The sequence below is a fragment of the Drosophila hydei genome, unplaced genomic scaffold (genome assembly GCF_003285905.1).
Source record: "Drosophila hydei strain 15085-1641.00,03,60 unplaced genomic scaffold, DhydRS2 tig00000237-arrow-arrow-pilon, whole genome shotgun sequence".
NCBI lineage: Eukaryota > Metazoa > Arthropoda > Insecta > Diptera > Drosophilidae > Drosophila > Drosophila hydei.
In genome coordinates this window covers 648,110-718,662 of record NW_022045691.1, presented here as the reverse complement: position 1 = coordinate 718,662, position 70,553 = coordinate 648,110, and the positions used below count along the sequence as shown (strand labels likewise).

The window sequence follows — 70,553 nt, the reverse complement described above, 5'->3', positions numbered from 1 at the left end:
ATGCCTGCAGAGATAGTGCTGCTAGCTTAGTCGCTTAGCAGTGGCAACGCGTTAACAGCGTCACTCTAACAGCTTGAGCGCTGTAAACGTATAGCAGACGCCTAACATTGTTCGCTACACCTGACTTAACAGTTGCTCATTAACATGGCTCTAAAAGGTGACTTAGCTCAGTCTGTTAATTGTCAACTTAACAGCATTTCTTTAACATTTTTCTGACACTGCTGCATATGAAACTGTTGTCTGTAAATAACATTTACTTAATATTTATTATAGCTGAAATTGAAGAATATTTTAAGCTGTTAGCAGTAAACAACAGTTGTTCGTTAAGAGTAATTAAAACAGTACTGAAAATAGTTCTTCCCGTTTAATATGCATCTTACAGTGTCTACATTAAGCTGTTATCTAACAGCTTGAATTTAACAGCGTTGCAATAACATTTTTCTATTAGTGCCTCGACTTGGCTTCGTGCGTTGGGTTATATATTGATGGGGAAAGGTCTTGAGACTCTAGATAAAGCTTCAATTAGTTAGCTCAAGAGGCAGAGAGAGAGAGAGAGAGAGAGGAGAGAGAGCTGAAATAAGGAAACTAACAATAGAGTTGCCTCAGCTGAGTTTCTATATAGCATATGTGTGTGCGTCGGTGTGCGTGTGTGTTTGTATGGTCAAAAAGGTTGTTATTGTTGTACAGCTTCACCTGGGCCATGGCCAATTGCTACACTTTCGTTTTTTTTTTTTTTGCTTCAGTATTGTGAATTAGGTTTTAAAGCGTAATTGAGCGAACATTTTCATTGAGGCATAAGCGAGAAACAGGTTGGGTATATATACATGTGTGTGTGTGAGTGAGTGTGCATTTGGCCATGCTGATTGTAACGGTGGTTGAAGCCAGCGTAAATCAACTTTGGCTACAGCCAAGCGACAATAAAAAACGGAAACTACGCCATGAGCCGGAAATGTGACAGGCATTGATCACGCTGTATGTGTGTGTGTGGGTGTGTGTGTGTGGGTGTACATTGTGCATGTTGTTAGTTGGACGTGTGTGTGCTTCGAAAATATTCAAATAATTTTGGGAAAATGCAGCCAAAAGAAAATGTTGTTGCAGCTAATGCAAGATTAAACAGTTGGTTGAAACTGGATTTTCCGTTTGCCGTTAGGCAGTTGAGCTTTTCACAGTTTTCCACGAAATATTCGTCGAAATTCCGCCGAAAATGTCAAAGAAATTCTTCAGAAATTTCCCCCGAAATTAAGGGGGAAATTTGTCGAAAAATTCAATTTTAATTTTGTCTTTTGATTCAGTATCAGAGCTGAGCATAAGTTTTTGGCACTTGGCTTTCGGCCATGAACTATACGAAAAAGATGCCTGATGCCCCCAAGACTTGACTGCTTCGATTTGGGTTACAAAAGCAATTCAAATTCAACTTCATGAATCAAATGCAAATGCGAGTGGCGAAGGCAGGGGGCAGGGGAGCGGCGGGCGGCACGCCTCAGGCTGGCAGGCAAGTGGGCAAGGCTCATAATTCCCAAATGAATCGCTTACACACACACACACACACGCACAGATTTGAAGTTCAGTTAGAAGCAACAGTTCGACTCAAGTCATACCCTGAACCCGACTTTGTGATTGTGCCTTGAGCAGGCACAAGGTAAGGACCTATTGATATCTTTCTGCTAAACACTTCAAGTTGAGTCGATATGTCTTAATGTCTTAAGTTGTGCATATGCCTTTCGATAACTCAAGCCTTACTAACGATTAGTATTGATCTAACCTGAAGCACCACAGAAGCTGAAGATGTTACTAAATATCTGGAGTTTTGTATAGCTCATCTTCTTCTCAAATACTAGATAAATTGATCAAGCTATGCAGGAATTATGTTGCCCGCCTATGCATGCTATAAGAGAGGTGCAGATTGATTGTTCCGGGTATCTGCTAGTCGGGCACTGCCGCCTCGAGCAGTCTGACGTGTTTTACTGTGCCGCACTCAATTGTAACTGAGCATAGCTGTGTGTGTGTGTGTGTGTGTGTCTGTGTACATTTGCAGCTAAATCACGTACTGAGCAAATGTGCTACTAATGAGCAGCTCTGCTTGCTTTAGTACGAAACGTTGCTGACTAATCTCACTGATTTTACAAATGATTGTCAAGCCTGTCCGTCCCGCTGTCTGTCTGTCTGTACAAGTGTAGTACAATCTGTACTACACACACAGAGATAGAGAGAGAGACAGACTCAGGTATACAATGAACGCACACTGGACAATGGTTGGCATTTAATCATTTGATTCAGTCGTGCGTTTTGTGTGCCCTTCTCACTCACTCACTAACTCTGTCACTCGCTCTGTGTGTACTTCTGTCAACAGTTACTAAAAGTAATCGAAGCACACTTAATTGAGCTCAAATTCACACAGCTAACTGCATAAATAAACAATGCGCCCGTTGCAGAGTTCAAGCAAATTTTGAGCTTTGCGATTTGCAAATTCAATTTTTTTGCCAAGGAAAATGTTGGAAAATTTAAAAATATATTTTTTTCTTGATATACATACATTAAGGCAGTACTTACCTGTGCGTTTACCTGTGCTAAATTGATTCAACAAAATAATAAAATAACCTAAGCTCATGTAAACTATCATTATTCTCTGGCTATATTGGCTATGGCTAACAAACAGAAAGTAAACGGCTTAAGCTTGCTTGTGGAAAGCTCGACTAGAATCTACCCGACGCAAAAGTTTATCGATAGTTTCGACTTGTATTGCAAAAGGTTTCCAAGAAGTGAAGTGATCGATGTAATTCTATACTAGAGCTGAATCTATGAGCAGATCTACCTAGTGTTAAGCTCAAATAGCTAAAACTTGTTATCGGTTTTTTGAAAATTTATCGATAACCTGCAGGAAACTTGCAACTTATTGTGAAGTCCAGCTATACAGTTAGTCCGTTAGACATACAGTAATACGGAGAGACAGGTAGAGCGACAGTTGAATTGGCTCGATAGTTATCGATAGATATCGATCATCGCTCACGGCATCAACCGCTAACAAAACTGCTATGCCCGCTTAACGCATTTGCAGAGGGCATACAAAAGCCTGTATGCACTCGTATAGAAGTTTGAGAGCTAATTAATCTCCGTTAAGTATTTCCAGTTAACTCCCTTTCCGTGGAATGCCAAATCAAACGGAACCAATGTGAAACAAGTTTCTGTTTTGATTCATGAATTTCAAGGCTGCGGTCCTTAGTGCGTCAATGGTGGGAGGAATCTCAATTTCATTTACCTGAAATTCATTTCCATGAATTATAATTGGCATCGTTGAATGCCTCATTAATTAAGCGAGCGAGCGAGCGAGCGAACGAGCGAACGTTGGAGCGAGCGAACGAATTAATTTAATCAAATTCTCAGCCCACAAAATTAACTCTCGCTCATCATTTATCATATTTTTATATAATGTATATACATATACTCTGCCTGTTTATATTGATAAATATCTGAAGCAAACAATTTGAAACCTAGCTATTTTGATAAAGGCTCTCGAGGTGAGCTTGAAACTGTTTCGAGTTCTTTGCGTTTGATATGAAGCATACTATCTCTTTCTTGCTCTCACTTTCTATCTCTTGCTCTCTCTATCTTTCTCTTTCTCTCGCTCAATTCGCCTCTATATATCTTCCCTTTCTCTCTGTCTCCTACGCTTTCTCTATCTCCATTCCCCATTCCTTCTCCCTTTCTCTCTCTTACTCTCTCTCTTACTCGCTCTCCATGGAAAATTTTACTAATAAATATTCAAATACATTTGATAAGATATAAAATTCAATCTAAGAAAATTAATAATATTTAAATAATATAAATCTAAATGATTGCTAATAACTGATGCTATTATGTGGTTCTTCACTATTTTTTATTTAATAAAATATAAATGTTAAAAATATATATAAATATAATAATATATATATTCAATAGTTATATAGATATAGATATATATGTTGAGATTTATATAAGAAATATATATGTGCTTATATATAAACTAATATATTTTGTTAGCAACTGTACCAAATGCAGTTGACATAAGTTCCATATTTAAATTAATCTAACTTAGTTTTTTTATTATTTTATAAATATAAAAAATTTATAAATGTAATTTAACAAAAATAAATATTTCAATTTTATCAATTATAAATATAAAAATTTTGTTTTTATATAAATGTTATCATGCTTTGCTCAATATAATTTTTAATTTAAAAATGTTTAAAACGAAAATTAATTTTAAAAGAATATATTTTAAAATCAACAATATTTTATTTGTATATTTAAAATATTCAAGCTAATATACTCACATTTTTGAGCTGTGTTTTGTCCTTTGTTTTTGGATTTACCTGGATTGATTTATTTTTAACTTTTTAGTTTTATGCGCGACGCGTTTTTTTTTTGTTATTTTTTTTTTTTATTTAAGTTTTTGGTTTTCTGCTGTTATTTTGTGGTTGTCTTGAGCCTAAGTTCTGTTTAATATTTTCAAAACTATTTTTTTTGTGATATTTTATGTTTTTTTTAACTTTAGTTTTAAGGAGAATACAACAATGTTGAACACGAACAACAAATGCAACAACAATAATTTATCAACTTTATCTATGTATATATATATATCTGTCATAAAATTTGATGTCTATAGTTTAAATATATTTTCTCTTAATCTCTCTTTCTCTCCCGTTCTGTCTCTCTCTCTCTATCTCTCCCTGTCTCTGTTGTACTCTCGGTTTGGCTTTCAGGTAACTTTCGTTGGGTTTACTGATCGACTGAGTGTTCTATATAGGTAATATATCTAGTTTGTACCTTGGGATTACTGTCTGTGTAGGTACTACTGTAGCACTGTGGGCACTCGCTAAGTGACTCCATCAAAAATAACAACAACAAAAACCAATTAATTATGCTTGTTTTTTTACACTTTTTGCGAAACACCACGAAAAAAAAAATGTTGAAGAAAAAAAATTTTGAATTTCGGTTTTTTTTTGCGATTTTTCGATTTTTGATTTGAAATTTTTTGGAATTTTTTTTGATTACTTTAGTTCAGCACAAGAAAAAAAAGGACTTGAAGTTGGCCACAAACTTGTTGCACATTCAACATGTGTGGGGCAGGCTGTGTGTGTGCGTGTGCGGGTGTGTGTGTGTGTGTGGGCGACTGGCGGTGGGGCAGGGCGTTTGTTAGTTGTTCATTTGGCTGCCTCGTCGTGTGCTGTTGCTGCTGTTGTCTGCTTCTTCTTCTTCTTCAGAGTCGCCGTCGTTGTCGTTGTCGCTGCTGCTGCTGTGGCGTGTGGCACACAACCTTTTGGCTTGAATGTTGCACAGCATCTGTTGCGCGGCACGCTGCCCGACTAACGAGCCAGCCTCGTCTGCCTTGGCATCGAGCGTCCACGTCAACGTCGGCGCCAGCGTCAGCATCAGCGTCGCCCTCTCTCTGTCTCTATCGCTCTGGCTCTGGCTCTCTCTTTCCCTCTCGCACACACAGCTCTGATGTTCGTCCTTGCTTCGTTGGGAGCGCCTTCGTCAACAAGTGGCAACTGTAAAAATATATATAACACAAGCCCCACGTTGCACAGTTGACTAATCGCTGCCGTTTGTCTGCGCCGCCTTTTATAGCAGTTCCCAGCTGAAGGACAGCAGCCACGACGCCGACGTCAACAGCGGCAGCGGCAGCGGTAGCGACGTTTCAGCAACAGGCAACCAGGTGATTCGAAGCTCTTGGGATTTGGCTTTGCTCACTCTGTATGTGTGTGCGTGTGCGTGTGTGTGGCATTGGCAATGGCTGCTGACGATGCTGCGTCGCCTTGCAAGGGGCAAGCATCGTGCTGAATTGTCTGCAGCTGGGGAAGTGCTGACAAAGCGTGGGCGGCTTTTAGTCACAGCCTTGTGCCTGACACACACACACCCCCACACACACACACACACACACTCACTATATATGCCTTAATGTGCCACAATTTAGCCAACAGCTAGGAGCAGCTTCTATAGGTTTAGGGACTAAAGTATTATGTTCGATTAGCTTCGACTCATTCATGATAAGGACAACAAATTGAAAATTTATTTTATTTGCGTTTTTAATTTATATTTCAATTATGATTTATGAAATGTCTTGAGATTATTTGAGTTTGAGTTAGATCATTAAATTTGATAGGCTCAACTCTATTAGCTACAGAAATGTGGAGAGAGAGAGAGATAGAAATATAAATGAATTGGAAGATGTGAAAAGTGATGTGAAGAGAGGAGAGTTGGGGAAGGTGAGAGAGAGAGACATAGAGAGTGGAAAAGAGAGAGATAGAGAAAGAGGTAGACATGGAAAGAGAAATAGAGTGAGGAACAGAAAGAGAGAGAGAGAGAGAGAGAGAGAGAGAGAGAGAGAGATTTATATATAGAGAGTTGGAGAGAGAGCTACAGAGAGAGGGGAAATAGAGAAATAGAGAGAAAGCAGGCGAGTGAGAGGGAGATACACTGATAGATCAAAAAGTAAATAGCATGAGATGGATAATATAATATAGATGTATATCGAAAATAGAGATCTGGATATTTATAGCAAATTGATAACTAGCAAAAGACATTAACTAAGAGTTAAAAAATTATAAATTTATATAGAAAGATAAAAATATATATAGATACAGATGATATATATATAGATGCATGACGGATTTCTATAAAGAGATAGATAAAAGAGTGGACTGACAGATAGTTAGATGAAGAGATAAAGAGATAAAGAGAGATGGAGTAGACTTGAATAACAGACAGATAACAGTTTGACGAATGATAGAGTAAGAGATAGATAAGATATAGTTAAAAATATATCTTTATAGATCTTGCTATATTTATAAACCAAGTTTATCCAGCTTATGAAAACATGTTTAGCAATATTTAAGGGACAAACTTTATTTAATCCCAAATTTAGTTTAGTAATTGCTTCAGCTCTTCGTTACATCAGGTAGGCGCAGTTGCATTTCGTTCCCCTGAAGCTATTAATTGCCTGAAATTTGTAGTTTGAGCTATTTGTTATCTCTCGCCCACTCGGTGTCTCCCGCCCTCTTTGCATGTATATAGAGATATATGTAATTACTCCCAATTATAAAGGCTTAACAGAGATGTTGGAATTTGATATTTGCATTGCTTTAGCCTTGCATTATTTATGCATATGCAGTGTTGTGGGCGGTGGGTGGTTGGGGCGGAGTTATAATGGGTGTAGGTGGGGAAGGGGGCTGTGGTTGTTGTTGCCACTGAGTGGCGTTAAGGTGGCTAACTAACATACCAGCATCGAAATGCGAACGGACTTAAATACATCTAGCACATTGGACGGCAATTGTTGGCCGATGCATCCAATCAGCGCAGAGCAATTCGAAGGTCGCCAGCAGCAGCAGCGCTGCTCCTGCGTAAACGCAGTTTCGACGGAAGCCAGTGACAACAACAAAGTCTTATAGCCGACTGGCAGATGCCCTATACGAAATACAGATTCCCATACACTTGAATGATATTCGATATTTATCGATTATGTCTGTTTTTGATAATCAATGTTTTGTCGATAGTGAATCATCTAAGATCAATTTAAGATCAATATATATCGATCGTGGGCTGAATTCAAAATCAACTTTAATCGATTATGATATAATGCCTAGTTTAGTATTTATCGATTTTCTAAAAATGCGAAAATTCAATCATTTTCGATTATAACCCAGTGTTGAGAACTAATACAAATTGATATATGATGATTGATCACTATTTATCGATAATCGATTATCGGATTGATATCAAAATGTATGTATTATGCCCTATTATGTATTGACTTTGACAAAAAATGCAAGCCAATATTTATCGATTTGGCTACACTTTTAGTTTCGATAGTTATCGATAATCGATTTTTGTAGAAAATGAACATCTTTTGAGTCAAGTTTTAAACATCTTAAAGTTATAAAATCATATGCATGACTTATAGAAAAATACTGCAGTTCGATATTTATCGATTTCTGCTAAATATAAGAAATTAATGGGTTTATTTTCGAAAATATATTACAAGATCGGAATATTTATCGATAATCGTAAGTAATCGATAATGGTAATCGATATATTTGTTGCTGTTCTGTTACACACAGACACCTTGCCCCAATATAATTTGAATGATGCATTTTTGATGGGTATTGGCAGCAAAAATCCCTTTTTGACTTGACCGCCAAACGCAATTGTGGATCGCTCATTAGATAAGGCCAGTGGGCGGGTGAGATTGAGCTGGATTGGATGCAATGCCCACACAGTTGGCTTACCTGTTGGACATGTGAACGAGGCGTATGCGCAATATGCACTTTCAACAGGTTAACCTTGGGCAAGGGGCACACGCACAGAGCCGCCAAGGCCAGCAACAGTTGAGCAGCCCTCTCGCTCGCACAGCTGGCCAAAGGCCCCCGTCCTGCTGCTCGCACTCCCATTCAGCGCATGCTCCAGACAGCGAGGCGACAAAAAAAGCGGAGCGTTCGCAGCTCAACGCCCATTGGCTGCTGACAGTCAGCAATGGCTGCTGTCGCTACGGCGGCGGTTGCTGCTGCTGCTACTGCTACTGCTGATGGTTCTGGTGCTGGTGCTGGTGCTCGGCTATGCCTACGCCACCGCCACCGCCGCTGCCCGCCCGCCCGCTCGCTCGCCCTCGCCTTCGCCTTCGCCTGCCACTGCTCAGCCTCGTGAAGGGGCAACATTTCGTATAGCTTTACTAATTAATTAGATATGTTTGTTGTTATTTTTGTTTTTTGTTTATTTGTTTTTCTATTTTTTTTGTCTGTTTGTTTGTTGTTTCTGGTTTTTGTTTTTGGTTTTAGCGACACCTTAAGCGAGTTGCGCATTAAACGCTCAGCGCGCAATCCGTGCTTGATGCAACACACCGGGGATTTCCACCTGCCTTAGAGCTAGATATTTAAATTGGCATTAGCATTGATCGGGTCGAGTTATCTATAAATATCTGCAAATATATATCAAGGTATGTGCTTCCTCTTCAATTTCAAATTGCTTGCCTCGTCCTGTCGCCTAAGCTTCAGCGCCATTCATTGCTTAAGTCAATTGGATTAGTTCTGAAAATAAGCGGAAAATGTCTTCAACAGTTCCGGGAAAGCAGCTTTGCAGAAAATCATGCAAATGCTTTCCAATAAAATATATAGTTAAGTAATTTGTTAACAGCTCAAAACTGTTATGCCCTGTGAGCAGGTAAGAGTGATACTACGTTCGATAACTATTTCGCAGCAGCATCGATAACAAGATAACATTTCACAGAGGAAATATTATTTATTTTTATTATTATTATTATTATTATAAAACTTCGTCTGCTAAATGTGGGAAAGTAATTTGAAAAATATTAAATACAATTACGTTGAAAGTTGTGCCGAGTTCATTCCACACTCAGCTTTACATCTAGTTTCGAAAGCTCCGCTCTGGCTGGATTTAGCTTCTGAATGAAACTAAAAGCAAATTAATATTTGAAATGTTTTTTCTGCTGGGGCCATTTCCGTTTCTATGGCTGCTATTATTTGGTCAGCCTCTGCGACCTGAGCTTATCATATCTATTCAGTATCAGCTCTCGTGTGACATCATACACAATGAAGAGCTCTGTAGCATTCTGTCTGACAATTGAATTCTTTGGAAATGCGTTTCATAAGGTCAATTTGCATACTACCTGTGCATGTTACCTGCGATGGCCTAACAATCAGTTCAAGGTGCTGTTTTTGCGTAAGTTCATCATTTGCAGCGATGCCAATTAGCACGTCAGGTGGACGTGGAGCATCAGCACCATGGCGACACGGTCACGGACACAAATTCGATTCCATTCAATCTGAATGCCCCGTGGAGTTCAGGTGTTGCTCTGTCTGTCTGTTTGCCTGCGTGTGTGTATGTGGTTCACATATGGCATCTGCTTGAGAGAGAGAGAGAGAGCTTACCAGACGCCCAGATACCGCGCATACACGTAAAGAAACAAAAATGAATAGATCTATATTCCAGTTTCATGTTTCACTTAGGAATTTCAACAAATTTGATTCCTAGTTTCATACGCAGCTTAAATAAAAATTGGTCTGGTCGAGTGTATCCGACTAGGCGATACCCGGAACGTTAGGCGGAGCAGTTTTTGCAGTCTTTCAATTCATCTGACATATATATATTTTTATTTATATTTTTTTTATATATATTCAAGCATAAATAGTTTTAATTTGAAGCGTCTAAGACGTGTCTATGGTGCAGTCAAAGATGATTGCAACGACTCAGCTCATTTTCCATGTGAAGCTGAGGCTTTCTTCAGACTTCTCTTGTTAAAATATCGTGCTGGCTTAGAGGGTATACGCACTTGAAATAAGTCAAAGAAAGCTCAAGGCTAGAATTTACACTCAGCTGATGTTTCCTTTAACATATGCTTAAGCTAGAGCACTGATCAGCCTTTGATTGTATTTGGGAATAGTGCTTAAAGTGTGAATTGGGAGTATCTGAATTGAGTCTATAAAAGAATAGATCAGGTATGAAAATGTGCCAGGAATCGGATGTGCTGAGTTTACAGGGTATACGTTTGGCTGCTTTCATCATATTGGCGACATTTAAGTGCGGTCGTGCGATGCTGCGAGATGAGCCAAAACTGCGACCCGGAACCCAGCAGCGCAGCGGCAGCACAAGCAGCACAAGCAGCTGAAGCAGCAGAAGTCCAAGAGCTCGTAGCTCGAGGCCGTGGCTCGATTGGGAATGCGCGGCGCTGTTTGACCTGTTGCCACGGTTGAAACACATAAAATTTAACATAATGCCCGTTCAAGCCACTGCCAAGGGGCAGGTGGGAGCAGTGCCAAAAGTCATAAATTACGTTAAGTCGCTGGGGCGGGTCGATGGGCGTGCAGGAGTCGAGCGTGAGGCTGGCTGGGGTGGCTCATGTGTGCACCATTATCGCGTGTCGCGTTGCCAACTTGAAACTTTAAATGGGCGACTGACACACAATGAGCGAGGCAGCGGGGGAGCGAGAGAGGTGCGTGAGGAGGGTTAAGGAGCCAGGCCGGCAGACACTGCATAAATGTGGCACCTGCTGCGGCCATTTAAGCCAATTTTCAGCTTGTTGCTCACTCAATTTGCGACTGGTCCAGGTACCGCCCGCCACGCCCACAGCCCCTCTGTCTAATTGGAACAACTGTTGCAGGCTTTTAGGCGCTTTCGAAGCAGCAAATGCAGCTACAAGAAAACTTAAGAGAAGCGAAAGATGTTATCCAAATAAAACAGGATGTAACAAATGATATAAATTGTCCATAAATAACATACGAATTGTATATTTTAATCTAAATGAAGCGAACTTTCCACATTTATCAATTATTTCTCAATTGTATATGCCAAATTGATCGATTATAGATAACAAAATACATCGATAATGCATCAAGATTGGTGATTCCATATGCTTCGACTATGAAAAGTCCAAAAATAATGTAAATCGATTTCAGGATATATAAAAATAAATTTCCCGATACTTATCGATTTAAAATAAAAACACAATATTGATAATTTTCATTATCGAATATCAAGCCAATGTACGTTATTGGAATAGATTGATGTATTAACCTACCCAGTTGATAGACTTGCACTAAGTTTCGATAATTATCGACAGTTGATTTTTTTACTCGAAATTTGCTAAAATAATATTAAAATCTTTTGTTTTTATGTGTTCACTTTAACAATTTTGATCAAATTTATCGTTGACTATAAGTCTTCGTTCATTTTGATTTGTCCGACTAAAACTGCATATTTCACTGTGAAATTTCGATGAAGTTGTTTGTGTGTGTTGATTTAGAGTAATCACAAGTTGCTTTTAGTCCTTCCAATGAGTGGGCGTGGCATTGATGGCAGCACGTAGAGCGCCACGATAATCGGTGCCCTGGTAACGCACATGCTCCAGCACCCGCCCCTGCCTATCGATAACGTAGAGAGAATGTCCGCTGCCCTCGATGCCGACAGCGTCCTCCATGGCACTGGCAGCCGTTACCGCGGCCAGAGCCGTTGGCGCCGACTTCTCACTGGGCACAGCTGGCAAGCGCGGCAGCATCAACTGAACCGGATCCCTACAGCCACCGATTACAGTTAGCTCTGGAAAACGGCAAATGGTCGGTACGTATATATTGATTTGAGCCCGAGATCCGGCCATCATTGTTCTATATATATCGTTCTGTATCGATATCGTTTTGCCAGAGAGTCCTTTTTGGCTGTAGCTACGGCTACTTTCGATTTTCTCAATTATTGTATTTGGATAAAAACTGAAATTTGAAACAGGCGACAGCAATTAATCAAAACTATATCATCTTCTTGAGAGTCAAAACAGTGTTTACTTTGTTCCGAAATCAGATTCATACGCAGACTACAAATTTATAACTTGCTGTTTGTGCTCTGAAAATACGATTGAACAGTGTTGGAAATCCCCAAAAATAAATTCGGGCAAAGCCTGCGACAAAATTTGATAACAAAAGACTGGATTACTTGATGAAAGCCTCAAATACACTTTATGAGACTTTAAGCATTCATAACGGGTTTAGACTTTTGTTGAAGCTGAAGCCGGCAATGACCGACTAGCAGATACCCTGTGTTTTATATATTTAGCAGCATATTTTTAATTTAAAAAATAAAAGAAATAAGTTTTGTTCTTAAAAAAATATATGTTGCCCCTTCAAGCAGGACTCGAATTCGGGTTTGTTAAATAGAAATGGTTTTTGCTGGTTTCGAGCCGGGGTCTGCGAGCATTAGGAGGAGCATTAGACACTAAGAAATTGGTGATAATAGAATTCGAATATGTATTTGAAAGTGCAATTCAATTATTTTTGAAAATAAATTAATTTCCCCTGATTGTACACGTATATACCGCGCCACCCCGGCGGCTTCGAGCCAAGTCATCCAACACAAATGCCAATGTAATTCTTCCAACGCAACTCTTAGACTTTGATTTATGCAAAGGCATTAACAATTACATACCTACACAAATATATTTAGATATAAATAAAAAAATAAATTTTTTACTTTTCAAAAAAGTAAAAAAATAAATTTTTTACTTTTCAAAAACGTAAAAAAATAAATTTTCTACGAAAACTAAAATTTTCTAAAAATAAGTTTTCTACTCTTCAAAAAAGTGAAAAAATAAATTTTTTACTTTTCAAAAAGGTAAAAAAAATTAATTTTCTACTAAAACTAAAATTTTCTAAAAATAAATTTTCTACTCTTCAAAAAAGTGAAAAAATAAATTTTTTACTTTTCAAAAAAGTAAAAAAAATTAATTTTCTACTAAAACTAAAATTTTCTAAAAATAAATTTTTTACTTTTCAAAAAAGTAAAAAAATAAATTTTTTACTTTTCAAAAAAGTAAAAAAAATTAATTTTCTACTAAAACTAAAATTTTCTATTTTTCAAAAAAGTAAAAAAATTTTCTACTTTTCAAAAAAGTAAAAAAAATTTTCTACTTTTCAAAAAAGTAAAAAAAATTTTCTACTTTTCAAAAAAGTAAAAAAATAAATTTTCTACTTCACAAAAATGTATACACACATACATATACTTAAAATATATTCAAGACCTTTCGCTGCCTGCCCGTCGGCTTTCAACCCACGTCTCTGAGCATTAAAGCCAACATCTCGCCTACCACGCTGCTATTTCAAAAGTAAAAAGGCACACAAAATGCCATACGTCCATATTTAACCTTGATAAAGTTAAAAAAAATACAGTTTTCTGTCTGAAAAATGTAAAAACATTTAAAAATTTTATATTTAAAAAATACTCTAATTCCCACGTCAGCAATTTAGAGCCAACACATCTCCTCTACATCTCCTCTCGTCAGAGTGAGACAGAAAGCTGAGGAAGAAGCAGCTGTCAGCAATACTCACTCATACTCACTCACTCATACAGCACTCTTTAAATGCTATTTATAGAACACCATTAAGAAATACAGCAATTTGCATGTGTGTGCATGCATGTGTGTGCACATGCACAGAGCCAATGGCTTTTGCTTGGCGCCGAAAAGGCCAAATGTTGTCTTTAATAACTGCAGTCGTACTTAACGGATTTCGATTAAATTTTCAATTATAAGTTTTAATATTCCATTGAATATGTGATAAGCAACCACAACAGGCAATCGCCTTAAAGGATTACACTTCACTAAGCTGCTATCTGAGAGAAAATAAACAAACTAAATGTGTATTTGCCAGACGAGGATATTAATGAAACTATGGTAACTGCAGCTGCTCCTAAATGCAAGCTGAATATTGATTTTATAAAAGCTGAAAATGGTTTCGATGATTTGATAATTTGAAAAAGTAACGAGTAGAAACTAGTGCTTTCAGTCTCTAGCCAACATTAATTCCTGCATAACTTTGTCAAGAATTACGAATTGCGCAGGAAGAAACTGATTTGCAACGGAAACGGAAAAATAAATCCACTTTGATTCGAAATCATATTCATAATTAGATATTAACAGCAGCTTAATGAGCATGAACCTAACAGAGCAGCATATGAAAACGGCTGTCTATTAATAACAGAGTCAATCTTATTTCATGTGATCATAACTTTTTTACTGTTGATAACAGACTCGCTTTAAGAGGTGCTCATTAACATGGAGTCTAACATTTTTCTGTTAATAGCAGACTCATTTTCAGAGCTGCTCATTAACATTGTCTCTAACATTTAGCTGTTAATAACAGATTTACTCAAACAGCTGCTGTTAATAACTCTAAGACTAACAATAACACTTTAACAGCTCTATGAGAGATCTGCATTTCACACTTAGCGCTTTAATACTCAACGTTTAACAGCGCCTCCTTAACATATCACTTATTCATAGCACTTGTCAAAGCCTTCGCAAACATGAAGAAAAAAACGCGAAATAGAAAATGGCATTAAGCTGGGGAAATTGATTCATGTGAATCGGGAAATTGCAAAAAGATTTAATTTCATTGATATTCTGGCGAAAATGGAAACACCCACTGAATGCAGCTGAGATATCCTTGAGCAGATTTGCAACTAAAATTAATTGAGACTTATATAATATTGCAGAAATCTTGCTTTTTTTTATCGAATTCAATTCAATTTCAATTTCAATCGCATTCACACAGAGAGAGTTTGCGGCTCTGCTTGGCATTTCATTAGGCATTTCATATTATTATTGCACGCAATCAAACAAACAAATACAGACACACAGCCACACGCACACACACACACACACACAGACACACACGCACACAGCTAGCTTAAGCTCTCCAAACATTTAGTTTTGCGCATTTAGCATTTCAAGGTCTCCTCAACTCTTAAGAACGTTGATACGACGCCATCACTGACGAAGGCCACATGACGCCTTCAGAACGAGGGTCACAACGTAAATAACTTTGAAAATATCTTTAAAAATGCCAATTGCAGTAGTTGCGCATAGATTGCTCTACTGCAAGATACCCGGCACATGACACATTGAGCTATTTCCAATAAACTACCTGATTCTGGGAGGAAGCTACTCGATTAGAGTGGCATATCGAGTGCTTCACTTTTAAAAACTGGCGAGCTCTAGCTCTGAAGGTGTTCAGCTTATAATTTTTGTTATCGATTTTAAGTGATTTCAACATTGAACTTGATCATTGAACAAATGTGCAATGAAACTTCAATTTTTAACTTGATATTTAAAAGATATTAAAAGAAAAGAAGGCCAAATTTGACAGGCAGATTGATGAATACATCAGGCATATATATGGATAAATCAGGCATATAGTTACATATGCCTGCTTATGGTACTCTTTGACCAGAGCCACATAGCTGTGGGCCTAGATTTATACAGTTGATGCCAAGAACTTCTGGAACTTGAACAGTCATATTATTATTTTTTACATATCTGTGAAGACAGCCAGTTGTTATCGCCTATCGATTGCTTAGTTATCGGCATTTACCCGCACTGCTGCTATTATTATTTGGAAGCAAACGCAATGGAACAGCCCTGGCAGCTGCACTTGTCAAATATGAGAAAAGTCTTGAGGATATTTCTCTCTCTTTTTTTTGTGGTTGGCAAATTGAAAATGTTTCATGCTTCATTTGGCACTGCAACAGGATGTGGCAGTGGCAGTAGCAGTGGCAGTGGCTGTGACAGAGGCAGAAGCAGCAGCACAGGTAGAGTCAGAGAGAGGGCGAGAGCGAGGGTTAGGATCAGCAAATGACGCTGGAGCGGGTGCATTTGCAGGCGTTGAGGCATCTGATGAGAGTAGGGGCACTCACTGCCTGTGGTAAACGTTTCAAAATTATTGATTCAGTGCGCTTTGTCAGCTCAGCGCCAAAAAAATATGTCCACTGCCCACGGCGCTAATATGACGTCTGCCGTATGCGAACAGAAAATTTCCATAATTCGAACTTTATTTATTTAAATTTTTGTTGTTCCCGTTGTTTGTTTCAGTTATTTGATTTCATTATTTGCTTGCGCGGGCTTTATTAAAATTCATTCAGTTGGATTTGCCAGCGAATTTGTTGCCAATTTATGCATTGCAATGTTTGGACATGTGTCGGCGACATTATTAACTTTATTCACATTAATTAAAAGCTTCATATATCCAATAATAATTCACAGTTTACAAATATTACAAGCGACAGCAGCGTGGACACGTGTACTGCCCGCTCACGACATGCTGAAGCGAGTCTATTGGCTTTTGGCTCATGGCCAAGTGAGCCTCAGCTAGCTGCAGCTGGAGAATCTAGTCTCGTCTCAGGAAGTATTCCGATTTATTGCACAGCTTTTGAGCTGCAACCAATCACAGTAGGGTTTCTCTATAGCTAGACCTGGAGGCGTGGCAAGTGCATAAAGCTTTGCTATGAACAAGTATTCTGCAGTCGGATACGCTCGACCTCTGCGCTATTATTTGGTTTTCTTTTTGGCGCACTGTTTGCGTGGCTCGGTCAAACGTCAATATCAATATTCAATTGTAATCAGATCTGATGTTTGCATATCCCTTCTCTTATACCCTGTAAATGTGTGTGCCCTCAGGGTCATTAAAATTCATTTAGATATAAGTATTGTTTGTCTACGGGAATGAGCGAGGGAGACTGCTCATATAATAGGGTATATAGGCAGAGCATGTACAGGGTATGCTTATCTTTAGATAGTTTAGTGTTCTTTGGCATATTCCTGATCTGCCTTTGTGTTCACAGCTCAGTATAAAATATTTCCTGGAGCTTTCTCAATATGTCGAGCTGCATTCACATATGCCAGTTGCCCTTCTTGCTGGGCTTTTTTAACTTTTACAGGGTATCTAGGCCGCTGTGCGTGCTTTACTTATTGTTGTTTTGGTTCACTTCAATTTTTGTCAACAATTAAGATGTGTTTGTGGGGCTCAATCAAAAGCGCAGTTTCCCTTGCTCTTTTGCGGCTCTGTTGACTGCTGCACTCCTGCATTACGCATTTCGAATACGCATCATGTATTCCCCACCTTCCAAAACTTTGCCTGCAGTGCGTACGTGTGTCTGTGCGTGCCTCTGTGTGCGTGGCATTTAAATGAAATGGAGAAAATTCGAATGCATTGCTGATTGCAAGTCAATTTGATTATTACATTTTGGCAGACATACGCAGCTTCTTGGTTAGGGAGCTTACGCATATTACCTATGGGAGATGTAGAGTGGGTGGTGCACGTTCTCGCAATACCCTGCAGCTGCAGCCGAACTAATTGCTTTAGCAAGCTGTTAACTCAATTAGCTCAGCTAGCAAATTCTGCATTTAGCTGAGCAAATTGAAAAATATGACAAATGTAGCAAGTTATATAATTCTAATATGTCATATAATTCTTAAGCAATTTTTATCGATGCAAGAGTTATCGATACGCCAAAAATATGCAATTTTGCGATTTTTTCCGTCCCCATTTCATCTACAACTGTTGAGCTCTTTGGAGATGCATGAAATCTCATAAATTGCGTCCAATGACAAATGACGGCAAACAGAACTGAAATCCGTTTGTAATGCTGCAGCAGGTGGGGTGGGAGACGGGAGGTGCATCTAACGTTGCCTGGTCACAATTTGTGGCCAATAATTGAATATCGAAGCGCAAATTGAGTTTGGTCGCAATGACAACGAACCAACAACGGGCACGAGAGCAAAAGGCTCACATGCTCACGTACTGCAATTGGTAAAACAAAACTCAAGTGGCTCAACAGCGCAATGCAACATGCTCGACTACCAGATGCGCTAACTATTTGCAATTGTTTGATAAGCGATTGACATAATTTCAGATAAGTTTACACCTTTCCCACCTCTGACAAGAGATATGGAACAGCAGGCAGCTAGACTTGATCTGCACTGAAGGAATCCTGTAACGAGCTGTAGATTTTACATGCTAAAAATGTCTTTCGATTTGAAGTGGCTTGCCACAGCGTCAGCTGGCAGTCTACAGAGTATTATCACGGGGGCAAGCACTTACCTAACAGTTGAACAATGCGTGCCCATGAATACGTACTCATGGTTATTGTGCCCATGCATATGGATTGCATGTATGTAAATATCGAAACAGGAATATGCCATAGATAAGGGTAAGCGCCAAGTTCCATTAGCTGTGTATACCAACCACCCGCCGCCCCACAGCTGACATCTAAACGGAATGCACCTGTCCAGGACCTTCTCTTTTTTTCTTGCATTATTATTTGCATCCTGCTGGTCGAGTCTGACCTCAGGGCTCAGTGGGCTATCTGGTTTCTGGGCACAAAGTGCACTCTAATAAAGCCCTGCTTTTTTATTTCGCATTGCGTGCGGCTTTTATTGCAAAATTCTTTGCCTGGCTAGTTTTTCATAAAATGCAGAAGCTGAGAATTAATTAAAAATGTATCCGAAACCAAACAAGTGAAGCACAAATTGCAGCGAATATTGCAAAACTTTAAGAAAAATAATTAAATTTTCATTTGCTTGGAATGTGACCCACATATATTTATCGCCTAAGGCTGCAATCGGAGGCATTTTTCTACTCTTAATTAAGCCCAGGTTCAGGTGAAGCTGCAGTCAAAGCAAATTCAATTTGAGTTTCGTTTTGGTTTCCTGCAAAAGCAAATGTCGCTTCATTAAATTAGTTATTGATTGATTTGTTTCCTTTGCCTTCTGAATAACTCTATTCGAATCACATTCGAGATTAAGCAAGTCATAACTCAACTCACAACTTCACTACCTATAACACCCATCCATCCACCCACCCATCCATCCATCCACTCAAAATAGTCTACGACATGTTGCCACACGCTCCTGCCACATAAATGTGGCTTTAGGCGTCATTGCGAACGAGACCAAAGTTTGCCACATGACTCAATTGGTTGCGCCACAATAAGCACGATTCAATGTCCATTGTAACAATTACAAGCTGAATATACAGAGTATAGAGTATAGAGTATAGAGTATAGAGTATAGAGTATAGAGTATAGAGTATAGAGTATAGAGTATATATATCGAGAATAAATCGCTTCCTCAACTGCCAGTTGGCCGGAATCGATTAAAGACAAACGCCGTTTGACGCCTTTAGCACCCATTAGCCTTCAATTTCAAATAGCTTAAGCTCATTCCCCCTCTCTTTTTTAAGTATATTTCTTAAGTTTACTTAAAACTCGGTTAGCTTGTGCAGCAGAGACTCCGAATCTGAGAGGTAGTTGGCGTAGAAGGCGGAGTTCGTGTTGGTGTTGGTGTTGGAAGCGTAGTCCATAGCAGAGGCACGCAGCATGTCTTTAGCAGTTGCATAAAAGAGGTGTGGAAACGCTTCATGTGCGCTTTATGGCAATGTTGTCAACAACAACCACAGCTGTAACAACGACAACAACAACAATGAGAGACAACAATAAAGTCGGACCAAAGCTAAATAAAATAAAAATATATATGTGTATAGAGAAATTGTTGCTTCAGCTGGTTGTCAAGCATGTTGTTGTTGTTGTTGTTGTTGTTGAATATGTCCTTGCTGTGCTTGCTGTCCTTGTTGGCAGCGTTGCTGTTGTAGGTGTTGTTGTTGCCACTGGCTGAAGTCAACATATTGTGGCATTTTAAGCGGAAAATATGCCTCACTTCCGGTGTGCTTTACAGCATTTTTTATTGTTGTGCTGTACCCTGTGCGGAGCTAGAAAAGGGGTAAATTAGTCTAGCGCAAGCAGAGGCTGCTGTAATTCTGATTTGCCAGCGCATGCCAGAGTCGGGCATACCCGCTGGCCGGGTCTGCTGTGCTTGTTGTCATTGCTCTTCTTGTTGTCGTCCTTGCGGCAAGAACTGGGCGTGGTAAGCACAATGCACGCACACGCACACACACACACACACACACACACACACACACACACACATGTATAGATATATATATCGCTGTTGACTTGTTTACCGTTACAAGAGCGGCGCCAAGATGGCTGGCAAAGTAACTGCTAAGCAGGAAGTCGCTGGTAATTGCGTGTGTGTGTGCGTATGTGCGTATGTGTGTGTGGGCGTGTGGGTAGCTTTTAATAGCTGTTATAATATTTATACACATATGCAAGCACATACACACTGTAATGCCTGCATGCCACACACAAATGTCTTTCAAATACATTTGCTTAGGCATATTACGTATACGCCGTGTGCATTTTGGTTAAGTACCTTAGTGTACTTGACTCGAGTCAGGCTTAAATGCCATTCAAGTATAGCTGGAGCAAGTCTTCAGTTGGCAGAGTGATGTGTGCAGAGGAAACTCTTTCAATTTCCTTAAAGTTGGGCGCTTCGGGTTTTTCTATTTTGGCAAGTGCAATCTGGCCTTCGGGTCCACAAATTAATGGGCTAAGTCAGTGACAATCTAATTAAAGCATACAAAAGGTCGGCCACAGCAAAGTTGCTGCAATAGTCGATGCTTTATTTGCGAGAGTTGCGGCTGCCCACGAACTGCCTAAAACTAGTTGAGTTCTATTTACAACAAGGTTCAGTCTTTAATTGCACTTTCCACTCTATTGGTGGGGATGGGTTTTGCTTTGAGGCTGGTGGAGTGCGGGGCCGCAGGGATTTGCGTTAAGTTTGCAGTAAAGCTGCTGCGCTGGCTGCCTTGGCTATTATTGGAAGCCATGCGCAGGACAAGGACAAGGACACGCCACAAATAGTAGCAGCAGCAGCAGCCGCACGAGCAACAATGGTTGGTGTAAGTGAAATGGAATCCTTTGGCAAACAATGGCCCATTATTAACATTTACCGCAATCGGAACAACACGACACGACACAAAACACGAGCCAAACATGCACTGCGGAAAACTTTCAAGACCAACCGCAAAAGTTCCGCCCGGCAGTTGACTAAAAAGAAAACAACTAAGAGTGCCTCAGTCGGGCATGACCAACTACCCAATACCTCACATTTCAATTCATTCTAGACGCTTGGTCTTCCCAGCACAAGGCTCTACTATTTTTATTATATTTACTTGGCAAGTCAGCCAAAAATGAGCCTGACAATATCTGTTAATTCATTAGCTTCAGGGTTCGTCGAGTTATCCAAGCTAAAATATCGATTTTATCGATACTCAGAAAATCTTAACAAAAATCTAGAAGCTTATGCTTAGAATAGATATAGCTGCAAGCATTATATACCCTTTTTAAATGCACAATGGACTTGTAGGGTATGCAAACAAAGAGCGAAAGCAGTGAAGTAGGAAGGCAAAAAGAAGTCCCAAGTCCAAGTCCAAGTCCAAGTCCAAAGTCTGCACCAAATAAAAGTTTTCGTGTGAAATTGGAATTGGAATTAAAAGCACAATAAAGGCGGATGGCAAAGGAATAAAAGAGTGTGGGAGGCAGAGACATAGAGAGAGAGAGCGAGAGAGCGAGAGAAAGGGAGCCAAATAACTTAAGGCTAAATGATTTGTGGGTGCTTAACCAAAGCCCATTTGCAAATAGATAACATTAAGAAAGGAAAAAACAAGAAGCATATATGGAAAGTCTACGAATATGCCTAGCAAATAAGATTAACAGTTCCCCAAAAGTGACAGCAATTAAAAACCAAAAGGGCGATAGTAAGGGGATTACTTGAAGGAGCAACCGGGGGCATACTTAGTGGAGAGAACTTTACGCTGCTGCGGCTTACGGAAGCGTTTTCCTTAACAGACGCCGCAGAAGTAGTTGCACGCGAGCTGCAAGAGGTTTGTGTTTGCAGTTACTTTAATGATTTGCAGTGCAGAAAGTTAAGGCTAAAAGGGAAAATGCTTGCAGAACTGGAAAGGCATTTGGCAAACAAGTGAAAAAGCTCTAGTCGACGTGCCCGACCAGGAGCTACCCTGACCCCAGATAGAATTGCGATTTTTAATAATTAAAATAAATAAAATTAAAATAAAAAAAAAATAATAATAATCGACATTAGAACTCCAAGATACGAGCCAACATCGCCTACACAAGGCGCATCAACTCTATCAAATAAATAAATAATTATTAAAGATCATTAAATATATATAGTATATATATTAAATATATATATAGTATCAATATATATTCTAGTAAATATAGGCATAAATATTAATATTAATATACTATTATTAAATATATATTTTTTTATTTTTATTTTTTACTGTTATCTTACATTTGTTTTTACTATTTATTTTAGAAATCTTTTCTATTGATAAAGTTCTTTTTATTGCTATTTAAAATATTAAATATATTTATATATATTCTATATAAAGACCTATTGATCATATCAATGGGTTCAGGGTATAATTGGAGAGCAAAAGCTGACATAGGCTAGGCATAGCGATAAGCATAAATGAATCGAGATCAGATCTAATGCACTATACTTAGGTATGTCACTTGCTCTTGCTTGAGGAGCTATCGGAATCTGTTCACTGGACTGGATTAGTTAACACATATAGCAAACAAGCAGAGTACGCATATGGCAAAGCAGTCGAGAGGCGATTAGGAAATTCAATTGAACCGAAAAGCTTCTGTATTCACAATGTGTAATGCTAGTTAGATTTTACAAAATTGTCAAAGTGTCCCCAAAAATTTCAGTGTGTCTTGTGTTTATATATTTAAAAAAAAAAAAAAAAATATATATATATATATATATATATATATATATATATATATATATATATATATATATATATATTTTTTTTTTTTTTTTTTTTTAATTTATATATGTATATGAAGCATATTTATATACATGTTAATGTGAACGTTTGTCTTAAGTAACGAATTATTCGGTTCTCGATATATCAGAATTTATATGCATATATATCTATATATATATATTCAATATATATATATAAATATATATATATATATATATATATATATATATATGTATAATTCGTATATGTTTATATATATATATCAACTATCCTAGTACATTTATGTTAAATTGCATATTTTGATATATACCTAAAAATAATGGTTGCCCATACGGACCCCCAGATATTTCGATTGTCCCAAAACAAGCCAATGCTGATGATGATGCTGATGCAATCGCAAGAGGAGGAAGTGCAGCCCGACGAGGATATGGACTCGAATGTGCCAACAATTACGATGCCGCCAGCCGATCTCGATATAGCAGATCCGCTCTCCCAGGAACAGCCAGAGACAACCATCGAGATCATGGAGATCGCCGATGATTCCGATGTGGACGTCGCTGCCGCAGATGAACTCATTACCATGGACGTGGTCGATGAATGTGAGCTCATTGAGTATCAAGAGGAAGACGACATGATGATGGAAATGGATAACAACCACAGTTGCAGCAGGTGCCAGGACTAAGGCGCCGCCTGGCTCAGGCAACTGACACCCGTTTTTCATCCATTTGGAATGAATTTCTGTGAAACAACGATTTTGTGTATATTTACGAATTAACTATATTAAACTGATCCCGTGCGAAGTTGCTTCCATCGATCAATCGAGCTTGACAGTGGTCCTAGGCTTCGGAGGTGCGCTCTATGTATGAGTTCAGCTAGAAGCCCAGCGAAGGAATTCTTAGCACGATCAGAGCTGAATACCCCAGATACTTTGAGAGGTGCTGTCGGGCTGATTTTTGCATTTGATTTGTTATTACTTAAAACTATTAAGGTTTATTTTCTATGTAGTACTTGTTGACAGCTTGAGCTTAGCCAGATGAATGGACGGACGAATGGATTGGCGTAGTGATATATAGATGGACGAACGGACGGACGGATAGACGAAAAGACCGACGAATGGACAAACGCATGGATGGACGGACGAGCGGATAGATGGCCGGACCGACAGACGGACGTATCTGATGGGCAGACGAACGAACGGATAGACAGACGGATGGATGACTGAAAGAACGGACGAATAGATGGACGGACCAAGGGATAAACAGATGAACTAATGGACGCATGAGTGGGCGTAGTGTTGGATAGACGAAGAGACCGACGGATGGACAGACGAATGGATGGATAAACGAACGAAATAGACGGATGAACCAAGGGATAAACAGATGAACGGACGGGCAGACAGTCGAACGAATAGATAGACGGATAGGTAGTCGGATAGATGGACGGTAGGAAGGATAAACGAACAGATGGGCAAACAACAAGACCTACGTTGCCCACAACTAATAAACTCTTTCGCTTCATTGCCGAATCTAATCACATACCTTTATACGCATCTTGGAGACGTGACAAATTGGGAACTAAAAACTATATCATCCCAGGTGTTGGTGCTAGAATCAATAAGCTCTGCAGTTGAATCACAATGCAGTGTCTCCTTATCTATCCATAGGTTCTAAGCTCTATCTGAATCGAGTCCTGCCCGACCTCAATGTTATTGCTTTCACTGCTACCGTCAATGGAAAATATATATTGCTTAACTATTATCTATTGGCTGGTAGCTGTTTTTGAAGCAGCCGCCCAAAGGCTGCAACAACAAACACACACAAACACAGCCAGACAGACACAGGCAACTGGCAGAGCTTTGAGAAGTTTATGGCTTAAGCATTATGGAAAACTGAATGAGCCTTGGCCATGCTTAGCATTCAAGGTCCTGCAAAATCTATCTGGCTTCTCTCTCTCTCTCTCTCTGTGTCTCTGTCCCTCCAGTAATATGCTTACGAAGTAATCTGCATGCGTGTGTAATGGAATTTACTAAAGTAACACAGACAAAGGAACGTGCAGTAATATGGCAGCTCGAGTGCTCAGAGCTCGCAAATGTTGTTTACTGCATTGAACTGTAAAAAGTCTTAGGCACAGCTCGTCTGCCAGCCACTCACTCGACTAGGCTAAACTGAGAATCAACTAGACCCGGCGCTTGCGGCACTCGCAGTAACCATAATTTCGGTTTGGCTAATGATTTTCATTTATTTCAAGGTATTGGCTGAAATTAAGCAAACATTTTGAATGAATGCAGTTTGGCTCGATAGGAAAACGCTTTGTCTCTAGCATCTGGATTTGAGAAGCCCAAAGGATCGAATCCCAAGCTGCCCGAAGGTCACTAGCCGGTTGCTTTGTTCACACGTGGACAATGGCTCTCAAGGCCTAGCAATCGAGCGTAATTTTGTGTGAAGTGAAGCTCAAAACGTTGTGCTGCCTCGCATAGAGAGACGCTGTCAAATCAACAACGGCTCTGACTTGCGACGGAAATGCTTGTCAGGCTGTATAGGCTCTAGAACAGTTTTCCGTTAATATGTGGCATTTACCTCGTTGCCAGACTATTGAAGAGCGCCATTGGCACTCGCTCAAGCAAACCTTATCACTTTGAGAGTTGTGCAGCTCAAAAGCGAGGCAACCCCTTCACGCTCTCAATGCTAACTCATTGCTACCTCGGCCAAAGGATCAAGGTTGAGCTCATCCTCGAGCTATTTTTATGATTGAAAAATTGCAGTTGCTTCGTTAAAGACAAAGTCTGTGTGTTTGAGCTCACCTGTTGTGAGCTAAATAAAATGCGAACGTCTATGACTTTTGAGTCATATATCAATTTAGGCAAAATGCTTTACTCGATAGTTGCCCAATGTCAGCTGCGACCACTGTCGAAAGATGCTTAAATTACGAACCAGTGGGCGTGAAATATTCATTTAAAAATGTTAACACGAACAAAGGAAGCTAGATTTGTCAGTCAGACGTGGCACGAGCAAGGAAGTCCAGTTGCCAGTCTGCCGAGGCACGAAGGTGGGCGCTTACCCTATGTTATATATTTATATATATATTCATATATATATTTATTTACACACATATATTTATAATGAAAAACTTCCTTGACTCTGGCAAGCTTTAATGTTTTGTCTCCCCCTCAAATTATTCAGCTTTGCCTGTAATTTGCCTGCCAATTATTTTCTAGAGTTCGGATTTGCTTAATTCTGTTTGACATTTGAGCGACAAATGCACTCGAAATGTTCATTTGCAGCTGTTAGTGCATTAATACGCATCAGTTGTAATTTTTAGCCCGAGTCAAGTGAATGCATTCTCCCACACAGAGCTGCCGAGAGCGTGGGGTTAAATGAATTCATTTTAGTCTGCTAATTAACATGAAATTCGATTATAGTGCAAGAATTTTGCATTGAGTCGTCCTCCAGCTACATCTCTTGCCACTAAAACAATCACAGACTGCAATTTGAGTAGCTGCTTGGCATTAGTTCGAATTGATTTACCTCTGTGGAATTTGCAATTCCTTTGTCATCAACAGAATGCTGCAATACCCTTTATATATATGTATATGTAGTTCCACTGCAAGCGGATGTTCTCATTTGCATGCCCGAGAAGCCGCATCGAAACTGAGATTATAATAAGTAGCTATAGGCTACTTAGAGAGTGAGAGCGGGCAAGGGGAAGGGTGAGAGATAAAGCGAGGAAGGGGGTAAGCATATTGATGTATAAAGGCAGACACAGAGGGAGAGAGAGTTAGAGAGCGTGGGAGGGAGACTGTCTATTCGTTCGTTCGTGTAATCTGAGCCTGCTATTTGTCTTGAAAGTATTTGGACTTTACCTAAGCTGGAGTCTTATATACTTTAAAGTATATACAAACCAGTATCCACAAAATCCAATGCATTCGTTGCATATTTATACTCTGTATACCCTTTATATCGCATAAATTTAATATATAATTTAAATTCTGTATATTCTAAAACTCCTATATATCCGGTGTATCCTATATATTCTATATCTGCTATTCATTCTATATATTCCATACATTCCATATATCATATGTATCCTATACAAACTAGAATTCATATATATCTCATATATATTATATATCCTATATATTCTATATGTCCTATATATTCTATATATCCTATATATCCTATATATCCTATATATTTTATATATCCTATATATCCTATATATCATATATATGCTATATATCATATATATCATATATATCCTATATATCCTATATATCCTATATATCATATATATCCTATATATGCTATATATCATATATATCATATATATCCTATATATCCTATATATCCTATATATCCTATATATCATATATATCCTATATATCCTATATATTCTATATATCCTATATATGCTATATATCATATATATCATATATATCCTATATATCCTATATATCTTACATATCCCATATATCCTATATATTCTATATATCCCATATGTATCCTAAATGAACTATATGTCCTATGTAGCCTATATATCTTATACATCCTATACGTCCTATACATCACATACATACTATATATCCTATATATTTTACATATCCCATATATACTCTATATATATTATATATCCTATAAATCATACATATTCTATCTACCTGCTCTTCTACTCTATAAGATCTTCTCGAAATCACACAATTGTCAAAATCAAAAGTATTTCTATATTCCGCTGATAACTTCTGATATACTAACTATATATGATATATAACTACTATATAATCTGGCAGCTATATGCACAGGCAGCAGCTTTTGCTTAGCCACGTTTCAGTTGGATTTTGATTTCGATTATTTTACAGGGTATTTGCTAGTGTGTCATGCTACTAAGGCATGTTTATACAGTAGACTTTTAATGCTTTATTGGGTTAGCTGTGTCGAAGTGTGTGGCTCCCTGAGCGGGTGTGCGTGTGTGTGTGTGTGTGCTGCAGGATAACAGCAAAACTAAAAGTAGAAAGCGCAAACAATAAACAAACAAACAAGCTGCAAAAATGTCACACATTCATCATACGTTGTAATATGTTACGAGCGGACAAGAGCAACCTCAGCCCCAGCTTAAGCCCCTGCCACAAGGCACGCACACGCACACTCGCACACACACACACACGCACACACATAATTGTACAGAAAAGAAGTTTTTCACTGCCTCTCGCTCCGTTCAGAGCCAACCACAAACAAGAAGAAACAGATACGAGCTCAAGTTGTGTGTGTGGCAGCCATGTGAAGTTGCTACACTAGGTGAGCATGATAGGTTGTGTGTGTGTGTGTGTGCGTGTGTGTGGATGTGGGTGTGCCAGGGACTCAGTTGGAAAACTATGCAAAAAGGCACAAAAAGGTCAGTAAATTAATGTGCAAAAACGGACGCGATATAAACTTTGCATATACACAATGTGTGTGTGTGTGTGTGTGTGTGTGTGTGTGTGTGCGTGTGTGTGTGTGTGTGCGTGTGTGCGTGTCCTGTGTGGGCATTGCACGTTTGTGGCGTAAGCTAGCTGCAAGCAAAAGGCGTCTGTGCTTTGTTAACAGTCAAAGCTGAAACATAACAGACAGCCAATACACACACACACAACAGACCCTACACACACACACACACACACACACATATTTATGTATGGCATACGCCACTAGTAGATTAATAAACGAGTTTTCATTTAACCAAGCCACAACAACAGCCTCAAACTGCGTCTGACTCTTGTCAAAGGCTTCTCAGCAGCTTTTCCCACATTTAATTTTCAATTTTCCATTTTTGCTCTTCCACAACACACACGCATACATACGGAGGCACACACGTAGAATATGGCAGCATATGCCGTGCCCCCCTCATAAATTTCCTACAGCCGAAAAACATCTACCCTGTGCCCAGCCACCCCCTCCCACCCGCCGTTCAGCCTATTGAATTAGATGAAAAATTTCAACTAATAAATCAATATTTAAATAATTCATACAATTTGTGGGCGCCTCCGTGTGGGGGACTTTGGCAAATTTCGGGTGTTGAATGATGATCGATTGGCTGTGTGTGTTTCTCTCTTCACTACATCTTTTAGGGGTTGTGAATGTTATCACGATAATAAGTCGAGCCGACGCTTCTCCCCACCTTCCCCTCCTGCAGTTGGCGCCCACATGTGATTATGCCGTGCGGCAAGTCGGATAATTGCCAAGATGAATTCAGTGTAGGTCAGCAAAGAGCGCTATTAAAACTCATTCCTCAGCTCGCTATACGTTATTAGATTTGATTAGACTGTTATCATTATACTTACCATCATCATCATCATATCATTATCATCGTTCTTATTAATTGTATTATCTTCATAAACATAATCACTGCGGCGGTTTGGCCCCGCAGAGCTTCACTGCTCAGCCACAATTTTCACATTTTAAAGATCTTTTGCTGAGCAATAAAAGGGTTCCATTAGAAGAGAATATGTTGACAGAGTGGATACCAACTGGACGACCCACCTCTCTGCGTTGTATGCCTGAAAAAATGCTATCAACAAAGGCACAGGCGTACCGCCCACTCTGTGTGTGCCAAACTCGAAAAAGCTAACAAAGCCCAGACTGCATGGTTGCTGCAGAACCTAAGCACAGACTGAACGTGCCTAGAAGCGGAATATCCACAATGGAAACGAGGGCCACGCCCAGGGGGAGTTCATACTCGCATCGGTGCTTCTGCCAGCAACGCTTCAAGAAATAAACGCCTTTGGTAAAGTGAAGTGGACCGACATATTGGGTTTTGCAACAGCAGCGCAGAGAGGCGTGGCTAGGAGGTATATTGCAGAATATTTTTGTATGCAGACAGAAACGACGTTATAGGGAAACTGTAAAAGCTGTCCACAAGGGTCGAGCTCAGGAGTATCAATTTAAGACTGGACTTCTCCATGAAGCCTGAAGGCCTGGAAACTAAGGCCTAATTGAATAGGCAGTTAGAATCGCATTCAGTCTCAATGCAGATTAATCCAAGTCTTGATCGAGTTCTGGAACTTGACACACAAAGGACGGAACTTGCCACCCGAGACGGCGATACGACTAAGCGGATGGCACTCAAAGGAAGCTAAGCAATCTAGGCATTAGACTAGGCATTTAAGTCAACATCAGTCCCACTGGGTAGGCTGTTGGCAAATGTAAACAGAGTGTCCGATTATTATCATTGTTATTAAGTCCTTTATTATGATTGCTTTTATATAATTTTTATTATTATTTGCTAGCATTGAAAATGTTATTCAGTGCTCATCTTTGCAGTTACAAATTGAGTGCCCTTTGAAGGGCTCGTCCTTGCCCCTTCTTCGACTTTTTAAAACAGTTTCATTAGCTAAGTGTCCTCTGCTAAGCTGTCTTCCTGGACCGACCAGTTGCCAGTGTTACTGGCCCACGCTCTGTGTTGTCAAAGTCGATTCGGTATCAGATTTGAATTTGGTTTTCGATCTAGTTGCCTTTGCCAGCGAGCTTCTCTCTGGGAGCCTCCAGGCGCTTCGCAGTTATTTCAGTTCATTCCCAGAGCTCCTCTGGAAAACAACTAAGTTTTCGGCTCCAAATTATGAAGTGAAGAAATTTTGTTTTCGATTAAATTGTCTACTTTTTCGTAATCTTTCGAATGAGCAAAATTTGTGTATTTTGGCAAAATAAAAGCAAAATTGAAAAGCGTGAAATATGTTGTAAATTGTAACTCAAAGAAATTGAGTTTGCTTGATTGATATTTGTGTTTAATTGTGCAAAAAGGGACGAAAAAAAAATTTTACCACTGGACGTACAAAAGTTCTGCAATTGTGTTAACAAGTCTAACTAGTTGTATATTTAAGCTATATAATCTAGCGACAACACATACCAATAGCTGTGCGGAGCGTATCCCAATGAACGATTTAGCCTCGCCTTACAGAGGAACAGATTATTGAATACTCAGATTCGCCAATAACTATCCACTTAACCTGCCCATGTTAATAGAACACAAGTAAGTAGAGTCGATGGGTATGGGCGGGGTGGGGACTATGCTGCAGGTGGTATGGATCGGTAATAGCATATGAGGGGTCTCGAGAGTGGGAATGGTGGGATTAGTGGGAATGGAAGGAGAGTGAGGTGAGTGGGAGTGGAAAGAGAGTGAGGTGAGTGGGGGAATGGTTAGAGTGAGGTGAGTGGTGGAATGGAAAGAGAGTGAGGTGAGTGGTGGAATGGAAAGAGAGTGAGGTGAGTGGGGGAATGGAAAGAGAGTGAGGTGAGTGGTGGAATGGAAAGAGTGTGAGGTGAGTGGTGGAATGGTTAGAGTGAGGTGAGTGGGGGAATGGTTAGAGTGAGGTGAGTGGGGGAATGGTTAGAGTGAGGTGAGTGGGGGAATGGTTAGAGTGAGGTGAGTGGGGGAATGGTTAGAGTGAGGTGAGTGGTGGAATGGAAAGAGAGTGAGGTGAGAGGGAATAGAAAGAGTGGGGATGGAAAAAGAGAAGGAATGGGAATGGAAAGTGAGGTGTGTTGGGAATGGAAAGAGAGGTGAATATGAAATAGGGAGAGCTTAAATGTGAATAGCAATGCAGATAACGAGGTTAAGTGTTATGAGGTGACTGAAGTAATAATAACAATCCTCCGCAACAGCAATAAATAACACTTGTGTGTTCTGGTTGCCTGTTTGAATCATAAAACAGATCCACCAGCAAATGCTAATGCCTATAATTGGGTAGTTAGTAGGACACAAATACTTTATGCGGGAGACAGGACTACTTACCGCAATTGATACTTGGTGAGTGAATAAACTGATTTCAAGTCGAGCAATAGAACTAACTAGCTTATGTTTGGATAGATGGAGACTGTATGCTAATAAAAGTTTCATTTTACCATATATTAGTTTAAAAATAATAGTAAGTACCTTGTCCCAAACGAAATGTATTCACATCTAATATCTATATACCTTAGCACGACGGTACCACGGTCTCGACTGAGGCCGCGCAGCTTGCGTCGATTATGAACGTGCTGTATATCTATATATACACAACATAAAAAATAATACCTGACTTATACAATATACAAAACGTGGTATGGATATATGCTGATGATATATATATAGATATAGACATTTATATATATGTGAATCATATTGAGTGGATCTGTTTTACACTGAAGCAAAGGAGAAGGAAGCTACTATCCATACAATTACTTGTACGCCCATTACACTGAACATTGTAAGCCAACATCACATTCTGGTAAGTATGTTCTCTATATAAATGCGTCTAATTTGCATTGTCACGAGATTCTCGCACAGGTCTGAGCGGTACCACGACACTCAACACCTCACTCACCTTGGCAGAAGTCGCAATTTGTTTGACTTCTCGTTTCTTGTGAAAAGATGCACACGGTTCGCGCAGCTTGCGCTCAGAATGGAATTGGGAACATTGATGTTACTAAGTGCTACAAAAATAAATGCCGATAGAAAATAATAAATGTTATTTAATTCGCAATCTCATTAACATCACGGGTCGAACGTGTAATGTCTGGATGCTGTCATATCGAATCAAGCCAATTGAACTTTCAATTTAATTAGCTTAATAGAGTTTAAGGTTTAATCGCAATTTCGATGCTCGCTAATAAAGGCTTACACAAGGGCAACTGGTAAAGCTATACAAAGAGGAGTTGAAAGAGGAGTTGAAAGAGGAGTTGAAAGAGGAGTTGAAAGAGGAGTTGAAAGAGGAGTTGAAAGAGGAGTTGAAGAGGAGTTGAAAGAGGAGTTGAAAGAGGAGTTGAAGAGGAGTTGAAAGAGGAGTTGAAAGAGGAGTTGAAAGAGGAGTTGAAAGAGGAGTTGAAAGAGGAGTTGAAAGAGGAGTTGAAAGAGGAGTTGAAAGAGGAGTTGAAAGAGGAGTTTGAAAGAGGAGTTGAAAGAGGAGTTGAAAGAGGAGTTGAAAGAGGAGTTGAAAGAGGAGTTGAAAGAGGAGTTGAAAGAGGAGTTGAAAGAGGAGTTGAAAGAGGAGTTGAAAGAGGAGTTGAAAGAGGAGTTGAAAGAGGAGTTGAAAGAGGAGTTGAAAGAGGAGTTGAAAGAGGAGTTGAAAGAGGAGTTGAAAGAGGAGTTGAAAGAGGAGTTGAAAGAGGAGTTGAAAGAGGAGTTGAAAGAGGAGTTGAAAGAGGAGTGAAAGAGGAGTTGAAAGAGGAGTTGAAAGAGGAGTTGAAAGAGGAGTTGAAAGAGGAGTTGAAAGAGGAGTTGAAAGAGGAGTTGAAAGAGGAGTTGAAAGAGGAGTTGAAAGAGGAGTTGAAAGAGGAGTTGAAAGAGGAGTTGAAGAGAGTTGAAAGAGGAGTTGAAAGAGGAGTTGAAAGAGGAGTTGAAAGAGGAGTTGAAAGAGGAGTTGAAAGAGGAGTTGAAAGAGGAGTTGAAAGAGGAGTTGAAAGAGGAGTTGAAAGAGGAGTTGAAAGAGGCGTTGAAAGAGGAGTTGAAGAGAGTTGAAGAGGAGTTGAAAGAGGAGTTGAAAGAGGAGTTGAAAGAGGAGTTGAAAGAGGAGTTGAAAGAGGAGTTGAAAGAGGAGTTGAAAGAGGAGTTGAAAGAGGAGTTGAAAGAGGAGTTGAAAGAGGAGTTGAAAGAGGAGTTGAAAGAGGAGTTGAAAGAGGAGTTGAAAGAGGAGTTGAAAGAGGAGTTGAAAGAGGAGTTGAAAGAGGAATTGAAAGAGGAATTGAAAGAGGAATTGAAAGAGGAATTGAAAGAGGAATTGAAAGAGGAATTGAAAGAGGAATTGAAAGAGGAATTGAAAGAGGAATTGATTATTCCAAAAGAGTTTTCTAAATGAGAATTATAGCAACTTAGTTTATGGCACGCGTGCTCAAAAAGCTTTTCACCACACGAAAGCTTTAGCAGCTTAGCTTAGTAAAAGACCAGCGAGCCAGGGCTAAGTCGACAGCTTGCAGCGAGCTTAAAGCTTGGAATCGAAAGCAGAGCAAGAATTTTAGTTCTTTCACTTGAGCAGCAAAAGCTTGCGATACATAAAAGCTTCAGGCAAGCTTTCAAATTTGATATGCAGCTGTGTTGGACGGCTGTAAGTTGCATGCCATCAGGTTATCTAAGGCAAGACAAGGGCTTCGGCTACTCCATGACAGCAGTGGGCATTGGAGACTGCGACTAGACTAAGAGCTTTACCCAAGAGTTCAGATTTGAACTTCAGCTGGGTTGATACGCACGGGCATTATCTTTGGCCAACCAGTGGCGCATAGTGGCCCCGTTGGTCGGCAATCTGGGCCCAGTTATTCAGAGAATGTGGAGTAGAGAATCGAATTGATGCTAGCGCATATCGACACGTCGTAATGCAGATAAGTTCGGGCCTAACGCCATGGAGCACAGTATAAAGCTGAATGTCCACAGCTGACTGAGCAGTAAGAACTGAAATGATGCAACGGTTCCGGTGCAACTTGTGGAGCGCAGTGGGTGGACTGCTGCTAGGAACTCAGCTACTGAATCTGCTGGCTGTGGCAGCCACAACTGTTGCAGCGGGAGGAGCACGATTGCCAGCTCAGCTCGACTGGCGCTACAACGATGCACAGTACGGAAATGCCGAGTATGACAAGATGTTGGGCCAGGGCAATGGACGGCAGCCGGGCCAGGAGCAACTGGGTAACTTTCAGTTTCAGTATGTGGACTATCAGCCCAAGTGTGGCTCGGGCGGACAGCCGGTGTGCGCGACCAATGGCAGCAGCTACTTCTACTTCGAGAACGATTGCAAGCTGGAGGCGGCCAACATGAAGCTGCTCTTTCAATACGGCACAGGTAAGTGATTGAAATAGGCTAAGAGTCGCCATTTGAATCGATGTCTCCACGCAGAGCTGGAACCCACCGAACTGGAGCGCTGTTTGCCACAATGCGACAACATGCGCTGCACCACAGTTTATGCGCCCGTCTGTGCGGCTGCGGAGACAGCGGCCAACAAGGATCAAGCTGTGACCTTTGCGAATGAATGCGAGGCCCATCGACGCGGCTGCCTGACCAAGCAAGGTGAATGATACGAACATAGAAGACCAGAGAAAGATATTTTCAATTCACGTTTCAGTCATGCACATTCTGAACAAGGGACCCTGTCGCCAGGCCAAAAGCAAGTCGAAGTCCCTGAGCAAGAGCAGGCGCAAGCACGGCAAGCGTCGGCATAAGGCCAGCTCCACTGCAGCAACGGCGCCGGGGCGGGGCAAGCAGATCTACTTTATGTTGGCAAACGAGCCACGCAGCACTTCCACAACAAGCAGCACCACCAGCACCACCACAACCACAACGCCAGTGCCCATGCAGTTCCACCAATTCAGAGGCCTCGGCAATGCCGATGTTTCAGTCTCGCGTGCCGTCGATGCCTACAGCGTCTATAATATACCCGATGTGGGCCATAATTATGGCGCCATTACCGACTCGAGTCTGTCGCTCTATGTGCCTGGTGTGGGCACTGTTACCGATACACCACCAAGCACCACCACCACCACCACCACCACCACTACAACAACCACAGCCAAACCAACCACTACAAGCACTGAGCGAGCGGTTATCAAATTCGTATATATGCCTTATGGCACCACCTCCAGCACCACCAGCACCACCAGCACCACAACGCCGAGCACCACCAGCACAGCTGCTAATTTAGCGGATACCATTGCTGGTACCACCATAACTACAGACACCACTGAGTCCATCTTGGCAGTGGCTCACAATGCAACCGCATTCAAGGCTAGCGACAACACCACCAGTCCAAAACCTGAAATTGTTAAGCCACATCCAAAGCCGGATGTTATCAAAAAGTGATGCCAGGCCACAGAGTGTTAATAAACGAATATGGAATCGAGAATTGCCTCAAGACTATTCAAATTCAGAATGGGATTTTCAAGATTGAAATTGTTTTGCTTAAGTCAGGCTGAGCTGTTTCGAGGTATAGCTAAAGATCCTAGCATAGCTAAGGAAACAAATAATCAGTGCATTTGGGCAATGGGAAATTGTAGTAAAGGGTATAATGGTTTGTTAATGTAAATATATAGGTAACCTGCCTGGAAGGAAGGGAGGGAGGAGGGAAGGGAGGAGGGAAGGAAGAAAGGAAGGAAGGAAGAAAGGAAGGAAGAAAGGAAGGAAGACTCCATGAATATACTTCCTTGAATAGGTCTCTTGTTAAGAAGAAACAGATGAATATTTTATATATTGAATACCTCAACCTTCTCACCAAATTCACGAGAATCGTATTAGAAGTTATACAAAAATATTGGTAATTGGCTAGTGGAAGGAAGGAAGGTAGGAGGGAAGGGAGAAAGGAAGGAAGAAAGGAAGGAATAAAGCAAGGAAGACTCCAAGAATATACTTCCTTGAATAGGTAGAGACCTAAGAAGAAACAGATGAATATTTGATATATTGAATAGCTCAACCCTCTGACCAAATTCACGAGAGTCATATTAGATTAATTTCCCTTGCTAAAGCGGCCCAAGCACAAGATTCAGGGTATTTCTTAGCCATGCACTCTCGACCAAACTACTCTTACTTGCCTGATCACTTCACATGCAAATGATTAAAGGCCTAGGAATATTTGTATCTATCAGCTATCTTATCTAGTGCTAGAGTTATTAATCCTATTTGGTTGGGTTGCTAAGGTTGGGCATACCTCAAACTTATTAGAGCTAGCTAAAGAGTTGAGGCTACGCCATGCTTGGTCACCCGAGCTATAGACTATAATTAAAACGCCTTAAGTATTGCATTTGCATAGTTATATAAAATGATATTTTAGTAAAATCGTACAGTAGTTGTCTTAATATCTAAAATGGTAAAGTTTAGTCTTATGAATGGGTCTAGTAAAATACTTTGGCATCGCATAGAATCTCATTGTTTATCGTCAATTCAGTACTCCAACTTTGTTGCTGAGCTCTTGGAGAGGAACAAGAATATATATGTCGGACTTGGATTTGTGTTCGTGTTATTGATCTTGACCGTTTGGACGTCATCCTTCTCGGACACCTGCACAATCAACTGGTTGCCAGTGGCATCAATTGCCGTAGCTCCGTCAACATTTTGTATTTGCTGCCTTGCCACAGCGATGACTGGAGCTAGGTCGGCTGAAGCTGTTGTTGCCTCTGAAGTAGAATCGTTGACATTTTCCGTTGTAGAGCTAGCAGTTTGGCTGACAGGCGGCTCAGTAGTTGTTTCCTTAGTATATGATGGCTTATTGTCGGCAGACCCGTAGGTCTGACCAGCTGTCGTTGACTTCGAGGCCGAGCGGAGGGAGTCTTCCGTTGTGGAATCTGTTTCTGTCTGGACATTCGAGCTAGCTAAGTTATCAACTGGTTCCTGGTTCACAGCTGCAGCTTTGTCTAGACTTTGGACTTGTGGTTTTGATGCGGTATTCGATGTCGAGCTCTCAGCAGATTCTGTAGTTGTCTGCTGCGAGTATTGCTCAGATGTTTTTTGGTCTGAAGCCCCATAAATCTGATCAACAGCTGCTGCTCTATTCAGACTTGAAAGTGCTGGTGTTGAATCCGAGATGGAGTTTTCTGTTGTGGAATCTGATGCGGATTCAGAATTTGATGCTGAGTTAGACTTAGATTCAGATATGGAATCAGATTGAGATTCAGATGGAGAAGCAGAAGTGGACTCAGATGTGGAATCAGATGTGGAATCAGATGTGGATTCAGATGTGGATTCAGATGTGGATTCAGATGTGGATTCAGATGTGGATTCAGATGTGGATTCAGATGTGGATTCAGATGTGGATTCAGATGTGGATTCAGATGTGGATTCAGATGTGGATTCTGATGTGGATTCAGATGTGGATTCAGATGTGGATTCAGATGTGGATTCTGATGTGGATTCAGATGTGGATTCAGATGTGGATTCAGATGTGGATTCAGATGTGGATTCTGATGTGGATTCAGATGTGGATTCTGATGTGGATTCAGATGTGGATTCAGATGTGGATTCAGATGTGGATTCTGATGTGGATTCTGATGTGGATTCAGATGTGGGTTCAGATGTGGATTCAGATGTGGATTCAGATGTGGATTCAGATGTGGATTCAGATGTGGATTCAGATGTGGATTCAGATGTGGATTCTGATGTGAATTCAGATGTGGATTCAGATGTGGATTCAGATGTGGATTCAGATGTGGATTCTGATGTGGATTCAGATGTGGATTCAGATGTGGATTCAGATGTGGATTCAGATGTGGATTCAGATGTGGATTCAGAAGTGGATTCAGAAGCAGATTCAGATGTGGAATCAGAGGTGGAATCAGAGGTGGATTCAGATATTGAATCCGCTTCAGCTTCAGTTGTGGATTCAGATGTTGACTCTTCCGTTGTGGAATCAGTATTTATAGCTGCTTTATTTACTGGATGCCTTTTAACGGCTGGTTTACTTAAGCTTTTGACTCTGTGAAGTGGTTCATTTGAATCGGTAGATTCTGTTGAGGTTGTGGGACTATAACTTTCTTCTTTGGGCTCTGGGGCTTTATCAGCGGCTGCTTCTGTTATGGAATTGTAATCAGAAGCAGCGAGTGTAGTCTCCTGTGAGGAATTTAATGAATCTATTGGTGTATCATCTGGGACAGAATCTGCATTGAAATCTTTCCTTAGGCTTTCTACTAAAACCTGTGCAGCTTCAGTCGTTGTAGTTGACTCGAGTGTGGAAGTTTCTTTTGTTTTGCCCGTGGATGCTTCAGTAGACGAGGCGATCGGCGTTGTCTCAAATGCTTCGCTTGACTCCGTGGGCAAAGCATCTCTCGAGATTGACATATGATACGGCTGCAGCTGAGACGCAACGCGTTGCGAATGATAAGGACTTTTATAAGCCATTGGCAAGGGAGGTCCATAGACTGGCTGCTGATAGCTATAGGGTCCATAAGCGGGATATCCGTAGGCAGGTGCCCCATATGCCTGTTGAGGTGCATAAACCGGATATGATGGATTCGACATCATTAGGCCTGATTGCGGCGAGTAGACCGCTTCTTCACCTATGCAAGGTCCGTCGTGTAGGTATTTCCAGGCTTGAGACAAGAGATGGCGAAGAGAGCTAACGATACGGCAAAGGAATTGATTGAAATTGATACTCACGTTCGTTCGTGTGGCATAAGAATTGCAGCATTTCGCATTGGTTTTCAAACGATTTCTGCGTATTCCCAAGAGCGGCGCAGATCGGACTGCACGTAAGGGGACACTTGACGGGGCACTCGCAGGGACCCTCGAAGAGTATGCGCCAATCTGAAAAGGTAACAGATGCTATAGTCGCCCAGCTGTAGGTACTTCCTTGTGGCACACACAATTTCCCGTTAGGCAGCTGTAGCGCTGGGCCTCGCAGGCATTATCGAAGGTCGCCCGCTGATGTGTGCCCTCGATCTTAGCGCAGACCTCCTCCTTGACATCCGAGCACTGCAGATGGTCGCACTGTGAGCCGTAATAATCGGGCCCGCCATAGCCCCAGCTCCGGGCGCCCGTAAACAGCGTCAAGCCAAGCAAATAGAAAGCGTGCATTTCGTGGACAATCCTAAGTCCGACTATAGCTTAGCCTCGAACAGGCTGCACTTTTTATATGACGACGACAACCTGCCGTGGGCTTGTGGCATATGCCCTCATATCATAGCAATGTCTACGTGTCCGCAGCTCTGTTTCTGTAATTAATTATATCAACGCTTCTAGCTTAAAGCCAGACGTTAAGTTTTTTAAGTTTACTGTGTTATTTTTTTATTACAAATTTATTTTTGTTTTGTTTTTTTTTGTTTTTTATTTATTTTAGCTTATGAAATAAAACGAGCTGTACTCATATCAGTGCTATTCGTGTTAAACGTAAACTTTGCGCCATGGGAAATTTTGTGAATTAATTTTTTGTTTTGTCCAAAGAACATTTCGCAAATTACGAATATGATTATGATTAATTAGTCAGGCACGCAGCGCATGACGATATCAAAGACAATTCGACAAGGTCAGCAGATAGCCAAAAGGTATGCGCACTCATTACTATTATTCACGATGATCCAATACCAATTTAATTTTATAAATAAATAAGTTAAGTAATACATAAATGAATATAAATTTATGAATAATAAGTCAATAAATATAAATAAATAAATACTCGATACCTGAGCAAGTTTTTATGGAAAGAAAGTCTGATCAGTTAGTGTGGAGCACAGCAGCATTGCGGTAGGTCCATGGATCGATACTCGATCGCATAAGATGCCTGCTGAAAATACGTGTAATGCTGATGCCGTACAATCGTATATGACTTATAAGACCTGTAATACCCCAAGTTGAAAAGCAAACAAGTTTTTGCTTGATGACGACACACTTTTCGCATCGAACGACACAGAAATTTGCTAGCTATACGAAATTTAGTCTGGTACGATTGAGGTAGAGCTATAGGCAAATTTAATATATTGCTTCTGGTATCAAGTGGCAAAGAATTTGCTTAGTTATCGAAAACAAATTCCACAGATATGCAAGGCAGACTTTTAACTTGTGCCAGCATAGTTGAGGCAGGTCATCAGGTATATCTCGCGTTGCAAGTGTCAGAAATGTATTTGTTTAATTATTGTTGATTTATTTATAGATGTGCAGGGCATACAAGTGGAAAGTCTTATTGATATAATGCAGTACAGTACCATTGAGGTGGGTGTATATAATGTGTATTAATTGTAATGTGGAATAGCTGCTGAAGCGGAGGCGCTGGCATAGGCCCTGACCGGAGCATAGCGAGGTCCAGAGACGGCTGGGTAATGAGGGCCATTACCGGATTCATAGCCGGGTGCATAGGCAGATCCATAAGCGAAGCTGTATAAGTAGCCAACGGGCTTATAGTTAACAGGTTCGTAGGGTTTGGGTGTTGGTTTTCTGGTGGTGCTGCTGCCGTAGCTCGTTCCATTTTGTGTCGAGTTGTTGTAGAGGCATCCAGTGAACTTCAGCGGCTCAGATATGCCCCTATATCTGAGCTCCAAATGCGTCTCCTCGGCGCACGTCTTGCTGCCCGTTGTTGGATCGACTATCTGCGAGGCCATTGAGAGTCTAAAGACCCGGCCATTGGGCATTGTGAAGACCAGAGAAACCAGAGTGTTCTATTCGAAAGAAAGCAGATTGTCGAGTATTGAATTGTATACCTAACACACGTGGTATTACGTGTAGAAATTGCCGTAATATTACACTTGGTATACTTACGGCATCTGTGTCGATGCTGGCGGTCGTGGGTGCTGCTGTGGAGCTTGCTGTAGCTGCTGTAGGGGAAGCTGTTGTAGCAGCAATTGGCATTATAGAGTTCGTAGTCGCTTCAGGCGTTGACTGTGTGGTTGCTAATGTGGTGTTTACTGTGGATGACATTGTGGATTGTGAGCTCGCAGCTGCTGTTGTTGTTGATGTTGTAGACCTGGTTGCTTCTGTTGACTGCGTTGTGCTTGAAATTTCTGGCAAATTCGTTGTGGGTGGTATTGTGGATTGTGTGCTATCAGATTCTGGGCTTGTAGTTGGATCTGTGGAATCTGTTGTTGTTGATGGTGCTGTTGTTGTGGATGTTGGAGTTGTTAATGGTGATGTAGTGAATGCCATTGTAATGAATGCTGCTGTTTCGGATGCTTTTGCAGTGGATGGTGCTGAAGTGGATATTGTTGTAGTGGATGACGTTGGAGTGAAAGCTGCTGCTGTGGACACTGTTGCAGTGGATGCTGCTAAAGTGGATGCCGCTGCTGTGGATGTTGAAAAGTCGGTAGCTGTTGTTGGATAAGCTGTAGCTGTGTATCCTAAAACATGTTTCCTTCGTGAAGCCGATGGCTTGACTAACTGTTTGCGCATATTCCTATAATAAAAGCCATTGATCGGCGAATATGTGTCCTGTGCCTTGTAGTAGAGATTGGGACTTGATGATCTCGAATAGCTTCGTTCTGGGTTTTCAAGTTCACTTGAATAGGCGTCATAGACATTCGCATAGGAGCTAGGCAGCGATCGTGTGGGTGTGTTGTAGTCGAGCCACTTCGGCTGCGGCAGGCAATGGTGCATCTCAGTTTGCACAAATGCTAAGGAATATTTGGGATTAAGGATCAGAGAGCCTTTGCCTCATCAGCAGCAGCAGTAAACTTACCCTGTTGGCCAGCGAAGAGCAAACGCACATTGAAGGCATTCAGGCAGCAAATGTTGTGGAACGAACGATAGCAGTAGCCATTGGTGGCGCACACAGGTCGACCGCAAGCAGCATAATCGCCATAGCCACTCAGTGCTTGCTGTTCATGGTGAGCCTGATCCACATAGCGCTGGGCCTTGACCAAGCTAAACAAACTGAATGCCAATGCAATAGAACCGAGCTGTGACCACATGTTTGAAGGTCTATTATTCAATAATATACTTTGTTCGCCCTGCACTCGCTTTTTTATACCTAAGAAATGCGAGACGCATAGCTGCTGCTGCCTCCAAATCAATCTCTGCCTCTATGTTAGCTGCAGCGGCAGCAGACGTCGGCCGACGGCAGCGTCTTATCATCTCGCTGCTTACGTGCCTGACCTGCACTCAAAACACCAAAGGCTGGCGCCACTGTCGACACTCTTTGTACCTTATACCCTCCAGCAGTGCCTAAGTAAATTAATAAAGTAATCAATGCCAACAAATTAACTTTAATTGAGTTGCAATGCGATGCATTTCTGCAAACGCAATTCAATTTGAAGAACTGCTTTGCACTGCTTGAGACGCTTTGCCCTGCTTACGGCATGGCAGCTCAGCGAGCAGTGCAGCAAGCAGTGCACAGCCTCTGATATCTGTTGAAGTCCACAACGAGCGGTGATTCAAGTGTATCTTAACTTATGTAAATGGTATAACAGTTTTAAAATTCTAAATGACTTACAGATACCCTGTAATTGGGTAATATGAGTATTATCTTTTAAACAGATTTGTCACATATGCTATAAACTAAGCCTTAAACTCAATCCTCAATGTTTCTTTAAAGCCTTGGAGAGACCTTGGTCGATATTGAATTTTTTATTTGCATAAATATGAAATCATCTCTTTGATACACTCTTTACATGCTTTCTACTGCCTGCGCAATTACATTGAAATAGTTATTTGAAACTTTATTGCGCTTAATTAACAACTATAAACAACAATTAAGTGTTTCAAAGCACAATTTGGCGGGTCAAAAGTGCAAACAAAGATCATGTTACCAAGCGCTGGGCCCGCGCACAGTGGTCAATGATTCATGTGCAGTTGTTGAATATATATGTATACTTATATACTAACAAATTCATAGCATTCGAATGTTTTGAATTTGACAGTTATGTACTTAAACTTATTTGAGAGATCAAAAGTTAGGTTAAGAATCAAATGAGGCAATAAAATCTTTCAATGTTTCAACTCAAGATTTTATACATTACGGAAGCACAGATGGTCACGACTAGAGCGACCAATCCAGACTATATATACTATATGGGCTGTGCCACGCCTCCTACCCATTATATAGGTAGTCACAATACCCTTATACCCTGAGCTATAATGGTTAGGCATTGCATTACATTGGCAAAATTATTCGGTTCGAATAAAGAAGTAAATAAAATGGATTTTATATTTAACTAATAATCTTAAAAGATCTTGAAACATTGGAATAAAAAAATAATAGAATTAATAATTTATTAAATTATTATTTTTTAATTTAATATTTGAACAGAAATGAATCAAAACATAGCTCAAATCAAATCAAATTCAAATCAACATAGCAAATCAATAGACTTGAGTTTTCAGTCAGCTGCACCACTGTGCATCAATTCGAACAGCCCTCGTATAACAGTTGGCACTGCTTGCTGGCCAACTTGTAGGATACGCTGATAGGACTTCATGGCAGAACACTTAGCTTCGCGCCGGCATCATTTACCAACGCGAAGCCGTTGCGAACGGTCGTCGCAGCTGCAAAACTTTTCAAATCATTTTTTATATTCAAGTCTTTTTTTTTCCTTTTTTTTGGCGCGAACTGAAGTGTAAGAGAATTGAGTGACTCATTGTATATATTAATATATTTACTATATACTATATATATATATATATATATATATATTTAATGATATAGCGCAGTCGGCGAACGTAAACAAAAATCCGTCTCTGGCACAGATGGCCCTGCTGCGTGCAGGTAAGTGTTGGCTGTGGATCAGTGTATTTAGTTAGTACGGAAGTGTGTGCCGCTATAAATAGTTCGCACACTCAAATCCTATTAAATATCGGATGGCATTGATTGCCGAAAAAGAAAATATATTTCCTCTGGCTACCGATTGCATGGCATGCTCAAGTGCAATATCCTCTTCATATGGGGCAGTAGAGGGCAGGAAATTTGAAATTTCATGTCATTGCATTTATGATTTATTCACGCCAACGTCTTTTATGTGCCGTCCATAAATTTGCGCCTGTTCGCGTGGCGCTCATATCGCCTGGACAAATATAAAATGAAGGAGAAATGAAGAGGAGTGAAATCAAAAAATAATATTTCCTCTCCTGCCATCCTGCCACTGCTGTTTGCGCAGCTCTCGAGAAATAGTCGCTGGCAAATCTATCGAACGTTGCGCATACGTCGCGTGGGCCGCAGGCGAAAGGCAAACATGTTTATTTAGTGCGAGTCTTGCTGCGGCAAGCTGATTCGATTAGCTGCCTAACCACTGCATAAATGCCAACCGAGCACACAATGCGACCAGAGCCCAGCCACCGCTCAACCACTCAACCACTGCGCCACCCACCCATTGGTCGCTCATTACGTCGCCCGTGGCAGAAAAACATCTCGTGGCGGTCACGTGGAGGCAAATTGAATGGCCACCAGCGACGTTTGCTAATTGTATAACTTTCATTTTGTATTTAGTGGCAGCAAGTGGCAGAGAGTGGCAGAGAGTGGCAGAGAGTGGCAGCGAGTGGCAGCGAGTGGCAGCAAGTGGCAGAGCGTGGCTCGCTCCTTAACCACCTGGCATCACCTGTGCACATCCTTGCCACTGCAGGTGAATTCAGTTTGCCTTTGTTCAGCGTCTTTGGCCATTTCTTTTCATTCATTGAGCGCTTTGTGTGACACTTTTTCTTGTTTCTTCTGTTCGTTCCACTGTGGAGTGGGCGGAGTGAACAGAAAGAAACGGAAAAGACGGCAAAATCATTGTCTACGCCTTTTTTCATTGCCCGTGATAAATGCCTTATTTTCCGCGTTGGGTCACGATCTGAATGAACCCCAAACAGCAGCATTCCCCAACACATTTATGCATCTAGTATAGAATGGCTTTCGAAATTTATAGTGAAATAATATAAGAATTACGTCAGGCCATGCAAAGCCACCTTTTTATCTTGAGACTGTCTCAAGTGTACGATTCACAGTTTATTGGCTTTAGGCTAAGATAAATTGTTACTATTATCGTCCTCATTATAATTATCATCATCATTAGCATAAGCATTAGCATTAGCATTATCATTAGCATTAGCATTAGTATTAGCATTGTCATTAGCATTAGCATTGTCATTATCATTCGCATTAGCATTGTCATTAGCATTATCATTATCATTAGCATTATCATTAGCATTGTCATTAGCATTATCATTATCATTAGCATTATTATTAGTATTATCATTAGCATTAGCATTATCATTAGCATTAGCATTAGCATTATCTTTAGCATTAGTATTAGCATTGTCATTAGCATTAGCATTAGCATTGTCATTAGCATTGTCATTAGCATTATCATTAGCATTATCATTAGCATTGTCATTATCATTAGCATTAGCATTAGCATTAGCATTGTCATTAGCATGATCATTAGCATTAGCATTATCATTAGCATTGTCATTAGCATTATCATTAGCATTAGTATTAGCATTAGCATTGTCATTAGCATGATCATTAGCATTAGCATTATCATTAGCATTATCATTAGCATTAGCATTATCATTAGCATTAGCATTATCATTAGCATTGTCATTAGCATTATCATTAGCATTAACATTAGTATTAGCATTGTCATTAGCATTATCATTAGCACAATTATTGCGTTGGTATTAGTAATAGCATTACCATTAACATTGTCATTAGCATTGGCGCTAACATAGTTCTTAGCACTAGCATTATTGTTATTACTACAATTATATTTATATCATTGTTATTATCATTTTCATTATGCATTAGTAAACATAAATTATACAGTATAGCAGCTATATATCGTAGGATATTCCATTGACAGCAGCTTCGAGCAAACTGTTTTCTTAGTTCCCCTTTCTATTTGCTTTTATGAACTTGCCACGCGTCGCAATGGTCGGGGGAGCTGCCTTCGCAATGCTCATTAGAATGCCATGCGTATAATATACCCCCACCCGAGGCGCGCACCCACACGCTGAAATAAACAGCCCGCACAACAGTGCAAACATTTGCATACATGACGAAAAAAAGAAAAAAAAAACAAATGAGAGTTCTATATGAATGTTGGTCAAGCCGGAAAGTGTGGAACGGCTTGAGAAGGATTAAAAGGGCAAGTTGTAAAATAGCATAAGGACTAAGTGCCTCGTATAGAATGCGAGAGGTTCAAAGTTCAACTCGAAGTTCCAAAAGAACAAAACAAAACAGAAATTTGAAGGTCCTCTAAATATAGCTGAAATTAGGTTAAGCTTAAGTGGGGCTAGCTTCAGTCAGCTCAAAAAAGGAGCTATCTCAAAGGTCAAGCTTTTTTGTGCTATGGCAAATGCGCATAAATAGTTAGCTTGTTGCATCATTGAGAGTTTAGGCCGCAGGCCGCAAGGAAATGCGTCAGTAATGAGGCAACAGGCACCGCTGGCCATGCTGCGGACACTCGAAGGAGACAAGAGCTGCAAGAGCTCTTCGGTCCGACCTGTGTCCTATGTCAATTTTGGCTCAAGTGCGGCCGCACCTCAAACCCCACAGCGCAAAATTTGTTCATTTCATGGCTTGTATCTTGGCTGCCTTTTAATAGCATAATTTGGAGGCGTGTGGGCGTGTGGGCGTGTGGAGCGGGAGGGCTTATGAATTTAGCTGCGACTCATCGCATTGCGTTGCCTGCAACTACGACTCACGGCCTTTTTATTGTTGCCGACTTTCGGGCGCGTATTAAATTTTTATACGCGCACAAACAAAAAATGTTACCAGAGATGGACACTGGATTGAATTTCATTTGCCACAAACGCCGTCTACGTCGACGTCGGCTTCACCTCAATTTTCCATTACACACACAAAGAGAGACAGCCCCACATTAAGTATACAAATTTGGTAATTGTGCTCTTCATGTATATTTAATTTGTGTTTTCATTTTGTTCCTTTTCTTTCTTGCGGACTCTCAACTCCCAATTATGTTGCTTGTCCCTCAGCTGCTGTCAACGCTCCTCATTTTCGTTCCTTATTCAATTTAAGTCACATTTCGCTTCACTCTCCCTCTGAATAGACTTGTAGATATTTTAAGTTGCACTCTCTATTCATTTATGCTTATGCTTTTTGCTACATTCGAGCAACGATAACTGCTTTTGTGTGATATCGATAACTATCGATTTCTAGACGAACCTAACTGAATCTTATATGAACTTTGACTAACTAAATATAGTTCAAATATATTTGAATTTGCGAATAATATAGAATTGAGTCTCTTCTTTATTTATCTATTCTTCTCCCTCTCTCTATTTCTCTGTCTCTCTCTTCCTCTCCCTTTCGATCTCCCTCTCTGATTATTTGTCTTACTCTCTCGCTACTCTCTCTACCTCACTCTCTTTCTCTCCCTCTCTCTCACCCTTTCGCTCTCACCTTCTCATTGTCTCTCATTACGTATCGCTCCGTCTGGAAGTCCCTGGTGATTACATAGAAATAAGGAATCAATCGAATGTTAAACTAATTTATAGCCGCCTCATGCTGAAGCTGCAAAGCCGATTACGAATTCATGACTTGCTTCCTGTGCACATTTCAGTCTGCCAACAGAGAAAACACAGAGAAAGACAGAAAAAGAGAGAGAGAGAGAGCGAGAGAATTCTAAGGGGCTCGCCACATATGCAATGCCCCGAAGTGCGGCAGGCAGGTGTCGTAAAGTGTGCTACATTTTGTGGCACTTTAATCGATTCATTTGATTTCCGACCAGCCACACACACTCTGGCACAGTGGAGCGCCGGGGGAGTCTAGAGCGAAGCACTTGCGGCCAAGTTCAAGTAATCAAAGCCAATATAAAATAACAAAAACATTTTGATCCCCATCCGCTTTTATTTGGATTAATTGTAAACAGCAACGGGGGGCGTATGCATAATGTTATAAGCCAATTTCACGGCCATAAATATCAATGCAAAGTGAAAAGAATGAAATCAAAGTCAAAATCAAAATCAAATTCTTTGAGCCCGCCAGCCAACGCGCCTCCATCTCGCGCTGCCCGGGCTCTGATTTATGCTCGGTGCAATTTAAATAACGATTTTTTTTCTCTTTTTTTTGCCCAGCTAAGCAAATTTATTAAAAAATAAGCCAAGCAGCAGCAGCGTCAAGTAGTCGACGCAGGCATACCTCGTACAAACAGATGTTGAGTCAACGGAAGAAATTGTAGTATTGAGGTAGAGAGAGTTGTAGTAGTGGTAGAAGTAGAAATAGTAGTAGAAGTAGTAGTAGAAGTAGTAGTAGTAGAAGAAAAATAGTAGTAGAAGTAGTAGTAGAAGTAGTAGAAGTAGTAGTAGTAAAAGTAATAGAAGTAGAAGTAGAAGTAGAAGTAGAAGTAGAAGTAGTAGAAGTAGAAATAGTAGTAGAAGAAGTACAAATAGTAGTAGAAGTAGTAGAAGTAGTAGTAAAATTAGTAGTAGAAGTAGTAGTAGTAGAAGTAGAAATAGTAGTAGAAGAAGTACAAATAGTAGTAGAAGTAGTAGAAGTAGTAGAAGTAGTAGTAGTAGAAGTAGTAGTAAAAGTAGTAGTAGAAGTAGTAGTAGTAGAAATAGTAGCAGTATAGTAGTATGTAGTAGCAGTATATTGTAGTAGTAAAAGTAGTAGACGTTGTAGTTATAATATAGAGAGTAGTAGTATAAAGTGTAGTATGGTATAAAAAGTGTAGTATAGTATAAAAGTAGTAGTAGTAGTATATTAACAGTAGTAAAAAGAGCAGTAGATCTGAAGTAGTAGTAGATAAAAAGTAGTAGAAAAAAGTAGTATATTATTGGTAACAATTAGTAAATGTTCAATAAATGTAAAAAGAATAGTAGTAGAACAAGGAGTATATAAATATCAGTTACCAATAGAAATAACTTAGAGAGAGTAGAAAAAGTAGTAAATAAATATTGAGAGCTACAAGAAAAACAAGTGAATAAATATGGAATATTTGCAATACATACATTTGAAATAGTAGTAGAAAGAGCAGTAGCTAAGTACTGAGTAGTAGCACCAGAGGGAGAAGAAAAAGACAATCCATCATTCAGCAACATTCAAATTCATCCGATTGAGTTACCTGCTCTCTTTAACCCATGCGAATATACCCCAGTCTTGGTTCAGCTGGGGTACTTCAAGAATATGTTGATTTATGTGAGTTGCCGGCTTTATCGATAACCGGCTTAAGATGCTAAAGCCAAATACAGCAACCATGACAATGACAATGCCAACAACAATGACAATGACAATGATAATGACAACAACATGGGCAACAATTGGCCCAATTGATAGCCAGCCATCGAGGCTAGCCCCAGCGCCCAGCTGTCTTGTAAATTTCAACGTTTCCCAATTCACCGTTCGCTTTCATGGCTGTCATGCATGTGTTTCTTATGCTTGTTCGTAAAGTGAGAAGAGAGTATATTGGTGCTGTATGACTCTTCAAGTGGCATGCCGCTTGGGGCGTGCACGGGCATTGTACAGTCGGCCGAGGCGTGCTCTTAATAGCTTTGCTTGTTTACTGCGCGTTTGGAGGTGTGAGAAATAGTAAAACACTTTTTATGCCTTTTGCTCATATTCCATTTGATTACTAGGGTATAAACATTATGATGCGTCAATTGTGCTGCTCGAAGTGAATATTGTGTATGAAAGAAAGCAATAAGAAAGAAGGAGGGACAGAGAAACGGAGAGACTGCATGGAAACGGGTTGATTAGGTGGGAAATCAATGAAAAATTAAAGACTACTGAACTTGTGAGAATCACATAGAAGAGCGATATTGACAACTCAATACTATGATCTATGAAGAAGGCCAAGATAACTAGGATAACCTTTTGCTATATTCACACACCCAAACCCATTTGACTTGGTTAGGGTATTCTTTGCCTCGTCTGCACGACGTTTGCGCATTTCTAATTAACTTTTCTTAGTTGGAGAAACTTTTAATGAGTCAAGCATAATGACAAATCGCAACTAATTGAAACTAAAATTGAATCAAAAAGTAAATTTCATACAAGCGAGACAGAGTTTGGCAAACACGAGTTGGAATGGGCGAGCTTTGATTTCAGATTGCGGCTATTAGTAAATAATTAATTAATTCGCAGAGAAAATACATTTGATGCTCAGCTAGGTAGTTGACGGCAAAATCATCAAAAGCCGCTCGAAAATAAAACCGGCCCTGGAGCAGGCTGAAGTCCGTGAAGCACCAGCAATTTAATTAACAGCGTCGAGAATCGAGCGCCATGTTTGGACGTCAAGTGGCTCGTAACGGGCAGCAGAAAGCAATTAAAGTGACAATGGAGCCCAATTGAGTTGGCCAAAAAATGAAATCACGAAAAAAGCGACAACCAAATTATATGTAAATGGCAAAGTTGCCAAACTCTTTGCACTCGAAACCGATGCAAACAGAAACCAAACAGAAAACAGAAAACTGAAAATTTCAGCTCAAGATTTTTGAAATGATATCAAAGCACAAAAACGATTTCAATGCAAATCATTTGGCTGTGTGTGCAAAATGTTGCCTGCTCCAAAGCCTATCCCTAATTTCCGCTATGACAGAGAGAGAGAGAGGGGGGGGGGGGGGAGAGAGGAAGTGTCCAAGTGGCTGGACCGTTCCATTGTCAATTGCTTTTTCTATTATTTTTGTTTTAAAGCTTTTAATGTCATTTATTGTCGGACAGATAAGCCCAAACAGCGCCTAGGCCAAAGGCAAAATGCAAATAGAAAACAATGGAAAATAGAGCGAGCGTTGCAGAGACAGAGAGACAGAGAGAGGGGGGGGGAAGGGGAGGGGAGACCCAATTGTATGGCATATCAAAGGCGAAACACCTGTTCGCCTGAAAAGTGTGAACGGAAAAGGTGGAGAGCGCTATGCTGGCTGCTAAATGTTCCATTCGATAATGGCTTAGCGGGCGGATTTGCCACTATTGAATGAATGATATATGATTCGAATAGCCATGTACTATTCACATGCGATTCATATATTATTCAAAATATTTGTAATTGGTTCTTTCGTTTGTTTAATTATGCTGATTAAAGTTTACAACGATTTACATATATATATATATATACATATAGCTATAGCTCCATTATATGATTAGTATTTATGTTAGCATTTCTTAAGAGTTGTTGTCGTCAGCTCTCGCTTATTGCACCAAGCAGCCGCGCACTTCGAAGAACGTGTCTGTACCTTGGCTCAGGCTAATCTCATAGACATTTGTCGTCGCACAATTCAAGTCGATTCCAACGCTGAATATCTGAACGCCACCGGCGTTCACGACGAGCCTGAAGGGATTCGAGCCCTGCAATGAGGAAAGAAACGTTTAAGAATATGTGGAGAGAGCGAATGGAAGAAAGAAGAAGAAAGAAGAGTGAGAAGGAAAGGTGATGAGAAAGAGATGAAAAGCGAGCAGGAGAAAGCGGAAGCAAGAGAAATATTGAGAGACAATGGGAAGACAGAAAGAGAGTGGGAGAGAGAAAGAAAGCTACTCACAGGTGCTACGGTAGGTCCCACTGTAGTAGGTGCACCTGTTGGAGCTGCTGTAGGAGCTGCAGTAGGAGCAGCTGTCGGAGCTGCTGTTGGAGCTGCGGTGGGAGCTGCTGTAGGCGCGGCTGTCGGAGCTGCAGTTGGAGCTGCAGTCGGAGCTGCTGTTGGAGCTGCTGTTGGAGCTGCTGTTGGAGCAGCTGTCGGAGCTGCTGTTGGAGCTGCGGTGGGAGCTGCTGTAGGCGCGGCTGTCGGAGCTGCAGTTGGAGCTGCAGTCGGAGCTGCTGTTGGAGCTGCTGTTGGAGCTGCTGTTGGAGCAGCTGTCGGAGCTGCTGTTGGAGCTGCCGTAGGAGCTGCTGTAGGTGCTGCAGTTGGAGCAGCTGTCGGAGCTGCTGTCGGAGCTGCTGTTGGCGCCGCTGTTGGCGCCACTGTTGGAGCCGCTGTGTATCCATATGGTGGAGCATATGTAGGGGCAGCTGTAGGCGCTGCTGTAGGGCCAGTGACAGGAGCAGGTGTCGTCGCTGCCGGCGGTGCAGCCGTCACATAGACAGGCGGATAAATCGGATAGGAGCCGCCAACCGTCTTGCCATAGGAGCCAGGCGCCTCGGCACTGGCTCTAGCGCCATTCGGTCCACCGGCCGCGGCATAGGCATACGATCTGCCGCCCGCGCCAGTTGCCACACTGTACTGGGCATTGCCATAAGACGGCGCCACCTCGCTATACACATAGTCCAGCTGAGCGGAGCCGCCGGCCGCGGCGCCGTACTGGCCGTAGGTGTAGTCGTCGTCGTAGGACTCGCCATAATATTGGGCAACGGCGGCAATGGCCAGGCTCATGAGCAGGCAGTAGCTGAGTGCAGACATGGTTTGAGTGGTGTGCGCGGTGCTTGGGTGGTGCTCGGCTAACTGATGTCTTGTTGGGCCGCGCCGTTGCCTTATATGAGCAGGTGGCAATGGCCAGCGGATGACGCTACTCAATCGCCTTTGTCCAAAAGCACTCGCACAAGACACACATGGATTGGCATTCGGAGCCGCATAATCGTTCTATCGGCGCACGTGACTCATTGTCTGCCACAAACCGGGCAACGCGGAGCGCTTTCGACCCCGGCTAACTAACCCACTTTCATCATTTTTTCTTGCTTTTCTTTTCTGCAGGCCAGCTTATCGCGCCCCTACGTGCATTCTGCTCGCGCTTTGACTATGACATAATAAAAACATAATTGCAGAGTGCAACACACACACACACACACACACACACACACATAGTCGCTCTATTTTTTCTAGCTCCCTCAAGCTTTAATCGGCTTTGGAGCTGCGCAATAAAAACTTTGTTAATCACATTTTTTTTCGTTCTTCTGACTAACCCACTCGCTTTATGAGTTAACTGAGGTCAAAAGTGAATATATATATATATATATATATATATATATATATATATATATATATAAATATATCAATTTATCTATATTCTCTTTGCCTGCTTGAGACAGTTATCTGAGCTGCCTCCGCTGCGATGTTGCCCCAAGGCCCTAGCCTGCATCAGCTTTATTATTTCATTTCAGTTGTCTGCAACGGGCAACAGCAGGCATGTTCAATGCCTTATAGCGTATGTGCTCTTGAGCAGTATCAACAGTCGAGTGGATCCATAGCTATCTCGGCTTCCATCGTTTCAGTATCAACAGTCGAGTGGAGCCAGAGCTATCTTGACTTAAATCATTTCATGCCAGCTTCTGTCTGCTTTTGTAGCTCGAAGGGTATAAATAACTGTATTTGCTTCACTCTCTCAGTCTCAGTAAGATCGCAATCGATAACTTTTATTCATATATCATAAAATCGATCAATTTTGATAAGACATTTCAGTTTTTAGATCATAGCTCGTTGTTCTCAGAGCTAGAGGTGGCAAAATTGTGTCTATCGTATCTAAATTGTGATTGTGATTGGCTAATTGACATGGATCTATAGATGCTCCCACACTTATCTATGAATTCATAGATACTCCACTCTATATCTTTGATTGTATAAATGCTTCCCTATATAGATAAATGTGTGTGTAAATGCTCCCTCACCCATCTATGAGTTTATAGATACTCCCCTATAATGTATATATAAATACTTAACTATACATCAATAGTTGTTGTACAGATACTTATGATTGTTTAGATACTGCTCCATATAGCTATGCAGCTATGAATGTATAGAGACATACTGTAGGCCATACCTATATATCTATGAACGTTTAGATAGTTCATTTTACGTTCTTTGAGGAGAGTATCCTATACATTTCTTGATGTATATAAAGGAATCTATAGATACATTCCTTTATATATAGATACTTTACCATACATTTATCTATGAATATATAAATATTGCATTATATATGTATATGAATATCTGTGAAGATATATGAATATCTGTAAGATACTCTATATCCCTATATCTCCACACATTCACCCATTTCTAGTAAAGTTCATTCTGTAAACATAGAAACTTGTCTTTAAATGAAATCATAGTTAACGTACGTGAAATAGTTAAGATATTGAGGCATCTAAACAAAATACCCAGATGCCGCTATGAAAATAAACATAAGTAAATATTTTTATACTATTCAAAGCGACTTTTGCTGTTGGAAGCTGCCAACTTGTTTTAATTTTTACCAGACTTTAGAACATCTCTCTCTCGCCTTCCCCTTTCATATATATATATATATATATATATAAGATCTAAGTACACCGAAGTTATTGCAATCCATACAGCTGCTAGTCGAGTAGCAAACCCAAGTGCTCACTCTCTGGCGGTCTCTGCGCTCTCCCTCTGCGTGTTTAGTCAAGTTTGAAGAATACGTAAACCACAACAGCTGCAAGCATTTGGCATTGCACCAGCTGGAGGGGAAGGCATTGGGCTTGTTGCAACCAACTGAAGAAAAATATTCAACATTTATTTGTGGCTACCAATTCATTTGGCTCGAGACTCGACGCTTTGCCCGGCTGGAAAATCAGTCAGAGCTCTGAACACTCTCCTGCCCTGCATTTATTGTCATATATAAGGAATGGCGCCTGACAGCAACTGTGAGAGGCGCTGCTCGTTGCAAAGTTACACTATAAAAGTACTGCAGATATTATTTTATGCAACAATTTGAGTAGGTTTTAAAGCTAAAGAGTTGAATGCTTTATGCCTACCCCAATTTAGCTTTAGTCGTCCCTTACACTCCAGGCACAGCCACTTCATATTAAATGGCATGGCTGCATCGTTATAATAAAATCAAAAACAATTTTGTAAATCAAGCCAGTTTTATTTTATTTCTATTCATATAGCTCTTATTGAGTCATGTGTTTTAGGTACTTATGCTCTAGGGCATTGCTGTTGGCTCCTTCAATATGCGCGTGTGTTGTGCAGGGTGTCTATAAGTCGTGCACTACCAACTAAAACCATCTTCGTTCTTAAGCTTGGCCATCCATGCTTCACTACACAGACCGTAAGACATATTTTAAGAGCACAGGGTATGCACACAGAAAAGAACACACGCACACACACACACGCGTTCACACATGCACACACGCCCACCCGCCCACACACTCATATTTTAGCTGTAAAGCAATTTAGTCGCAACTTGTTGCTCGCCATTTGCACACTTCACAGCTTTGGCCCCCCACGCTGCGCACTGCTTGCTCATGCCGCTGCTCGGCTGCTCAGCGGTCGGCAAAGCAGTCGGCCAGGCTTTCGCACAGTTCGGCTAGTTGTTGTGCTGCTGTGGTGGGGTGGTTTTTTTAGCTTGAATATGAAAATGATGGACAGCGACGCGATGGCCGATTCGTACGTCTCATTTGCCTGGCTGTGCTGATGTGGAGCAGTCGCGTTTCTCTTTCTTTTTTGTTGTTTTTGTCGGGTTTTGTGATATGTTTTTGGCGCCAGATAAATTTCGAATCATTTGTATAAATAAATAACCAAACAGCGGGCGCTGCGCGTTAATTAAACAAAACGCCAACAGCAACAACAACAACAAGGGCAACAAACAAATATCGACAACATTTTTCACGGCAAATGTAAGTGAAGATTTCCCCAAGTCAAACAAAATTTATGCTCTCGCTTTTGAAATGTGCGAAAAATGATATAAATATGCATGGGAAATATTTTCATAATCGCAACTGAGCAAATTTATAATGATTAGACAAAAAAATGAGGAAGAAGAAAGGAGAAATGTTTGTCTATAGAAGAAATCAATTTTCTTTCGTTTTATTATGAGTTTTTTTTTTTTTTTTTTTTATTTTTGAAGAGGCAGCTGAAGAACACTTAACTAACTTTGATTAGCTGCAAATTCCAGAATTTCAGCTAAATCAAAGAACAATAAAAAAACAGCGGCAACAGCTAATCAGCTAAATAAACAGAAATATCCGTCGGCTAAGTGGAAAAGTTTTGTACAAAAGCATCACAGGATGACAGAACTTGATATTTCTTAGAATTAATATACACTTGAAGCATTCAGATTAGAAATTGATGTGCAACTGAAACAATTTTAGATTTAGCTATGGCACAAGTGTATATAAAATATATATTGCTGAGCTTAGCAACAGCGAGCAAAAGCTACAAACAAGACTAGGTCCTTCTATTGATCTAGCTCAGTAGAGCTTGCAAAAGATAGAATCATAAAATAACTTGAATTGATGCAGTGACAGAAAGAGAGAGAAAGAGAGAGAGGATAATGAGAGAAAAAAAGGGAGAAAGAGAGAGCATAATGAGAGAGACATAGAGAGAGCACGAACGAGAGAGAGCGAGAGAAAGAAAGAGTGAGAGCGAGATAGATAGAGTGAGTAAGAGGGGAAGATGAAGAGATCAAGCGAGAGATGTAGAGAAAATAGTGTGAGACAGATGACAGAAAAGAAGGTGAGTAAGAGCAAAGAGATGGAGATACTGATACAGAGAGACTGGCACACAGATAGACAGAGAGTGAGAGAGATAAAGGCTAAGCACAGAGAATGAGAGCGAGCTAAAGAAATGGAATGGATGAAGCCCTTAATGAAATAAAGCTCTGCATGAATATGGCTGACAGACAAAGGAACAGATGAACATGGCTATATCGATTCAGATTGTCCTGCTGTCTATATAAATATAAATTTATATATATATAAATATATATATATATATATATATATATTTAGTGATCCAATATACTCTAAGCCATGTTCAAACGAATTTCACAATACAAAAAATAGTTTTAAATAATTAATATACTTAAGTGAAATATAATTATAATACAGCATTAATTTGGAAATATATATAATATAATAATATATATAATAAAATATATAATATAATAATATAATATATATAATACAGCCTACATATGCATATATACAACCTAAGCTCTTTGCTAAGGCTCTAACAAACAAAAAATATAGATTTAAATCGGGATAAGCTTCTGGATTGGATTCCATGGAGAGCTGTGTAGGCAACGCTTTGGCCAGGCAATGAGCCAGAAAATGTGCTCACCCACACTAGCTTAATTGCATTAAGTGACCCACACACACACACATGTATGGGGAAACCGTGTCGACAGCGTTCGCCAAAGCTGAACTCATTTATTATTATAATTGCTTAAAAAAGAAGACCAAAAAAGACTCAACTATGGGCAAAAATTGTTGCATGAACGAATCGTGTTGCCAAATTCAGTTGACTATAAGTGTTTGTGTGTGTGAGTATTTGTTTCAATTTCCGTTGCGGCGCTGCTGCTGCCGCCAGCATCATTTACCACATAAACATAAACATTAACTAGACGACATGCGGCTGACGTCGCCTGCCACGCCCCCAGCTCAACGGCCACAATTCATCATGAGGCAGCACTTGCTTCCGCTTCCCATCCATATGTACATATAATTATTTTCATCCAAATATCGATTGTGTCTATTTGCACCCGAAACATTATCTAAGTATATCTGGCTAGCGGACCATTTATCTTCTCTCTCTCTCTCTCGCTCTCTCTTTGACATTATGTTGGCAAACATAATTTTCAATATCAGCTTAATTTATGCAGCGTCACAAATTTTCTTCGACTTGTTCCAATTTCCATTAATTTTCGATATTTATGAAAATTTATGTATTTCGTTTTGAGTTCCATTTACAATTTGCAAATTTCCTACTCCAGTAACTGCCTTTCCACTCACATTCAGCTTGATGAGCAACTGCTGTCCTCTACCTCACCTAGTTTCATTACTCTATTCGAAGTTGGCTTAGCTCTCCATCACAGTCTGCTTAGGTCAATCAACTGAAATCGCTTCTTCATGTTGCTAAAGCTGAAGCAGCTCTCAGTTAAGTTCCTTTCTCGAACTCCATTCCAAATAAGTTCAACATGTTCCCTTTTCGCATTGTTCACTTTCTTTTCAGCTAATTTTTCATAATTAATTCATTTATAATACGCATTTTCCTTACTTAAGCTTTAACTACTTCGAAAATAAATCAAGCATAAACCCTTTCTCTTATATAGCATCATTTTTAGCACTTGAAAATTGCTATTTATCATGGCATTAATTCTTGTTAGACCTTCTGCTCTTAGCATTTCTATATATAACTGTAGAATATATTTTCCATCGTCAATTTTCATCAATTCCTTTTTTTCCGAGTGTTGAAATTTGTGTAATTTTTCGCAGTGAAAACTCTTGTAATACGAATTTTCATCACCTAAATTTGATTTCCATTCTAGAACCACAAAATAAGTCCTCCATATTCTTTCTTTCCTATATGAACTTTCTCCTTATATGAACTGATTTTGCCCTCTAGACAAACTTTATCCCTCTTTAAACTCTTCTAAGATACATTATCTTAGCTCAAATTTGGATTGCTTTCTTAAGCTACAAAATGAGTTCTCCATCTACACTTTGATCAGTTATAGTCTCAGCTTATTTAATCAGTTTTCTCTGAAAACTTTCCACTGACAACTCAGAATGCCTAGTTCTCCATGGTCACTTTGTGATTTGCCCTCCAGCCAGTTCACGAAGATAGTCGCCAGCTTACCTCCATGTTCACATTTTAGTGATTTAATTTCTCTATGAATGATGACATTTATGAAATCTTTTTCCCAACTAATCCATTCACTTATGCCGTCTAGAGACCTGTTACGCCCATGGGCACTAGCATGAGGATACGTAATTATGAATCGAGATTTCTATACGCGTACGTGACTGGGCCTCTTTCACCCTACCTCCCTCGCTCTCGGCCACCCTCTCACCCTCTCTCTCTCTGTGTGTTGGCTGTCTGCCTGTTGCACGTGGCGTATGCGCAATGTAGCCTTAATTGCAACAAGGATATAATGAAAGAAATTGAAGTGAAGAAGGCAGCCGCTGCCTGACAGCTAGCCAAACTGGCATTCTAACTGATGGCACAGCTAATTGCTATAGCAACAACAACGTCGTCGTCGTCGTCAGCAACAAAGGAAATAACAAAAGCAACAAAGTCTCATAACTCAATTATACGGCTTGAGCCAGTTGGCTTTCAATTGCAAGCAAAGTGACTATACCAGACCGATGTAGTTGACATTTTATGCATTCTATCGATGGAAAACGATTGCCTCAAGAGTGGCTTTGACGTCGAGCTCAGAGTGCGCGAGGCCAACAAGTGACCATGGAGGACCTGCTTTTGAAACTTCATGCAATCCTTTGACCTGGACTTATTAGAAAGATTTTTGCCTCAAGCAAAGTAACTTTTACTGTCGGAGCCTGAGTCTGTTGCAAACGTTTATATGAAACTATTTAGTACTAACTCTGATTTAACTGTATTCGCTGGCTCGAATTGACCATGGAGGACATTTGTATGACAAGCTTAACTTCATGTTTGACTAGAGTATCCTTTAGTCTTTTTGACTTCACTTATAATAAGTGAACTGGAGCACACCCTAGCTGGCTTTCAACTAATCTGATTGTAGCTTTAAGCTAACACCTTTATACAATTAGATATTTATATACACATATATTTAAACATATATCAATAGTCTTCACTTAAAAAAGTACATGAATTTCAATATATATATAAAACTATAGACAGGTCTCTAAGTGAGTGAATTTGACTATTTAATGTGCAACTTCATTTGGATATAAAGGCTTTTTTTTAAAGGCAAACAACTTTAAGTGTGCTTTTGATAATATTATTTGACAATAATTTAGCAGCTGACTAATGTTTTTTATTAAATTTAGCTTGACATTTTATTATGAATAGATCTAAACTAAAGCAGACTTCGGGATTATTGAAACTGGCTATCCAATTGGCACTGTTCGTCAAACTCCTGGTTAACTTGGTCCATTTTATGACGTTCCATAAAGTAAAGCACATTTTTGTTATTAATACGTAAATAAGTAAAATTCTGCAGAAAGCTACAATACTTTATAAAAGTGCATTGCATACATAGAAAACTAGTGTTTGGTGCACTTTATGGGCTGGCGTTGTCATTGGTCTAAATGTCTTCTACAACGATGTTGGTCATGTTTGTGTTGACTGTATAAGCTGGTATTTCAGATTGCACTTTGTGTGCAGCAGTTGTAAAAGCTATAACTAAACATAATTGTCATAAAATTTTCAATGTATTAAAGTTAGTTTCATTCATATTTAAAATATATTTCTTAATTTTATTATAATTTAAACTTGTATAGCTCTAAAAAGAACACACTGTACTTTGACCTTGACTACAATTTTAAACCCATCTCACTTGTGCTTAAGGTAAGCATGAAGCTAATTGGCTTTGCTAATAACTTAGAGAATCTATAGACTCTAATGGACAAGTTTAGTAGATATAAAGCAACTCGACTACAGGGTATATAGCAGTCGCCCACTTCAACTTCTAGCAGCTTTGGCTGTTATTTTAAAGTTTCGCTTTTTGTGGTATTATTCCAAGTGCTTGGCAGAGTGGAAAGCATATCTTTAAGCCATGTTGGAAATGACTTTCAATATTTTAGTTTTTGGCCTTTGGCCTGCTGCAATGCATTAACCAAATTGAAGGGGGCTTAAGTCTCCCTCTCTCTCTCTCTCTCTCTTTCTGTCTGTCTCTGTGTGCGCAGGCATTTGTTAGTGTTAAAACTCAATCATGTGGAATGAGTTTTGATTAAAAACATAACAAAGTTATTCAAGAAACTTGCAGTGGGCTCACTCAAGCACATGTGTGTCATCTTCTACTCCTTTCACTTGTGCTATATCGCTCTCTCCCTCTCTCTCTATCTCTGTTTCTCTCTGTGTCTCTCTGCATCGATCGGTTTTGTTGAAGCAGAAATTTAATTACCACGCTGTGTATGCCCCAACGGCGAAGCGCTGAAATGTGCGCTCATTAATTAGACAATAAACTGATTTATTGAAGCGCGTACCATATGCAGATGAGAAGGACTCAGGCACAGAGACGCAGCACAGGAGACGGCACACGGGAGACAGGACACAGGACGCAGCAGCTCTCACATGGCGACAGGTCATCAGCAGCAGTGTCACATATATTGCAAACAAAGCGCTTTGTGTCACAGTGAAACTGTCTCTCCTCTCCCCTCTCTCCATCTCCCTTGCGTGGGTTGCGCTTTATGCCTGAAAAGAGTTGACATGTTAATTTTATTGCAGCTTCTAGCATAAGCAAACAAGCTACTGGCATTGTCAGTGTTGGCTAACGTCAAACTGCACACACACACGCATATATATATATCTCTTTATATATTCATGCTCTTGTTATTATGATTTTTGGCATTTACATATAGATTAAGATGCTTTTGGCATTTTGCATACAATTTGTGAGTTTTGTATCATAAATTTCGTAATTTTGCTGTGAAACAGTGTTGGTAAAGCATATGAGAAGTGTTGGTAAAGCATATGTTACTCAGAGTGACCACATAAGAGCTGCATGAAAAGAAATTGTAATAAAACAAAAAGTATTTCATATATAACTTTGCTGCGAATTTTCTTTTGATGCAACAGCTTTGCCATTTCATATGGTATATCACATAATTCCAATAAGCTTCTTTACTTTGCCGTGAACGAGTCGAAAGTAAGGTATAATTTTGAATTTCTCTACTTGAGGTGAGAGTTTTGACTGCAACAGCTGTCGTTTAGTCATCGACTGCTTCATATTATTACATTCAACTGAATGCAACTAGACTGCTTAAAGTGCCTTTAGCTAATACTCCACTATCTTGCCACGCCTTCTGCGCACTTTGGCGCTGTGCTCAAAGAAGCAGAAGCAGAGACCTGCTCTGTATGCTACAAGCCGATGGCCCGCTCAGCCAGCAGCTGCAGGCTAAGTCTTTGCTGGAATACAAATGACGCTCAAGCAGGCTCCACAAATATTTCTCTATCTATCTATTCTCTATCTATAAGTACTATGTATGTACCCACAGCTAAGGCTCTTCTATTACGAAACCAAGTTAAAGTTTGGCCAAGATTTGAATTTGCAAAAGCAAAACTCACACAAAGCTTAATTAAAAAATACATTTCTAATGCATATATACACAAACACACATGCATATATATATATTTGGTGTAAGCCTTTGACTTGCGAGGCATAAGAATCACCCAGGCACACAGAATTGTCAAAGAGGCAATTTGCGGAACACTTCTCATATTTGTATCTATTACAGCACTGGCAATGACAACGGCTGCGTACATTGAGACAGCGATGACAGCCTCGTTGACGATGCCGCCACAGCCGCAGGACAATCTACGCATATTCCTGCGGCATTTGTATGTCGAGTGCGTTTACCGCTATCAGAATGATACAACGAAGGGCGAGACAACAGGTAATTCCCAGTTGCTGTAGCAGCTAAAGCCATTTCATATTCCAACCATTGTCCCAAAAACGGTCACACCGAGCGCATTTATCACAAATTAAAAATAACATCATATGAAACTGTGTGGATCTTTAAGTGCAGACCCCATCAAGGACGCGTAGCGTATTGAGTTTATTTATATGGTACAGTACATCCTTAGGTACAATATGTATAATTCAATCACGCGCACTTAATAGCACTTAGGTACACTCGGGCTGAAGCATGATATCTCATAGCTACTGTTTCGTATGGGCAATGTCGCAGTTATATAGTTATATTAAGGTACAGGGTACAGGGTACAATTCAATAATATATAGGTACATTCACATATAGGTATATTCATATTTAGGTACATTCATATTAAGGTACATTCACATATAGGTACATTCATATTTAGGTACATTCCTATTTAGGTACATTCCTATTTAGGTACATTCATATTTAGGTACATTCACTTATAGGTTCATTCACATATAGGTACATTCGCATATAGGTACATTCGCATATAGGTACATTCACATATAGGTACATTCACATATAGGTACATTCTCATATAGGTACATTCACATATAGGTACATTCTCATATAGGTACATTCACATATATGTACATTCACTTATAGGTACATTCACATATAGGTACATTCACATATAGGTACATTCACATATATTTAGGTACAGCAGAATTTCGACACAGTATCACATAGGTACAGTTACATTCCTACACAAGCAAAGTTACAGTATCAGTTAGGTACAAGCTAATGTAGATGCAGTTGCACTAAGGAACAATCATACGCTCATACAAACTCCGACTAGGACTCAGATCCACTCAGGTACATTTATTCACACTTTGGTACAATCTAACTCAAGCAAACACCCTTAAGTACAATCACAGAATCACACGAAAGTCAAATATGTGCCCAAAGACAATTCGACACAGACATAAACACTCATAGATACATATGCATATATTCCCATCATGCGCCACCCGCCACCCACCACCCGCGACCCGTTGCTATTACTTCTATAGACTCCGGCGATGAGGAGTTGATGCTGGAGACGTTTACAACGATGCCGCGCTACTTGGAGCAGGCGGTGCTCAACGAGGGCACGATTGATATGCAGGATGTGGACGAGCGAGCGGCCAGCGAGAACGAGCTCTATGCGACGATACGCTCGATGACAATGGCAACAAATCAACATTCACATAATGCAACCAGTGAAACGGAGACTCTCTATTGTCCCGTGAATTTTGATGGCTATCTCTGCTGGCCACGCACGCCAGCTGGCACCGTATTGAGTCAATACTGTCCGGACTTTGTCGAGGGTTTCAGCAGCAAGTTTTTGGCACACAAAACGTGAGTTCAATGCGATATTAACCCCGCCAGCAAATCAAACCAAATATATCATAGAGTGTTATTTATAAACTTCTCAATTTGAATCATAATACATTCCCAATGCAGCAACGGATGTCCATCAGCTCACATTTGTTCCTTACATACATAGATTTATATATATATATATGCATATCTATATTTATATATTTAATGTAAATTTCTTGGCTGAAATTCTACAGAATTCAATTTGTAGACTAAAGCCGTGAAACCCTTTCAAAAACTTTCATTCATTTTGTTATCCATAAGCAGAAGTCTCTTCAGTTGTTGTCTCAGAAGATGAAGATCAAGTAAAGCCAATGCAATGCAATAAATATGGATTTGGTTCATAAGAGCAGAGCTGGAACTTTATAACTTTGTTCCAAAAATCGAACCATTTTTTGGTTTATATTTATTTAAAATGAGCCAGCGTATTATTAATATACTTTCGGTTCAGTATAGCTAAAAATGAAAACATGAACTTCTGATGCTCTATACTAAATATATAAGCATAACATTGGGCTTAAGTCAAATGAACCATTTTAAATGAACTAGTTCATAAAAGCAAATTTGGCTTATATGCAGTAAATCGTAGACAAATGCTGCTAGTTTCGACTCAATAAAAGAACTACTGCAAATGAGCCAGCTCAAAAGAGTAAAGTTCTGGCTTATATGAACTTATTCATGAGAACACTGCAAATGGGGCTACCTTTTGCTATCTATGTACCTATGTACGCCACTTCGATTCAGTTGAAAAAGAACTAGTTCATTTTGCTTGAAGCATATAACATTTGTCGACTTGATAATAATATCTATGCATCGTTAACTGAACGCGTGCTTAGCTGCTTGGAGAATGGCACCTGGTATCGGCATCCGGTAAGCAATCAGACCTGGTCCAACTATACCAACTGTGTGGACTATGATGACTTTCAGGTAAGTGAGACTGGAGCGCAGTTGTCAGTTCGTATTCACCATCTTTGTGCTTGCAGTTCCGACAGTTCGTGAACGAGCTGTATGTGAAGGGCTATGCGCTGTCGCTGTTGGCTCTGCTAATATCGATTGTTATATTTCTTGGCTTCAAGTACGTACGAGCTGGGCAATTAGCCAAGCTAGCGTACGATGCTGATGCTGATGCTATATCCTACAGATCCTTGCGTTGCACCCGGATCAGGATACACGTGCATCTCTTTGGCTCGCTCGCCTGCACCTGCATCGCCTGGATACTCTGGTATCGCCTGGTTGTCGAGCAAACCGATCAAATAGCCGAGAATCCAGTACGCTCCATAGCCTTGCCACCGTCCATCGAATCCATTGAACTCCTTCGCTTTCTCTTGCAGCCCTGGTGCATTGCGCTCCATTTGGTGGTGCACTACTTCATGCTGGTCAACTACTTCTGGATGTTCTGCGAGGGTTTGCATCTGCACTTGGTACTCGTTGTGGTATGTGTTCTCGTTCCTCACTGCTCGCTTCTCGCCTCCTCCTTACGTCCTACGACCATTCATATGCAAATCGCTGTAATTGCTGAACGAGTTTGCATAGTTTACAAGAATTCCTGATGAGATTTGCAGCTGCCGCAATTTATGTGAAAGCATTTCCGCGTCTTCTACTGCGTCGTCGTTGCAACTGTTTAACGCGTTCATCGAATTGAAAATTCCTAAATGCCATAAGGCCTCGTATGCACCGCTATGCTAGGGCATTACGGCTTTGCTATGAAAGGCTTGCATATCGATCTAGTTCCAAGCAGTTTTCGATGCGAGAAGAACATATAGAGAAGAACATTGTAGGGTATACAGTAAGGTGTGTGCAGCATGGGATATATATGATAGGGATAGGGTATGTTTGGTAGGGTATTCTTAAGCGAAAAGTATATATTAAAGGGTATACAATACGGCATACGAATGTGACTGAATTAAAGGGTATACGACTTAGAGCATAACTTATACTGATATAGAGCATACATTAGAGGGTATATAATGTAGGGCATTCCTTAAAGCTTATACATCGAATGGAGTACACATTGAAGGGTTTATTATATATATATATATATATAATATAGGGTATATATATATATATTATAGGGTATACACAGTCGAGTATATTATACAAATATGTCAGCTCTTGAAGGTAACTATGATAGGGCATAGGAAACATTTTTTTTCTCTTCATCTACACATATTTAGATACAGCCAGCATATGTTATGTATATGGAAGAGCATTCGAACTTTTTATTATTATTTACTTTTATTTTATTAAACTTTATCGTCTTTCAGGTCTTTGTCAAGGACACGATTGTCATGCGCTGGTTCAAGCTGCTTAGCTGGCTCTCTCCGTTGGTCTTTGTGCTCCCCTATGGCGTTGCCAGACATTTTAGTGTCAACGATAATGAACAGTGAGTAACACATGGGCTGCTCTGGGTAGTATCCGACTAGCAGATACCCCTAACTCTGTGCTGAGTTGCTATGCCAAATCTCTATATATCCTAAATCCATGCACCAAATTTACTTTGATAACGTTTTGAAGCAAACTAGATCTACGATTGAAAGGACAAACAGATCAGCAATGTGTGTACTTTATGGGTTCGACCACGCCCACATGTGCCTCTTATATATATTTTGACAAAACCACTCAACGTAATACGATATAGTGGCAATTATATCTGTGAGATAGTCAGTATTAAAGGTGACCCACTAAGAGTGATACTATTTTCGATCACTTTATTTTTGCAGCTGCTTAAGTTATCGATAACATTTTGATATTAACACCTTGAATAGATATTGCCATTTAATTTTATATAAGCTTTGAGTATACTGACTATATAAACTTCTATCACAGTTGCTGGATCAATGACAGTCTCTACTTGTGGATCTTCTCGGTGCCCATCACACTCTCGCTGCTGGCCAGTTTTAGTGAGTATTCAACGGAGTCTGTAATGATCGATATATATTAAGAGTGATCATTTCTTGCAGTCTTTCTGATCAATGTGTTGCGCGTGATTGTGCGCAAGTTGCATCCGCAGTCGGCACAGCCAGCACCGCTGGCCATACGCAAGGCGGTGCGAGCGACGATTATTTTGGTGCCGCTGTTTGGGCTGCAGCACTTTCTGCTGCCCTACCGACCCGATGCAGGCACCCAGCTGGATCGCTTCTATCAGCTGCTGTCCGTGGTGCTGGTCAGCCTGCAGGGCTTTGTGGTCTCGTTTCTCTTCTGTTTCGCCAATCATGATGTAACCTTTGCCATACGCACAATGCTTAACAAGTGGATGCCCAGCCTGATTGCACCGCCACCGGCTGGGAGTAATACTGGACAATTGGCCACAACCACGCCCAGTCGTGAACTGGGCGTCTAATCAAAGACATCACTTCACCATCCAGACCTACGAAATGGCCCAACTGCGTTTCTAAACAAAGTCCAACTCGCGTCCAATGAGGTCGGAGGTGGACTTGCATACAAAATCCAATTAGATCCATGCATACTTAGCCACCTGATCGATGCATACTTGCCAAGCTTATTTAAAGGGATAAAGAGCATTACCACAGCCACATCCCACATCCCACATCCCACATAAATCAATTTATACCCAGCGACCCTATAGAGCTCGCATTATTCTGGTATTTGTAGGCATATCATTATAGAAAGGTCACAGATGGTTTCTTTGTATTCCCATTGTCTATCACAAGTCTATTGTCTATTATCTATATAAATGTAGCTGTACCCAATGTTTACCAATTATTATCGTAGTTATAGAACTATTTTTTTGTGTAGAAAACCTCATCAAGACCTAAGAAACAAAATGCATACGTACTCCATGTACCTAAATGAGAAAAATGTTTGTGCCAACACAATTTGCATACTATATATATATATATATCTATATACAGACATACATATATATTCAGATAAAGTAACTATATATCTATAAACAAGTAATCGAATATAACCTAATATCTGGAAAGTTCAAATATCAACAAAGTAATACAATTGAAAAGGGATATAGGAAAGGGATCATGATATTTGCAAAATATATATATATATACATATGTTATAATACCTATTTAACCAATCAATCAACAACTTTTAACAGTATTTAGTGGAAATAAATCATGTTATCTGTAAAACAGAAGAGTTTTTTTGTTGGACTTAAGCAATGTTAACTATGGAACTTTGCATATGAAAGCGACTCTAAGATATCTGTCTATATGGCATGTATCTATGGAACTTGACTATTAGAGAGAGAGGGGAAAAAAAAGAGAGAGAGAGAGAGAGAGAGAGAAATATGTAAATGATAAATTCTTCTCACAGAAATGAAAGATATACAAAGAGACAGATCAAGGGGCTAATGCATACTAAGACAGAGAGAGAGAGAGAGAGAGAGGGACAGAGCAATAAATGAAAACGAAATATATGTTAAGAAGGGCAAAGAGAAAGAATAAATGGAAGAATTAATAGAAGAGCGAGACAGGTAAAGATAATAATGACAAAGAGAGAAAAAGAGAATGAGGTTAGATATAAATACTCTAAGCCATATACAAAGAGCTGCAGAGAGAGAGAGATAGATAGAGAGCAAAAAAAGAAGAGGAAGCATGAAAAAGAATAAGTAATGGCGATAGAAGAGCATAGTGTAAGGGAGCGAGAAATCAAGTAAGAAACAGAGAGACAGAGAATAGAGAGAGAGACATGCTAATAGTGAGAGAAAATAGATGAGTAGAGAACAAGAAAGAGACAGACAGATAGCAAAAGCGATCATCGCTCTATGTGATCGCTCAGAGTCGAGTAAAACTAGAAGTCCAAAATCTTTTTCATTTAAATTCACGTTGTTTTTATTTTTGTTTGTTTTTGTTATTTTTTTTTTCTTTTTTGTAGGTTTTGGTTTCTCATCTTAACTTCGTTATCTGTTCGATTTCGTTAAAAATTTGGATGTTTTTTTTTTAATATTTTTTTTTTTGGTTTTTTTTGTTGATTTTTCTTTTATTTATGAAAGAGCAAAAGAGTGTAGAACAAAACTAATACATGGCAATACAATAAAATACAAATACAATAATAATTATAATTATATAATTATAATTATAATTACAATTAAGTATAATATTATACATACATCCATATCAATTATAAGTATGTACGATATATAGATTAAATTCTGTTAATAAGTTTTTTGCTTTCGTTTTGTTTTTGCTTTTATATATAATAATCATATATGCATCTAAATGTGTATGTGTGTGTGAGGGAGTGTGTTTGTGTCTGTGTGAATCTTGTAGTTAATATTCTAATTCGATATATCGTTATCGATATCGACATATCGATATACCCAATTTCAGCTAAGTATGCAACACTTTTATCCACTGCTGCTGCTTCTTCTTCCTCTTCCTCTTCTTCATACGCAAAAGAAGAGAGCGAGTTCAGATATCAGATTCAGAGCTCTGACTGGGCTGATGTTTGGCTGGTTCGATTTGATTTGATTTGAAAAGCAGGCAAACAATACATATTTTTAGAGGTATATGAATACAAATGTAACTAGAATATAAATACAAATTTATATAGATATTTGGTAAGTATTTTCGTTTTTGTTTTGGATTACGATGTGTTTAAACTAAGTGTTAATACAATCCAATAAATATTCAAGTACAAGTCTGAGTGCATACAAAGTAATACATATATCTTCATAGACAATCAATAAATAGCATACATAATCAAATAGATAGGAGCGTGTGTGTGGGAGTGTGTGTGTCTCTGTGTAGCAATTTCTTATATAGTATATTTTCTTAATATAAATATATTTTTGTTTTTATTTTACTTCTGATTTTCTTGGAGTTTTTCTTTGGTTTTCTTGTGTTTCGTGTATTTGTTTTGGGCGCGTTCCGTTGACAAAGCGGCTACGTATATGATTTATCATCTTATGTTTTTTCTTTTTGGATATACTCTTCATATCGTGTCTCTTTCATTATCCACGAAAAAAAAACATTCGCATTTGAATGTTGTTGCTGTAGTCGATATATAGTCATACATACATACATACATACATACATACATACATATATATATATATATATATATATTTATATATATATATATATAATAAAAGATAGTTGAAATCACATTTTAGGCAGCGACACCAGTGTGCGCCTGCCTATGCGATTCTCATGGCTTAGCATAGCGTTTTGCTTGTTTCGCCATTTAGCCTAGACCGTGTTAATATGCCCGCATGCCTTGGCATCGGCTTTTGGCTGGTTAGTATTTTGCCTAAGTGCTTATCAACTAAATTCAGTTATCGTATATAACTATCGATTAGCGACTATCGACTGTCAGCCGCATCTGTATCGTTATTATTGATCATTATCATATTGCACAACGGTATTCGATCTATCATAGTTTAGTTTTCCTTTAAATTTGCTTTGTGTGTGTGTGTGTCTGTGTGCGTTTCAGTGTTGCAAAATGTTCAAGTGTTGGAAGTTCTTTTCGGTCAAACGCTTTTTAGTTGCTTTCCCGAACTTTTGAGTAAACACATATATTTGTATATATCTGTAGAATTTAGTTTTAAATGCATTTCATGCTTAGTTTATGATTTTCATTGTTGTTTTTCTCTTCAACCTCGCTCTTTTCTGTCAGTGTATATTTG

The 70,553-nt window shown here is 39.9% G+C and overlaps 7 protein-coding genes and 1 long non-coding RNA gene across 10 annotated transcripts in view; 4 read left to right on the top strand and 4 right to left on the bottom strand.

The window, feature by feature from the left end:
- Positions 1-4,364, bottom strand: part of LOC111593508 — a 132,403-nt gene extending 128,039 nt beyond the window's left edge. Inside the window, exon 1 of the mRNA XM_023306295.2 lies at positions 4,311-4,364. Coding sequence (XP_023162063.1) covers positions 4,311-4,312 — 2 coding nt within the window. The 5' untranslated portion in view covers positions 4,313-4,364. The remainder of the gene's footprint in view (positions 1-4,310) is intronic.
- A 7,287-nt stretch (positions 4,365-11,651) lies between these two features.
- On the bottom strand, positions 11,652-12,406 carry LOC111593475. The gene is made up of 2 exons (XM_023306237.2): positions 12,324-12,406; positions 11,652-12,251 (listed from the first exon to the last, which is right to left on the bottom strand). Exon 2 carries the CDS (start codon positions 12,143-12,145, stop codon positions 11,810-11,812), a length of 336 nt encoding a protein of 111 aa, XP_023162005.1. The 5' UTR covers positions 12,146-12,251; positions 12,324-12,406; the 3' UTR covers positions 11,652-11,809.
- A 10,471-nt stretch (positions 12,407-22,877) lies between these two features.
- LOC111593480 lies at positions 22,878-23,857 on the top strand. 2 transcript variants are annotated; one of them, XM_030223565.1, is made up of 2 exons: positions 22,878-22,946; positions 23,353-23,857. In XM_030223565.1, exons 1-2 carry the CDS (start codon positions 22,899-22,901, stop codon positions 23,689-23,691), a joined length of 387 nt encoding a protein of 128 aa, XP_030079425.1. In that variant the 5' UTR covers positions 22,878-22,898; the 3' UTR covers positions 23,692-23,857. The 2 variants fall into 2 exon arrangements, with proteins under 2 accessions (XP_030079425.1, XP_030079426.1); XM_030223566.1 differs by lacking the exon at positions 22,878-22,946 and adding an exon at positions 23,070-23,126 and having other exon boundaries at positions 23,353-23,841.
- Positions 23,858-30,552: 6,695 nt separating this feature from the next.
- Positions 30,553-32,476, top strand: LOC111593459. 2 transcript variants are annotated; one of them, XR_003944188.1, is made up of 5 exons: positions 30,553-31,001; positions 31,684-31,778; positions 31,839-31,896; positions 31,952-32,238; positions 32,298-32,476. It is a non-coding gene; the product is annotated as an uncharacterized LOC111593459 (long non-coding RNA). The 2 variants fall into 2 exon arrangements; XR_002751039.1 differs by having other exon boundaries at positions 31,634-31,778.
- Positions 32,477-34,396: 1,920 nt separating this feature from the next.
- On the top strand, positions 34,397-36,357 carry LOC111593389. Its single transcript, XM_030223577.1, has 5 exons — positions 34,397-34,775; positions 34,830-35,000; positions 35,056-35,206; positions 35,303-35,543; positions 36,346-36,357. The coding sequence occupies exons 1-5, from the start codon at positions 34,397-34,399 to the stop codon at positions 36,355-36,357; spliced, it is 954 nt and encodes a 317-aa protein (XP_030079437.1).
- Positions 36,358-36,726: 369 nt separating this feature from the next.
- LOC111593390 (serine-rich adhesin for platelets) lies at positions 36,727-39,501 on the bottom strand. Its single transcript, XM_030223576.1, has 3 exons — positions 39,278-39,501; positions 39,072-39,218; positions 36,727-39,004 (listed from the first exon to the last, which is right to left on the bottom strand). Exons 1-3 carry the CDS (start codon positions 39,486-39,488, stop codon positions 36,864-36,866), a joined length of 2,499 nt encoding a protein of 832 aa, XP_030079436.1. The 5' UTR covers positions 39,489-39,501; the 3' UTR covers positions 36,727-36,863.
- A 1,068-nt stretch (positions 39,502-40,569) lies between these two features.
- LOC111593391 lies at positions 40,570-41,321 on the bottom strand. Its single transcript, XM_023306112.2, has 2 exons — positions 41,163-41,321; positions 40,570-41,062 (listed from the first exon to the last, which is right to left on the bottom strand). Exons 1-2 carry the CDS (start codon positions 41,319-41,321, stop codon positions 40,640-40,642), a joined length of 582 nt encoding a protein of 193 aa, XP_023161880.2. The 3' UTR covers positions 40,570-40,639.
- Positions 41,322-44,046: 2,725 nt separating this feature from the next.
- LOC111593461 (calcitonin gene-related peptide type 1 receptor) lies at positions 44,047-67,772 on the top strand. Its single transcript, XM_023306221.2, has 10 exons — positions 44,047-44,100; positions 62,381-62,539; positions 63,598-63,925; positions 64,783-64,873; positions 64,930-65,021; positions 65,088-65,214; positions 65,278-65,379; positions 66,211-66,329; positions 66,773-66,846; positions 66,907-67,772. The coding sequence occupies exons 1-10, from the start codon at positions 44,082-44,084 to the stop codon at positions 67,284-67,286; spliced, it is 1,491 nt and encodes a 496-aa protein (XP_023161989.1). The 5' UTR covers positions 44,047-44,081; the 3' UTR covers positions 67,287-67,772.
- Positions 67,773-70,553: the final 2,781 nt, after the last annotated feature.

What these genes read in the sequence shown, in the direction of transcription:
- LOC111593390 (XM_030223576.1), bottom strand. Translation starts at nt 39,488, where the DNA reads ATGCACGCTTTCTATTTGCTTGGCTTGACGCTGTTTACGGGCGCCCGG. An exon ending in CAGCTGCCTAACGGGAAATT is followed by an intron (nt 39,219 to 39,277) that starts GTGTGTGCCACA and finishes TTACCTTTTCAG; the next exon opens with ATTGGCGCATACTCTTCGAG. An exon ending in CTTATGCCACACGAACGAAC is followed by an intron (nt 39,005 to 39,071) that starts GTGAGTATCAAT and finishes TCTTGTCTCAAG; the next exon opens with CCTGGAAATACCTACACGAC.
- LOC111593480 (XM_030223565.1), top strand. Translation starts at nt 22,899, where the DNA reads ATGCTAGTTAGATTTTACAAAATTGTCAAAGTGTCCCCAAAAATTTCA. An exon ending in AAGTGTCCCCAAAAATTTCA is followed by an intron (nt 22,947 to 23,352) that starts GTGTGTCTTGTG and finishes ACGGACCCCCAG; the next exon opens with ATATTTCGATTGTCCCAAAA.
- LOC111593391 (XM_023306112.2), bottom strand. Translation starts at nt 41,321, where the DNA reads ATGTCATCCACAGTAAACACCACATTAGCAACCACACAGTCAACGCCT. An exon ending in CCAGCATCGACACAGATGCC is followed by an intron (nt 41,063 to 41,162) that starts GTAAGTATACCA and finishes TCTTTCGAATAG; the next exon opens with AACACTCTGGTTTCTCTGGT.
- LOC111593461 (XM_023306221.2), top strand. An exon ending in TGGACTATGATGACTTTCAG is followed by an intron (nt 64,874 to 64,929) that starts GTAAGTGAGACT and finishes TTGTGCTTGCAG; the next exon opens with TTCCGACAGTTCGTGAACGA. An exon ending in ATCAAATAGCCGAGAATCCA is followed by an intron (nt 65,215 to 65,277) that starts GTACGCTCCATA and finishes TTTCTCTTGCAG; the next exon opens with CCCTGGTGCATTGCGCTCCA.
- LOC111593389 (XM_030223577.1), top strand. Translation starts at nt 34,397, where the DNA reads ATGATGCAACGGTTCCGGTGCAACTTGTGGAGCGCAGTGGGTGGACTG. An exon ending in GCTCTTTCAATACGGCACAG is followed by an intron (nt 34,776 to 34,829) that starts GTAAGTGATTGA and finishes GTCTCCACGCAG; the next exon opens with AGCTGGAACCCACCGAACTG. An exon ending in CGGCTGCCTGACCAAGCAAG is followed by an intron (nt 35,001 to 35,055) that starts GTGAATGATACG and finishes TTCACGTTTCAG; the next exon opens with TCATGCACATTCTGAACAAG.
- LOC111593475 (XM_023306237.2), bottom strand. Translation starts at nt 12,145, where the DNA reads ATGATGGCCGGATCTCGGGCTCAAATCAATATATACGTACCGACCATT.